General features: G+C 34.2%; 5 protein-coding genes and 1 long non-coding RNA gene across 6 annotated transcripts in view; 3 read left to right on the top strand and 3 right to left on the bottom strand.

Moving 5' to 3' along the window:
- Positions 1–19,225: 19,225 nt before the first annotated feature.
- LOC131658240 (uncharacterized) lies at positions 19,226–20,164 on the bottom strand. Its single transcript, XM_058927554.1, has one exon. The coding sequence runs from the start codon at positions 20,162–20,164 to the stop codon at positions 19,226–19,228; it is 939 nt and encodes a 312-aa protein (XP_058783537.1).
- Positions 20,165–27,542: 7,378 nt separating this feature from the next.
- On the top strand, positions 27,543–38,011 carry LOC131661720 (flowering time control protein FPA-like). Its single transcript, XM_058931325.1, has 4 exons — positions 27,543–27,775; positions 27,976–28,323; positions 33,201–34,414; positions 36,591–38,011. Exons 1-4 carry the CDS (start codon positions 27,773–27,775, stop codon positions 37,834–37,836), a joined length of 2,811 nt encoding a protein of 936 aa, XP_058787308.1. The 5' UTR covers positions 27,543–27,772; the 3' UTR covers positions 37,837–38,011.
- A 5,191-nt stretch (positions 38,012–43,202) lies between these two features.
- Positions 43,203–44,250, bottom strand: LOC131658239 (uncharacterized). Its single transcript, XM_058927553.1, has 3 exons — positions 44,038–44,250; positions 43,641–43,773; positions 43,203–43,510 (listed from the first exon to the last, which is right to left on the bottom strand). Exons 1-3 carry the CDS (start codon positions 44,248–44,250, stop codon positions 43,203–43,205), a joined length of 654 nt encoding a protein of 217 aa, XP_058783536.1.
- Positions 44,251–46,143: 1,893 nt separating this feature from the next.
- LOC131655991 (stearoyl-[acyl-carrier-protein] 9-desaturase 6, chloroplastic-like) lies at positions 46,144–47,525 on the bottom strand. The gene is made up of 2 exons (XM_058925780.1): positions 46,865–47,525; positions 46,144–46,769 (listed from the first exon to the last, which is right to left on the bottom strand). Exons 1-2 carry the CDS (start codon positions 47,420–47,422, stop codon positions 46,224–46,226), a joined length of 1,104 nt encoding a protein of 367 aa, XP_058781763.1. The 5' UTR covers positions 47,423–47,525; the 3' UTR covers positions 46,144–46,223.
- A 1,548-nt stretch (positions 47,526–49,073) lies between these two features.
- Positions 49,074–49,786, top strand: LOC131658238 (uncharacterized). Its single transcript, XM_058927551.1, has 2 exons — positions 49,074–49,302; positions 49,416–49,786. Exons 1-2 carry the CDS (start codon positions 49,074–49,076, stop codon positions 49,784–49,786), a joined length of 600 nt encoding a protein of 199 aa, XP_058783534.1.
- Positions 49,787–69,896: 20,110 nt separating this feature from the next.
- The window catches only part of LOC131655990 (uncharacterized), a 2,321-nt gene continuing 128 nt past the window's right edge, over positions 69,897–72,089 (top strand). Inside the window, exons 1-2 of the long non-coding RNA XR_009299938.1 lie at positions 69,897–70,064; positions 72,012–72,089. The exon at positions 72,012–72,089 is cut by the window's right edge and continues 128 nt beyond it. This is a non-coding gene — a long non-coding RNA (uncharacterized LOC131655990). The remainder of the gene's footprint in view (positions 70,065–72,011) is intronic.

Below are 72,089 nucleotides of genomic sequence, written 5' to 3'. Positions count from 1 at the left end.
GGTGGAAATGGACATAAAAATCTAGCCCTCCCCCGCTAAGGTGGTGGGTTGGCGGACGGCGGGTTTGTCCGCCTATGTTATTTATTTATTTATTTATTTTCACTTTTTAATAGATTAATAGGTTCTGGTTTACCTTTCAATTAGATTTTTCACATATTTTTTAGAACAATTTTGCATAAAGAATGTAACACCCCATAATTTCTATTATTTAATTTAATTGGAATTTAAATTATTTATTTGAATTAATTGGAGTTTTTGGTGATTTGTTGGAAAATTATGAAATATAAAATAATTGGGCCTAGTGTGGGAGTTAGTAAAGGGGAGGTGTAAGCAAGGGCCTACTAAATTAATTTTATTTTTCATAACTAAAGGAAGTTAGAAAGGAAAAGAGGAGAGAAAGCAAAGAGGAGAACTCAAAGTACATGAAATCAGAGGAAGAAGACTCAAGATTTTGGCTAAGGTAAGGGGGGACTAATCCTTTTAGCCTATATTATTAGTTTGCAAATGATAGAATTGATTAGATGTGTTGTTTAATTTGATTGAATGTATTAGAGGTTTTGGGGTTTGGGAACCTATAGAATAAATTGGATGTTTTGATGAAATTGAATGGGTATAGGTTATGCTTGATGTTAGATAACCCCAAAGTATGATAGAAATGTGTTGGATTACGTGAATTGGTTCTGTTTTGAGGTTGCAATTGTTTTGGTTCAAATTGGGTTGAATTGGAGAAGAGGAGGTGCTATCAAAAATGGAATTTCTGCTACTGGGTACACTATAACCGGTTACCAGCAGAGCTGTCACCAATTACAACAGTGAAAAATAGCTAAAATGGGGTTTTTGGGGTCTTGTTACCGGTTACGCTCGGGGCCGTAACCGATTACAGGTTAAATTTGAGAATAGCGAATTGGATGACGTTAATGTGCAATCGTTACGCTCTGGACGGTAACCAGTTACACTGAAGCCTTTTTGAAAAAAATAGTTATTTGACGTTGTTGTGTAACCGGGTACGAACTGGACAGTAACCGGTTACACTTGATGCTTTTTGAAAAATATTTTAAAATTTCATATTTTCAAACTGTAAGTCCGTTTTAGTCATCGTTTTGAGTGTTGATAAGGTAATTGAATATTCTATATAATAAAATGGTGTAACGGGAAGTGGCTCGATTTTATTTTGAAAATCCTGATTTAATTTATTATGGTGGGTTTTTACATTGTGTGCATAAATTGATAAATGTGACAATATGGTAATGTTGTGGCAAAATGATTGCTATGTTGATGTTGTATTCGGGTGAATTATGTATAAGGTGAATGTTTAAATGATGTTGAAGCATGAATACGTCATATTTGGCGTTATTTTCAGTGAGTTATGTGGTGATGATATTGTTCATCGTAATTGGTGTTGATGATTAGTATGCTAGTTGTGATGCATGCATTCATTATCATATTGTGGTTGTATCCCAGTGGTGTTTGGATCAGTGGTAGTTGATTCCCATTGTATGGAATTAGTGAGTTGGCGATGGCCATATCCCGGTGGTGTTTGGATCGGTGAGATGGGTTAATCCCATGATTTGGTACCACATGCATAATGTCTCATTGCATTGTTATGTATGATTATTATAACATGAGAGGATAAATTTCAGTGCTATAATGTGGTGATGCGACTTGTGTTATTTGTAAGTTGTGAATGGTTGATTGAATTTTCTAAAATCTAGAATATGTTGCAATAGGGTGAACAATTTATTTATGATATTTTGTTGTTTATGAACTCATAATGTATGTTAATTGTGAATATGTATCACCCTTACTGTTGATCATTTTCAGATTAAGGAGTATCGTCGTTGTGCTTGGTGAGGATAACTCATAAAGCTAATCCGTTTAGTTTCAGCTGTGTCGGTGTCATGCTCTGGTCTTGTAACACTAGGGAACATTTTGTTTTAGAGTTATTTTAATAAACTCTGGTTTTATTTATTTGGATAATTTTAGTTGAATTGAGACGGTGATTTTTGGTGCTGATAATTGATGTTTTACATTATCCAATTATGAAATTCTTTCCGCTGTGTTAAACATATTTGGTTGATGTGATTTATGTTCCTCGGAAAAGCATGACAGATGGTTATTATTTTTATTAAGGAGTTGTAGCATCCTTTTACATGTTTTACTCTTAATTTACTTTATATTCTGCGGGAGATTAGAAGGGTGTTACAAAGCATATTTTTAACAAATTTTACTTTAAGAAATATTGCATATATTCACAAATAAATGTATAAAATAAAATCATCAAGAATTAGAAGTAATATAATTAACTAAAAAAGATGATGGGCTTAAGGAGGGACGAGCTGAACGAATAGGCAAGACGGGCTTTGGCGGGCGGCGGATTTTGGCAAAGCAGACTTTTATGGGCGGCGGATCCAAAAATCTCAACCCAAAGCGTGAGGCCTGAAGGATCAAAGTGCTTAAGTTCACAAGCGTTTTGGTAGGGGCTCATCCTCGAGTTAGGACTCTTAAGTCCTTTTCCTTCTCGTTCCTTTCCAAATGTCTTCTGGTAACTTGATCTTATGCGAGGCGGATAGGGACTTATCGTTTGAGCTAGGACTCTTGAGTCCTTGTACCTCATATTTGTTTTCCTTTGAATGTATGATCTTTTAAGACCCACATACTTCTTGAACTTTTCTTTCTCCCCCTTAACGTCTTCTAGAGGCTTCAAGCTAAATACTCTTGGTCGATTTGCTTTCTTTTATTGAAGCGACTTTACCTGACTTGATTATTTTCTCATGCTTGAACAACTCTAGGCAATTTAGTTATTTGCGTATGATGTTTTAGGGCTCTGATTTTAACATGCTCATGCTTTATGATTATTTTTCAAATTCCAGTGTCGTGCTCCTTGTGAGAGGCGGACAGACACTCATCGTGCGAGTTTTAAGACTCTTGAGTCTCTGCCTGTCCTATTCCCCTCCAAATTCTTTCGAGGATCTGGCTTCGAAAGGGTTTGATAGGTACCCGCCTTGCGAGTCAGGACTCTTATGTCTTTGTCCTTCCTGCTCCTCTCCAACTAGGTTCGAAGCTCTAACTTTGGGAGAGATCGGATAAGTACTCACCTTGCGGAAAATCTGGGATTGGATAGTGAAGGATAGAAAAACACTTAGAAAGGGGGGGGGGTTTGAATAAGTGTAGTCTTAAAAACTTCAACGATAAAAATAAATTGCACAGTTATTTTTATCCTGGTTCGTTGTTAACTAAACTACTCCAGTCCACCCCCGCGGAGTGATTTACCTCACCTGAGGATTTAATCCACTAATCGCAACAGATTACAATGGTTTTCCACTTAGTCCGCGACTAAGTCTTCTAGAGTATCCTGATCACAACCTGATCACTCCAGGAACAAATGCTTAGACACAAGCTAAGACTTTCTTAGAGTATCCTGACCACCACGTGATCACTCTAATTACAACTGCTTAGACACAAGCTAAGACTTCCTAGAGTATCCTGATCAACACTTGATCACTCTAGTTACTTACAAATTAATGTAATCAAATAAGAGTTTTACAATGCTTCTTAAAAGCTTTAATCACAACAGTGATATTTCTCTTAACGTTTAAGCTTAATCTCACTAATATATTACAGCAGCAATGTAGTGAGCTTTGATGAAGATGAAGTTTCTGAGCTTTGAATTTGAACAGCGTTTCAGCAAGTCTTTCAGAATAATTTCGTTCAGAATTGATAACCTTGCTTCTCATCAGAACTTCATATTTATAGGCGTTTGAGAAGATGACCGTTGGGCGCATTTAATGCTTTGCGTATTCCGTACAGCATTGCATTTAATGTTTCACGCTTTTGTCAACTACCTCGAGCCTTGTTCACGCTGTGTCTACTGACGTTGCCTTTAATAGCTTCCAACGTTCCTTTTGTCAGTCAGCGTAGCCTGCCACCTGTACTTTCTTCTGATCTGACGTTTGTGTATACACGTTTGAATATCATCAGAGTCAAACAGCTTGGTGCGTAGCACCTTCTTGTCTTCTGACCTTGAAGTGCTTCTGAGCGTGATACCATGAGAACTTCAGTGCTTCTGCTTCTGATCTCAAGTTCTTCTGATGCTTCCATAGACCCGTGTTCTGATTCTGCCTTGACCGTCTTCTGATGTCTTGCCAGACCATGTTCTGATGTTGCATGTTGAACCTTCTGAGACAAAGCTTCTGAGCGCTGATTTGTGCATACTCTTTATATATTTCCTGAAAGGGAAATTGCAATGTATTAGAGTACCACATTATCTCACACAAAATTCATATCCTTGTTATCATCAAAACTAAGAATATTGATCAGAACAAATCTTGTTCTAACAATCTCCCCCTTTTTGATGATGACAAAAACATATATAAATGATATGAATTTGCGATCAGAAAGAGCAGACGGCTAAAGACAAATTACACAGCTATAGCATAAGCATGTGAATATGTCTCCCCCTGAGATTAACAATCTCCCCCTGAGATGAATAATCTCCCCCTGAAATCAATACTCGAAGAACTTTAATAATAAAAGACTTCCCTGATTATTTCGGTAGAGACGATCACATAAGCTTCTGTCTTTTGATAATTCATAGCTTTTGACTTCTGCTTCCATTGGACAGCTTCAGAACTTGAATTTCTTTGGATCCCTAGAACACTCACAGCTTCTGATTCCTGCTTCCATTTAGGACAGCTTCAGAACATGAATTTCTTTGATCTTCAGAACATTCACAGCTTCTAATTCCTGCTTCCATTTAGGACAGCTTCAGAACTTGAATTTCTTTGATCTTCAGAACATTCACAACTTCTGATTCATGCTTCCATTTAGGACAGCTTCAGAACTTGAGTTTTCTGGATCTTTAGAACATTCACAGCTTCTGATTTCTGCTTCCCTCGGATAGCTTCAGAGCTTTGAATTTCTTCTTACATCACTTCATGCTAGATTGTATCAGAACATTGTTGAATGTACCAGAGCATCATCAGAGCATCTCTACATCCTGAAATGTTACAGAACAAAACTAAACGACAAAAGTCAGCATGAATGAGTTAGAACATAAAATGTGTATCAGAACACAAAATATGTATCAGAGCCATATAAGCCATATAGAATATATCAGATCCAATAGACAATGTATCAGAGCAAATAGACAATGATTTGGATCATATTCTATTATCAGAATTTCTGATCATTCTTCCTTCTTGCTTCTGATTCTGAAGCTTCCTAGCACTCAGCTTGCTTCAGGAATCCAAGAGCTATTTCTGATCAATCTTCCTTCTTGCTTCTGATTCTGAAGCTTCCTAGCACTCAGCTTGCTTCAAGAATCCAAGAGCTATTTCTGATCATTCTTCCTTCTTGCTTCTGATTCTGAAGCTTCCTAGCACTCAGCTTGCTTCAAGAATCCAAGAGCTTGATTCTTTTTGTTGCTTCTTATGTTGATCTTGAATCTTTGATTCCTGCAACAACACAACTTAAAAACATAGAACTTTGCAAGTTCTGTTAGTAAATGTGGAGCCTTTTTACTCGGTAACTGATAATATTAATCAGATCATTTATCATATATTTTCTCCCCCTTTTTGTCATAACATCAAAAAGCATAAAAGATTCAGATGTAAAGCAAGAGACAAAAGGAAAGAAACATAAATAACTTTTCATTGATTTCAACAAGAAGGATTACAAAAGGTGTATGCAGAAAACAGATGCAACAAAATGAAGGAATAAATAGAGGGAAAAAGAAGAGGGAAACGTTCGAGGAATATAAAAAAAATAAAAGGAGGACAATAAAAGAAATGATGAATGGCATTTAATGTAACATGACGTGAGGAGAGATAATAATGACAAAAGACGAGATTTGCACAGTTACCTAAGTAGACGTCCCCTCAACTGCACGCACGCTTGTCCAGAAATAGTGAACACGTGTTTACCATCTGGATAGCCAGTTACAGTTGTTTTGCTTTTAAAGAGATTCTGAATCAACTTAGACAATGAAACGTTAGTAATAACTGAATCACAATTTCTAATTGATTTCAATCAGAACTTCTTATAAAAAAAATCCAATTTCATTTCAGAAGATACTCATACATAAGATCTTCTCATCTTCTCATTCTGGGCATAAATCCATACTGATATTCTTCAGAATGAACTTAAACTTATCTTCAGCAAGGGGTTTTGTAAAGATATCAGCCCATTGATGGTCTGTATCCATAAAGTTTAAAGATATAACACCCTTCTGAACATAGTCCCTTATGAAATGATGTTTAATCTCAATATGTTTAGCTTTTGAATGTAAAATAGGATTCTTAGATAAACATATAGCAGAAGTATTATCACAGAAAATAGGAATGTTACTCTCATATATCTGATAATCTTCCAGCTGACTTCTCATCCAGAGCATTTGTGTGCTACAACCAGCAGCAGCAACATATTCTGCTTCTGTTGTTGAGAGGGCAATAGTAGCTTGCTTCTTGCTGTACCATGAGATCAGATGACTTCCAAGAAATTGACAACTTCCAGAAGTGCTCTTTCTTTCTATTCTATCTCCAGCATAGTCAGCATCACAGAATCCTACTAAGTTGTAATCTTTAGATCTTCTGTAAACTAAACCAACATTAGTAGTACCTTTCAGATACCTTAGAATTCTCTTAACCGCTGTTAAATGAGATTCTCTTGGATCTGATTGGAATCGAGCACACAAAAAAACACTAAAAAGAATGTCAGGTCTAGAAGCAGTTAGATATAGAAGAGATCCAATCATACCTCTGTACAACTTCTGATCTACCTTCTTACTTACCTCATCCTTACCCAGTACACATGTTGGATGCATAGGAGTTTTGGCTTCTTTGCTTCCAGAAAGATTAAACTTCTTCAGAAGTTCTTTCACATACTTCGTTTGATGAACATAGGTTCCATCGGAAGTTTGGTTGATTTGAATCCCAAGGAAATACTTGAGTTCCCCCATCATGCTCATTTCAAATTCAGCCTGCATAGACTCAGCAAACTCCTTTCCAAGTGTAGCATTAGATGTTCCAAAGATAATATCATCAACATATATTTGACAAATTAAAATATCCTTTTTAAATGTTTTACAAAAGAGAGTAGTTTCCACTTTTCCTCTAGTGAAATCATTTTCCAGAAGGAAAGAACTCAAACGTTCATACCAAGCTCTGGGAGCTTGTTTCAATCCGTATAATGATTTCTTAAATTTGAAAACATGATTTGGAGACATGGAGTCTTCAAAACCAGGAGGATGGTGAACATAAACTTCTTCATCTATATAACCATTTAAGAAGGCACTCTTGACATCCATCTGATAAAGAGTGATGTTGTGTTGAGTGGCAAAAGAAATTAATAGACGAATAGATTCTAACCTGGCCACTGGTGCAAAGGTTTCTATATAATCAATCCCTTCTTGCTGACTATAACCCTGAGCAACCAGTCTGGCTTTGTTTCTTACCACTTCACCTTTCTCACTTAGCTTGTTTCTGAAAACCCACTTAGTACCGATGATGTTAAATCCTTTTGGTCTAGGAACCAAGTCCCATACATCATTCCTTGTAAACTGATTTAGTTCTTCTTGCATGGTAATTATCCAGTCTGGATCTTCTAGAGCTTGATCAACAGAAGTTGGCTCGATCAAAGAAACAAGACCTAATTGACATTCTGCATTGTTCTTAAGGAATGCCCTTGTTCTGATGGGATCATCTTTCTTTCCAAGGATCTCATCTTCTGAATGAGCTGAGGCAAGTCTAGGTGATCTTCTGATAGTTGGTTCTTCAGAAATCCTAAGATTCTCTAAAGATGCAGCAATTTGATCTTCTGATCCATTGCTTCTGAGACTGCCAGCTTCTGCAGCTTTGCTTTTTGATTCTTCAACTTCTGATATATCAATATCAAAATCTGCAAAATTCTCAAACTGCTTTGGTTTTTCAAGACCAAGCTTATCATCAAACCTGATATTGATTGATTCTTCTACAATCAATGTTTCAGTATTGTATACTTTGTAGCCTTTAGAGCGTTCAGAATATCCAAGAAGGAAACATTTTTGTGCTTTGGAATCAAACTTACCAAGATGATCTTTAGTATTCAGAATAAAACATACACATCCAAAAGGATGGAAATATGAAATGTTGGGCTTTCTGTTCTTCCACAATTCATAATGAGTCTTATTTAGAATAGGTCTGATAGAGATTCTATTCTGAATATAGCATGCAGTGTTGATTGCTTCTGCCCAGAAATGCTTAGCCATATTGGTTTCATTGATCATGGTTCTGGCCATTTCTTGTAGAGTCCTATTCTTTCGCTCTACAACTCCATTTTGCTGTGGAGTTCTGGGGCAAGAGAAATCATGGGCAATACCATTTTCTTTGAAGAACTCCTCAAAGAATCTGTTCTCAAATTCGCCACCATGATCACTTCTGACCTTTATGATTTTACACTCTTTCTCAGATTGAATCTGAGTGCAGAATTCAAAGAACACTGAATGAGACTCATCCTTGTGTTTCAAGAACTTTACCCATGTCCAGCGCTATAATCATCTACGATGACTAATCCATATTTCTTCCCTCTGAAAGATGCTGTTTTGACTGGACCAAACAGATCAATGTGCAAGAGTTCTAACAGCCTTGAGGAAGAGACAACATTCTTAGACTTGAATGCAGGTCTGGAGAACTTGCCCTTCTGACATGCTTCACAAAGAGCATCTGATTTGAATTTCAGATTGGGGAGTCCTCTGACCAGGTTTAGTTTGTTAATCTGATAAATCTTTCTCAAACTAGCATGTCCTAATCTTCTGTGCCAGACCCATTGCTCTTCAGAAACAGACATAAGACAAGTCACCTTCTGATTCTTAAGATCCTGAAGATCTGTCTTATAAATGTTGTTCTTTCTCTTGCCTGTAAATAGGATTGAGCCATCCTTCTGACTTACAGCCTTGCAAGACTTTTGATTAAAGATTATGTCATAACCATTGTCGCTTAATTGACTTATGGATAATAAGCTATGAGCTAATCCATCTACTAGAAGAACATTAGAAATAGAAGGAGAGTTACCAGACTTTATAGTTCCTGAGCCAATAATTTTGCCCTTCTGATCTCCTCCGAATTTCACTTCTCCAGCAGATTTAAGCACCAGGTCTTGGAACATAGACCTTCTTCCTGTCATGTGTCGCAAGCATCCAGAGTCCAGGTACCATGACATGTTGTGCTTTTCCTTCTTTGCAGCCAAGGATATCTGCAATAGAAATTATCTTCTCCTTAGGTACCCACAATTTCTTGGGTCCTTTCTTGTTAGTTCTCCTCAAGTTCTGATTGAACTTGGGTTTAGCAAAATATTTAACAGGAGGAACAACATGATATTCTTTAGGTTTGTCAGCATGATATTTCTTAGGATCTGTCACATGCTTCTTGGTGTGAACAGTGTTAAACTTCTGTGCATGTGAAGTGAGCCTAATATCATGTGCATGGCCATATTTGAACTGATTATACAATGGCTTGTATGTGATCTTCAGATCATCAATAGGTTCAAATTTATGTGAGGTATCACCCTCATAGCCAAAACCAAACCTTCTGTTTCCAGAAACACCATATATCATAGAAGCAAGATGACTTCTGCCAATACTTCTAGATAAGAACTTTCTGAAGCTCGAGTCATATTCTTTCAGAATATGATTCATGCTAGGAATGGATTTTTCTGTTTCAGAAGGAGATCCACTATCTTTGGATAGATTTAAAACTTTTTCCTTCAGTTCAGAATTTTCCAATTCCAGCTTCTTAGTTTCAAATTCAAACTGCTTTTTTCAGCTTTTTGTACTTGATACTAAGATGAGCCTTGATTTCCAGAAGTTCTGTTAAACTGGAAACTAACTCTTCTCTAGATAGTTCAGAAAATACCTCTTCAGAATCTGATTCTGATGTAGATTCTGATCCATCATCTTCTGTAGCCATCAGCGCAAAGTTGGCTTGCTCTCCTTCATAGTCTGATTCTGATTCTGATTCAGAATCATCCCATGTTGCCATAAGACCTTTCTTCTTATGAAACTTCTTCTTGGGATTCTCCTTCTGAAGTTTTGGACACTCGTTCTTGTAATGTCCAGGCTCATTGCACTCATAGCAGACAGCCTTCTTCTTGTCAGATCTTCTGTCACCAGTAGATTCTCCACGTTCAAATCTCTTTGAACTTCTGAAGCCTCTGAACTTCCTTTGCTTGCTCTTCCAGAGTTTGTTTACCCTTCTGGAGAACATGGACAGTTCATCTTCTTCTTCAGATTCTGATTCTTCAGGATCTTCTTCTCTAGCCTGAAAAGCGTTAGTGCATTTTTTAACATTAGATTTTAATGCAATAGACTTACCTTTCTTCTGAGGCTCGTTTGCGTCCAGCTCTATTTCATGGCTTCTCAAGGCACTGATAAGCTCTTCCAAAGAAACTTCATTCAGATTCTTGGCAATCTTGAATGCAGTCACCATTGGACCCCATCTTCTGGGTAAGCTTCTGATAATCTTCTTTACATGATCAGCCTTGGTGTAGCCTTTATCCAGAACTCTCAATCCAGCAGTTAGAGTTTGAAATCTTGAGAACATCTTCTCAATATCTTCATCATCCTCCATCTTGAAGGCTTCATATTTCTGGATTAGAGCAAGAGCTTTAGTCTCCTTGACTTGAGCATTTCCTTCATGAGTCATTTTCAAGGACTCATATATGTCATGGGCCGTTTCCCTGTTAGATATCTTCTCATACTCAGCATGAGAGATAGCATTCAGCAAAACAGTTCTGCATTTATGATGATTCTTGAATTCTTTCTTTTGATCATCAGTCATTTCGCTTCTTGTGAGCCTTACACCAGTAGCTTTAACAGGATGTTTGTAACCATCCAACAGAAGATCCCATAGATCAGCATCCAGAACAAGAAAGTAACTTTCTAATTTATCTTTCCAATACTCAAAGTTTTCACCATCGAATATTGGTGGTCTGGTGTAACCATTGTTACCATTACCATTGTAGTATTGCTCAGCTGAGCCAGATGTAGATGCAGCTGGATTTGTTGGAACTTCACCAGCCATCTTTTACTGAAGCGTTTTTCTCTTCCTGAATCTTTTCTAAACACGGTTAAGTGCTTGCACCTTAGAACCGGCGCTCTGATGCCAATTGAAGGATAGAAAAACACTTAGAAAGGGGGGGGGGTTTGAATAAGTGTAGTCTTAAAAACTTGAACGATAAAAATAAATTGCACAGTTATTTTTATCCTGGTTCGTTGTTAACTAAACTACTCCAGTCCACCCCCGCGGAGTGATTTACCTCACCTGAGGATTTAATCCACTAATCGCAACAGATTACAATGGTTTTCCATTTAGTCCGCGACTAAGTCTTCTAGAGTATCCTGATCACAACCTGATCACTCCAGGAACAAATGCTTAGACACAAGCTAAGACTTTCTTAGAGTATCCTGACCACCACGTGATCACTCTAATTACAACTGCTTAGACACAAGCTAAGACTTCCTAGAGTATCCTGATCAACACTTGATCACTCTAGTTACTTACAAATTAATGTAATCAAATAAGAGTTTTACAATGCTTCTTAAAAGCTATAATCACAACAGTGGTATTTCTCTTAACGTTTAAGCTTAATCTCACTAATATATTACAGCAGCAATGTAGTGAGCTTTGATGAAGATGAAGTTTCTGAGCTTTGAATTTGAACAGCGTTTCAGCAAGTCTTTCAGAATAATTTCGTTCAGAATTGATAACCTTGCTTCTCATCAGAACTTCATATTTATAGGCATTTGAGAAGATGACCGTTGGGCGCATTTAATGCTTTGCGTATTCCGTACAGCATTGCATTTAATGTTTCACGCTTTTGTCAACTACCTCGAGCCTTGTTCACGCTGTGTCTACTGACGTTGCCTTTAATAGCTTCCAACGTTCCTTTTGTCAGTCAGCGTAGCCTGCCACCTGTACTTTCTTCTGATCTGACGTTTGTGTATACACGTTTGAATATCATCAGAGTCAAACAGCTTGGTGCATAGCATCTTCTTGTCTTCTGACCTTGAAGTGCTTCTGAGCGTGATACCATGAGAACTTCAGTGCTTCTGCTTCTGATCTCAAGTTCTTCTGATGCTTCCATAGACCCGTGTTCTGATTCTGCCTTGACCATCTTCTGATGTCTTGCCAGACCATGTTCTGATGTTGCATGCTGAACCTTCTGAGACAAAGCTTCTGAGCGCTGATTTGTGCATACTCTTTATATATTTCCTGAAAGGGAAATTGCAATGTATTAGAGTACCACATTATCTCACACAAAATTCATATCCTTGTTTTCATCAAAACTAAGAATATTGATCAGAACAAATCTTGTTTTAACAGATAGCCCTTAGTTGAGGTTTTCGATTGAGTCTCCCCCGATGGAGGTCTTGGGTTAAAGCGCCCCCGGTGGAGGTCTTGGGTTAAAGTGCCCCCTGTGGAGGTCTTAGGTTAAAGCGCCCCCGGTGGAGGTCTTCGGCTAAAATGCCCCCTCCGTGGAGGTCTTGGGTTAAAGCGTCCTCGTGGAGGTCTCTAGTTAAAGTGCCCCCGGTAGAGGTCTTAGGTTAAAGCGCCCCACGTGGAGGTCTTGGGTTAAAACGCTCCTTGTGGAGGTCATTCTCAGTCCTCTCTTTTGTTGGAAGGTAATGTAAGTATAAGAGTGCACATAAGAGGGGGGTGAATTAGGATTTTGAAAATTTTATTTGGTTTTTAGAATACTTGTTCTTACTCTTCTGGTTGGGTGTAAGAGTTTATACATATGTTTCTTTCTTTTCTTATTAATGATTTGTGATGAAAGCGGTAAATGCGGAAAAGTAAAGAACACAATGATGTATATTGGTTCCCCTCACAATCCGAGAGTACTCCAGTTCCCTTTCAACATGAAAGAGATTTTACTATTATTTGTGACTTACACAAGACAAACCAAACACCAAGAACAATCCTCTTGGATTTTCACCAAGTACACTAAGAGAACAATCCTCCCTTAATGACTCACTTGTTTCTAACAAACCTAGACAACAAGATTTCAACCACCAAGAACAATCCTCTTGGATTTACTAAATTGATTATGAGAACAATCCTCTCACTAATCAAAAACCCTTGCTTCCAACAATCCTGGAGAGCAAGTAAATAATAACCAAATATTTTTTAGTAGGAATGTTGATGAACATATATCAATCACTAGGATTGATCTTCTCTTCCAAACAAACAATTTATGATGAAAATATAGTGCTCAAGTGTTTATGAGAATGATATGATGTTTCTAGAATGTTATGAACGTACAATGTAGAAAATTCTTTATGAAATATTAAGAACAAAAACACTTGTTTGAAAATTTGAGTGAAAAAAATATGATGTTAAATTGCAATGAAAGAGGTGATTTTTAATTTGAAATATCATGTATTTAAAAGTGCATAACACCTCTATGAAACATGGTAAATTTTGAGACATTTTCATGAAGGTTTGCAATAGTTTAAAATAATAATGGTTCATGAAAAAACATAATTTTAAATTATGTACATCACTTCTTAAGTCAGTTAAAACGACCACTAGACTTAACAAGTTCGCAGCATTTTTCAAATTTCAAATATAAAAATACTGATTCAGAACATTGTAAATTGTGGCGGTTTTTGTGCTGTTACGGTGGCTAAAAACGCCATAATTTACCAAAAATGCATGTTTGAAAAAATTAAAATATTTAAATAATTGTCTAAATATTTGAACCAACCTAATGCAACATCTATTGATTTATTTAAGTTAATATATTATATTTGAAAGTGATTTAATATGGTTTAAACATGATAAAAAATATATATTTAAAAGAGATTTAACATGGTTCAAATATGATTAAAAAAAAGGGTTAATATTAGTTTACCCCCTGCAATATGAGCGTGTTTCGGTTTTACCCCCCACCGTTGCCAAAGGCAGGTTTTGGCAACGGTTTTTTCAAAATCGTTGCCAAAAGGTAGGGAGGGGGCAAAAACAAAATTCGCTAACATTACTGGGGGGTGAACTACTATTAACCCTAAAAAAAATATATTTGAAAGTGATTTTGAACACAAATGACCAATGTATGCAAGTGATTTTTTTGGAGAATAATTTGAGCACTAAAATTATCGATATAATTGCATGCTTGTACCTCTATCAATCAAGATCCATGCTTAGTCTTCAACTTTAATCTTGAATAATTTGGTGCTAGCTTTTGCTCATGATAAGACTTGGACACTTGAATTGATACATTGTTCTTGTAGCTTTTTCCATACTTTTTGATATGATTATTTGACATTCATTTTGTCTTCATCAAAACACATTGGATTGAGAGTCTTGACTTCACAAGTAAGCCTCTGTTCGGGCTTTGTAACGAAAATTTGAAACTCTCCGGTAGGAAATAGATTATTCCGACAGCCCCTTGCATAATTTTATGAGTTTAGAAAAAAAGGGGGGCGTCACCCGTCACCTAAAGTAAATTTCTAAATAATTTCTTTAAAATAACTACAACCGACAAAGAATATAACTCGCCTTTATCAAATAATAAACAAAAATTTTAATTAAAATCTAAAATTTAACATGTTTAATCTTTTGATCATGTCGTTAATCTCACTTAAGGTTTCCATGAATATTTTCTTTTTGTCTCTATTTTGACACTCATGTTGCGATCTGATGCGTTTCGCCTCCATGTGGGCGAGTTGATGTCTTTTAACTTTCTGCATATAACTCGGACGCCCCCTTTATGATTATATATATATATATATATATATATATATATATATATATATATATATATATATATATATATATATATATATATATATATATATATATATATATATATATATATATATACTTTAAACGTTTGACGCAATATACAAAGCAATTTCAAATAGTAATGGCCTGAAAATCCTATTTTTAATATTTAGCCTCTCTATATAACATATATACGTTTTCTTAGCCTGTTGTGTTCGAAACAAAAGACTACCACATACAACATTAGCGGAAAATTCCAGTACTAAGTTGTGATTATAACCGACTTATAAATATTGTAATCATTATAAATATTATAAATATTATTTTGTTAAATACTATGATAACTCTTGTAATTATCATTACAAAATTAATGTATATAACAGAATGACCAAATCAATTGGGAATCATTTCTCTCATGAATTAAACATGTGATGTCGAGAATTTTATGAAATCACCAACTGCAGAACGCTTAAACATATCAAAAGTTATGTATACCTCATTCTCGACTGTCAAAAATGTGATGAGGACGAAGATCGATAAAAGGTTACATGCAACTATGGAGAAAATGGATTTCGTGTGGTCCGGGAAAGTTTTACTGGTTCCCACAGGCGATGCCAACTGTTCCTGCAAAGAACATATTTGATAACCTCCCCGATGTTGGTCGGGAGAGGTCACATTTTTAGCCTCATTGTCGAGGGTCAATGAGGACGTTATATGGCTACTTATGCGCTAACTTAGGTGTTTTTCTATGAAATTCCCATCCCCTTTCCCTATGCTGAGGTCTCTCCTTTATAGTTTTCCTTGTGAGACAATGGTAGTCAATGTCATAAAATCATATATTCATATTCATGGTTAACGATGTGACTATTATTACATAGGAGACATATTCTAAATGTCCATCAATGTATGTCCGAGGGTCAGTTACTTCACGTACTAGCTCTGTGGGCTAACTCAGTCGGGCGTCTTGGTACCTTCGTGGGCTAGCTGTACTGGCCGACTTGGTACCTTTTTGAGCTAGCTCTGTTGGACGACTTGGTTGTCCCTTCGTGGGCTAGCTCTATCGGGCAACTTGGTTATGCCTTCGTGGGCTAACTGTGTTGGTCGGCTTTCCTGCAGGCTAGCTCTGTAGGGCGACTTGATACCTTCATGGGTTAGCTCTGCATTTTAGCTCAGTGGACTAGCTCTATTGGGCGACTTGATTGTCCCTTCGTAGGCTAGCTCTGCTAGGCGAATCGGCTATGCCTTTGTTGGTAGCTGTATTGGCCGACTTACCTATAAACTAAGCTCTATTAGGCGATTTGATAGTGCTTTCGTCGTTTAGGTAGACAAGACCGCCTTTTATTTTCCGAAAATACAATATATATTAAAACTTATTTATTAATTATTTAATAAAAATTAACCCACGCTACTAACCATACTTTAGTTAACTAACTATTAGCTTTAAAATTAAAGTTAATTTAGTAATATTTCCCTTTACTTATTAATTAACTATATATTTTTATAATTATTTTTAAACAATTTTTATTGTTATTTATTTTTTAAAATTAATTTTGTAAAAGTTGACCACGTTAGGAGTTAAACCTTGCACCGATAACTCACATCTATTTTTTTTTTTGTACAAGGGAGGGCCTAAGCCCAAAAAACAAGAAAACTACACAGGAACAATCTAACCCTAAAGCCACCATTAGCATCTCTATACATAAGATGTAACAGCCACGTTGGAGCATTATTATAAAAAATACTCTCTACTCTCAACTTCTTACCCTCTTGAGCAAGAAGGTTAGCACAACTATCTGCCTCTCGATATATATGTCGAATTTCCACTTTATGAACATGATGAAACATCTTACTAATTCTAGCTATCAAGCTTCCCCCACCAATGCTACCATTCCTGCCCCTCTTGACACACTCTATAGCTTTGCGAGAGTCAGACTCAATAACTACACTTTGCACACCAAGCTCAATAGCCATTTTGGTTCCAATATAGATGCCCTAAATTTCTGCCATTAGAGCACTATAATAACCAATATTTTTGGCAAAACCTCCTAACCAATCACCTTGATTATTTCTAAGGATCCCACCACACCCAGAAATTCCATCACTTCCATGAGCTCCATCAACATTGAGCTTCACAAAGGGAGTTGCAGGAGCACTCCAATGAACTAGCAGCGGCTCTTGAAATCTCTCCATGGCTTTGTTCCTCAAAAGCATAGCCTGATTGTATTGGAAAATTTTATCTTTTATCACTTCTCTAGCCATCGTAGGACGAGCATAATTACTATCATGCACTTCTTTATTTCTCCAAGACCAAAGGGTGTGACAGCTGATAGCCCAAACATTGCACCAATCAGGATGATCTACAATGTTACTGAAAATGTTAAGCTTGATCCACTCTTGCCAACCTGCATGAAAGAAATCATAAGTTAGTGAAACAGGGATAATGTTATCCCAAAAGCCCTTCACGATGTAGCAGTCTCTCAACGCATGCAATGATGTATCACTAACAACTCCACACAATTGAAATCCATCCTGACCAAAACCTGAAGCATTGATACGGTGATTGGTGAGCAATCAGTCATGATGGAGAATCCACACAAAAGTCTTGACTCTTTCAGGATCACTAAGCTTCCAGATACCCTTCCAAATATCACAATTCGAACCATCCCCTCCTTCATCCAAAGCCTTGTACATAGAGCTAATAGAAAAGGTGCCATCTTCATCAGTAGCACCAACAAACTGATCACTACCATTATCCACCCTGGGAGGGAGAATTGCAGAGATCTTCTGCTGGATATTGTAAGGGAGCCAGCTCAAAGCACTCCAGTTCCACTCTCCCGAATTATCTACGAGGTCTTTAAAAGTTAAATTAGCCAACTCACAAGGAATATCAAACCCTGAATCAGCTAAGAGCAAGCCTTTATCGATCCAGCATTGCTTCCACGGATTGATCTTAGCACCATCCCCTATTCTCCAAATGCCCATATCCAATAAATGAGTAGAGGTTCTGACTATATCCTTCCACAATTGGGAATCAGAATTCTTAGCATGCATACTTTCACTGTTACCACCATTTAAGTATTTGCTCCTCATTATATTACACCACAATTCATCTTCTCCATTTAAGATCTTGCTACCAAGCTTTAAAATACAGGCTTTGTTCATTATGTTAAGGTCTCGAATCCCAAGACCTCCTACACTTTTGGCTCTAGTAATCTTCTCCCAACTAACAGCATGGAATCTCCGTTTATCTTCTGTATCTCCCCATATAAAAGCTCTTTGGATTTTATGAATATCCTTGATACAAGCTTTAGGGAGAGAATTAGTCATCATTGGATAGGCAGGAATGGCCTCATTGAAATTTTTGTTAAAGTTATCCTTCCGGCAAGGGATAGATTTCTAGCTTTCCAACCAGAGAGTTTATTGGCCACTTGATCAACTAAGTATTGGAAGTCTTGTTTATTGTTGGATCTACCTTTGAGTGGTATACCTAAATATTTTCCAAAACTGTGAGTCTCAGGAAAACTAGAAAGATGAACCAACTTATTCCTCATGCTACGCGACACATTTTCAGAAAACAGAATATTAGACTTCTCCTTGCTAATCTCCTGCCCTGACATGCTACAAAATTGATTAAGGGTATTCTTAACACAAATCATCTGTGCCTCACTTGCTTCTCCAAAGATTAGCAAGTCATCAACAAACATGAGATGCAAAATAAATGTTCCAGTACTTCCAATCTGAAACGGCTTCCATTGCTTCATTTGGATAACATGCTCTATTAAATGAGTTAACTTATCCATACAAAAAACAAAAAGGTAAGGAGATACGGGATCTCCTTGTCTGATTCCGCGATGGGGACGAAAGTATTCATTCTTATTCCCGTTCCAGTTGACATTAGTTTCAACACTTGAGACACCATGCATAATAACATTCAATATCTCTTTGGGCAAATCTATTTCCTCAAGGATTCGCCAAATGAACTCCCAGTTCAGCTTATCGTAAGCTTTGGAAAGATTAATTTTAATGGCAAAATATCCCTTTCTTCCTTTCTTCTTATGCATGGAATGCATAACTTCCTTAGCTATGATGATATTCTCATGGATTGATTTGCCTAGAACAAAGCCCGTTTGGAGAGGAGAAACCAGCTGGGATATGAGAGGTTTCAGTCTAGCAACAACCACCTTAGTAATAACCTTATATAAGGTGTTGCAAAGAGATATGGGACAGAATTGCATTACTGAACTAGGGTGCTCAACTTTAGGAACAAGGCATATATTAGTCTTATTAAACTCAGACATCCTACTAGGATTCTTCCAAACATCTCGAACAAAGCGAATCAAATCTGAGCCTAACGTCTTCCAAGCTTTTTGAAAAAACCCCGGGGGGAAACCATCAGGACCCGGTGCTTTCCATGACTTCATTGAGAAAAGAGCTTGTTTCACTTCTTCATCACTAATGTTATCTTTCAAGGTCTATAAGCTCTCCTTATTAAGCTTAGGAAAAGTGATACGTGTTTGGCCCCAGCTGCGCCAACTTTGAGGGCAAGAAAATAACTTTTTATAGAACATAGTGACATGAGCTTTTAGGTCTTCTTGATCAGTAATCCAGTTATTTTTCTCATCTTTAAGTGACATTATCTTGTTCCTTCTTCTTCTATTTAAGGTCTTCATATGGTAATACTTTGTGTTCCGATCCCCATCAGCCAACCACACTGTTCTAGACCGCTTAAACCACATCATTTCCTCTTTACTCAATATCTCATTTAATTCCTTCTGCAGCTGCTTCTCCAGCTTCCTCATTCCACCATAATTGTACTTGACCTGAAGTTTAACTTGTACTCCTTCGAGACGTCTCATAAGCCGCTTCTTCATTCTCTTAACTTGGTCAAACGATTCAAATTTCCAATGCTCAATACCTTTAACCACATTACGAAGATTCTGAATGAGGGGCTGATCCTTTTGCCAAACTTCGTGAAGCATAGGTTGATAAGAGTCATGCATGAGCCAAGCACTCTCAAATCTGAAATTCCTCTTCTGGACACGAGGTGGATTATCCTGCAGATTAATAAGAATGGGATGGTGATCCGAGAAATCAACACGCACCAAAACCTGAACAAAAGCATCAGGGAACTGGAATTTCCAATCATCATTGCTCAGAGCTCTGTCAAGCTTTTCATAGATTCTTTGCCCACCATGATAAACCGGGCCTTTCCACGTAAATTTAGGTCCACGAGCCTCCACATTGTTCAGATTACAATCTTCCATTCTGCTCCTCATCCTTTGACAACTTTGAATAGAAGCTGGTAAACCACCTTTCTTGTCACGGATAACATCGATATCATTAAAATCACCTACAACCATCCAACCACCAATCATGTTCCTCGATAAGGACTTCAACTCCTCCCATAACATCTTCTTGCTGTTATCATTAGGGCTAGCATAAACGGCCGTTAACCATCACTCCTCCATATGCTCCATTCGAACTTTAATATGAATGAATTAGTTTCTCTTCTTATAAACCTGAATACTAATGTCCCTGGTCTTCAAAGCTATAATGATACCACCAGCAAACCCCATGTTCTCTGAGTACTCCATATCATCAAATCCCAGCTTCTTCAACACCTTCTTTAGTTTTAGAGGATCACACCTTGTCTCCATGATCACCAACACACTAGGGTTATGATTATCCAGGTATTGTTTACAGTATCTATAAAAGGCTTTACCCGCAGCTCCTCTACAGTTCCAACACCTAAGCTTAATATTTGTAATCATCATAAAAAAAATAAAAAAGAAAACGACAACTCCCGATTCAGCAAGGGGTCTCCTTGATGACCTCATCTTCTCCATTATTACCAACTGTTACAACAACAATAATATCCTCTTCATTTTCCTTTGCATGTTCTCCAGCAGATGGATCCTCAATAGAAAATGGAAAAGGGTTATAGACATTATTGTTTAAGTCTGGTGGTTTATCAATATCAATAGTGTTATCTTCAGTTGCATGCAAATCAACCACAACATGTTTGACACCTGTGCCACCGCCATCTCTATTCTCTCTCCTCTTTAAACTAAAAAGGTCATATTTAATTGTCTCGATCACATCACCCGATAAAAGATTCCCCAGAATATCCTCCACCCCTGCTCTACTAACTCCACTAGCTTTCTCCTTCAATTGGATTCCACCACGTGTTGCTAAAGCTGTCTTCTTTGGTTTAACGGTCAGCTTTTGTTTTCTGTTACCAACCCTCTGTCCCATGTTACCTTTGAATGTTTCTCCGGGCCCACCATTTATTCCCAAATTTGTTAAAGATTCTAGAATATCTCCTTTTTTATTTTTCACTACATTTACTCCTTCAATAACTGCACGCCTGCCACCTGTAAAGTCATTAATATCCTCCTCTAAAATAGGAAAACTAGAAACAACCTTTTTTGTTCCGTCCTTTTCCAAATCAGGAAGATCCTTCTCATTACTATCATTATGCTCACCAATAATTGGTTGATCATCAATTCCTAAAATATGAAAATGTGAACCTCCCATATTAACTCCTCCATTAATACTCCCCGAAATGTTGTTTTTCCGGCCATCACCTGTCTTCCTCACCCGCCTCTGTTTTTGCACTACTTTCCAAGGAACCTCTTGAGCTACACCGCCTCCATAGTTATCAGTATCAGCATTCACCATACCATTACAGTTCCTTCCGCTACTATTACTGCTTTCTCCCACTATCTGCTTTCCTTTCACTGTACTAGGGCAATTTTCCTTGTAATGGCCATATCTACCACAAACTAAGCAAAGAAGATGTAACCCTTCATACTCAATCTTATAGCTGCTGCCTTGTATTCTCCACATTGCAAGGAGAGGTTTTGAAAGATTGACAGTAACACAAATTCGAGCATACTTGCCCCTCTCTTGCTTGATAGTAGTCTTGTCTACCTTCACCGTGCGCCCTATACGATCACCAAATACAGAGAGAGCCCTAGGGTCATAGTATTCAATCGGGAGCCCCGAAATTCTAACCCACACCGCCACTTTATTGATAGTATCCGTCTCCGGTTGGAAGTTTGGCCTCCAGTCTTTCACTGTCAGATAGTGATCATAGATGAACCATGGACCATTCATCAGTGCCGATTTTTTATCTTCCTCGTGTGAAAAGGCTACAAGATAGTAATCATTGCTGAGATCAATGATACTAATGATTCCTTTCCTCACCCACATTTGATTCAATATATTCTCCATTGCTTTGTAACCGATTCTTTTCCCCAGCAACTTAACTATAACACCTCTCTTCCAAGGCCTTTGAATTCGTTTTTCCTCCTTCTTCGAAAAGATGAAATTTGGACACTCATACAATCATACCCACCTATCAATTCTTCCTCAACTCTAATTTCCCCAAACTCTCCATCTGGATCACCCAGATCTCCTTGGTTACTCTCCTGATCCTCTTCCATCTCATCTCTACCCCTTCCAACAATGATATCACGAAATGAGATACCTTCCTCCAGCCTACTAACCATTCCATCCTTAACTTTCTTTGTACTTCTCTCCTGCAAATCCACTTCCGCCGTACTCTTCTCCATATCAATCGGTTCTGAGTTTCCAAGTGCCGTATCAGGTTGGCTCACAAACCCTAGCAGAGGATTTGTAGCCATTTGCTATAACTCACATCTATTTAGCTCAACTAATAAATACTACCAATTAAACTACCTCATCCATCCAAAATCATTAATTATTCTTTTAGCGTAACTACACATATTAATTTTTAAAGTCAAAGAAGATCATATTAGATAGTAAAAGTCTATTAACTACTTCTTTAATTATCTATATTTGTAATAATTTTATGTATTAATTTTTTTACACTTATTATTTGTTTTGGAAATCAATAATATTTACTAACATTATTAAAAAAAAGGTAACATTAAGTTTTCATAAATATTTATAATGCACGTTCTTAGAAATTCTCTACTAACTATAGAAATTTGGACTCATTTGATGAATATTGATAATCATGGACAAGGTCGCCCCTGTGGGTGTGCAACAAGTGCCTTCGCACAGGACCTCAAATGTTTTGGAGCCTCACAATTACATTTGGGCTTAAGAAAAAATATATCATGTATATATTAAATATATTATACTTCGCTAAACTAACAAAAATGTGATATGCTCCAGCGGTAGAGTATGTGTTACCATTAAGTTTTGTAAGGGTAATGCCATTGGTTTTTAAAATATCACTAAAATTATGTTTTTTTAAACAAAATTTTATAAAAAAAGTTATTTTGAGTTATATTGTTATAAAAAATAATGTGATTTTGATTATTTTAAAATTTTATTGATAAAATTTTCAATAAATAGATGTCAAAATTATTCTTTTTAATTTATAAAAGATAATCGAAAATAATTTTTAATTTTTTTTTTTAAGTTTCATCCATACACTTTTAATTTTAGTTTAACTTTTAAAAAAAAAAAACTTTAGGTAATGACCTTTTAACAAGATGTTATTATTAAATATTTTACGATATTTTATTTGACTATTCTATTATTTTTATAGAAAAATATATTATTTTTTAAAGTATATATTATTTATTTTGCTTAATAATATGAACAGGGCTTCTCAAATGTTCGGGCCGACCCTAATCAATTCTTTATTAGAACTAGGGGTGGCAAAGTGGGCGGCCCGCCCCGTTTAGGCCCGCCCCATTTAAGCCCGTCCAAAAGCGGGGTGGGGCGGGGCGGGCCTACTTAGGTGTCCGAGCTCAAAAGTCATGCCCGCCCCGTTTACTAACGAGTTGGCGGGCCGGCCCGCCAATTTTTATTTATTTATTTATTTTATAATTTGATTTACCACATAATTTACAAAAAAATTAATTATAACCAAAAAGGTTGATAAAATATATTTTTAAAAAACGCACAATAAAACTTCAACATATCTTAAGTCCAAACAGTTCAAAAAATAAAACAAATAAAGATCAATTATAACAAAAAAAATAACGAAATAAACTCAACCACAGTAAAAAAACGTATCAAAATAAATAAATAATACATATCACTTTAATCTTATTTAAAAACTAACTACTAAAAAACTCAATTAAGCATTTACATAAAATAGACAGGGATAACAATTACACCGCATAATACATCACGGTGCATAAAATAGTACTGCATAGAATATCAACACCTAACTTTCTCACTAATTACTTCATATAAACTTTTATATTAACCGATTCCTTAATAGTTAAATCTAAAATTTGTCACACTTATAGACTCATCAAATTCCTCCTTTTCTTAAAATCAACATCTATTTATAAAGAAAACATGTGAACTAATGTATTAACAACGTAATAATTATGCATGTTATACAACTTTTCTTTTATTTCAAGTTTTTCCAATCAACACGTGTATTAGAAAGTTATAGAAAGAACGTTACAATTATAATTCAATTTGTATGTATAATAATTTAGAATACAATTCAATCAATATAATTCTAAGAGAAGAGTGTTATTTTTATAGTTAAAGTTGTTTTAATTCTAAATAAAAAATAATCTTTTTAACAAAATGCCCGCGGGCAAAACCCGCCCCGCCCCGGCCCGGTTTTTTAAGCGGGTTAGGCGGGGCAGGCCTACTTAAGGTACCGAGCCGAAAACCTCAGCCCAGCCCGCCCAAAATGGCGGGTCAAACGGACCGCCCCGGCGGGCCTGACCCGTTTTGCCACCCCTAATTAGAACAAAACAATAATGGATTGAGTTTAATTTAACTCAAGAATTTGGTAAAAATGGTAAAAATTAGTGGAGAGATATTTAAGCTACTCCTTGTTATTGAATTTGACAATTGTGAAATAAACGAGTTCATGATGACAATTATAAAAGTATATGAAAACCTTGGAGTTTTATCCTCGAATAAGTTAAATGGTATCATAATTCAAAGGACATGCAAAAGATGAACCATAGCACTTTTAAACAAACAATTAATGTTAATTGGTCCTCTCCTTAGAATGGATCAATGTGTTTAAATACCGAGGCATTGCTAAGATGGATACACAAGTTGTAGGTTGTGGCGGTGTTATCCGTGATAGCAATGAAAGGTGGATTGTTAGATTTGTTCATAATTTGGGTCATACCTCAACATATATGGCAAATTTATTATTATTATTATTATTATTATTATTATTATTATTATTATTATTATTATTATTATTATTATTATTATTATTATTTTGTAAATGCAGACGATGTGAGGGGTTGAATCCTGCACCAATAACTCAGCCCAATTAATAAATACTAATTTAATCATCTCATCCACAAAAAATTACTAATTATTCTTTGCGCACAACTGCACATTAATTTTTAGAGTCAGAGAAGATCATATTAGACGGTAAAATTCTACTAACTATTTTTTTCATTATCTGTACTTATAATATTTTTATTTATCAACTTTTTTACATTTTATTATTTATTTTTGAAATAAACAATATTTAATAACATTATTGCAAAAACAATGTAACATTAAATTTTCATAAACATATTTATAATGCTATCTATAAAAATTTAGACTCATTTGATGAATATTGATATTTTAAAAAATTCTTCATTCTTCATTGGAACAATACAATAATTTATTGAGTTTAATTTAACTTAAGAAATTGGTAAAAAAATGTGAGAATAAGTGGAGAGATATTTGGGCTATTCATTGTTATTGGACTTGACAACAGCAGGATAAACGAGTTTATGATGACAATTATAAAAGTATGTAGAAACCTTGGAGTTTTATCCTCAACTAAGTTTAATGGTATCATAATTCAAAAGACACGCAAAGGATGAGACCGAGCACTTTCAAACAAACAATCAATGTTAGTTGGTATTCTCCTCAGCATGGATGAATGTGTTTAAATATCGACGACTCTGCTAAGATGGATAAACAAGTTGTAGGTTGTGCCAATGTTATCCCTGATAGCAATGTCAGGTGAATTGTTGGATTTACTCATTATTTAGGCCATACCTTAACATACATGACATACCTATGAAGGCATGTGCTTAGTTAGAAGACTTGGTGTCGCTGTTTTGAAAGTTCAACTAGATTCAATGACGACTGTTAAGAATGTAACTACTAATAATATTAATAGTGTTAAAGAGTGAAGTCTTGTGAAGAAGATCACATAGTTATTGAATATGAATTGAAATGTTCGAATTATTTACATATTTGAGGAAAAAAAATAAATGTCCAGATTTATTAAACTAATATGGAATCTACACCTACTTAAGATATTCAGTCCATACATGTTTTCCTTGGGCTTTGGCCCCATTGTATAAATTTTTTTCTTACAATAATTATTAACTAGTAAAAAAACCCGTGCATACGCACGGGTTCTGTTCGGTTACGCGAATTTGGATACATCATTTATTTTAAATAAAAATGTTACAAAAAAAAAAAGAATTTAGATAAATAATTGATTATTTCATATATATAAAAATATTTAGATCAATAATAAATTTTTCCCGTATACCATTTTTGGATTAAAAATATTTAATCATAAATATCATTTCTCGTATATAAAAATATTTAAATCAATAATAGATTTTTTTCCCGTATACAAACTTCATTTTTGTTTAGGAATCATTTACAAAAATATTTGGATCAATAGTAAATTTCGTATATAAAAATATTTAAATCAATAGTAAATTTTTTCCCGTATATCATTTTTAAATAAAAAATATTTGGGTCATAAATACCATTTTTCGTAAATAATAAATTTTTTTCCGTATACAAATATTATTATTGTTTAGGTATCATTTACAAAAATATTTGGATCAATATTAAATTTTCATATATTAAAATATTTAGATCAATAATATATTTTTTCCCGTATACCATTTTTTGATCAAAAATATTTGATCATAAATATAATTTCTCGTATATAAAAATATTTAGGTCAATAATAGATTTTTTCCGTATACAGACTTCATTTTTGTTTAGGTATCATTTACAAAAATATTTGATTCAATAGTAAATTTCGTATATAAAAATATTTACATCAATAGTAGATTTTTTTCTCATATACCATTTTTGAATAAATAATATTTGGATCATAAATGATATTTTTCGTAAATAATAATACAAATATTATTTTTATTTGGGTATCATTTACAAAAATATTTGGATTAATATTAAATTTTCGAATAAAAAATATTTAGATCAATTATAGATTTTTTACCGTATACCATTTTCGGATCAAAAATATTTGATCATAAATACTATTTCTCGTATATAAAAATATTTAGATCAATAATAGATTTTTTTTTCCGTATACAGACCTTATTTTTGTTTAGGTATCATTTACAAAAATATTTGGATCAATAGTAAATTTTGTGTAAGAGATTTGATAAGTTTTATAAAATATAAGAGTTGTATTATTTTAATAATAAAATTAAGAACTTTATGGTACTAAGACCAAAAAACCACAATTTTAATCTGGTGGCAAAAAATAAAATAGGGGTATCTTGGACTTTTCCACAACCATAACTTTTCTTAAATTATAGATAGATTGATAGATTTTTTTTTGGAAGATAGAAGTGAGAAAGTGATGAAAGAGAAAAAAAAATAGAGAATAGAGAGAGATTTGATAAGTTTGATAAGATATAAGAGTTGTATTATTTTAATAATAAACTTAAGAACTTTATGGTACAAAGACAAAAAAACCACAATTTTAATGTGGTGGCAAAAAATCAAATAAGGGTATTTTGGACTTTTCCACAACCATTAATTTTCTTATATTATAGATAGATTACATTGGTTCTAATATTTTTTATTTTTTCTTCAACAAGAGAAAGCGCAGCAGCATATCCGCTTGTTCTTGCAGTTACAGCCAGCCTTATTACCATTACATCACCAATCAACAAAAAACCCTAATCAGTAAATTGTTCCTTCGGCGACACCGATTGAGGAATATAAATCGTCACTCGCTCTTTCCTCGATCCACAAATTGTGCCAGCAAACCCTAAATTCTCAATTCGCTCTTTCTTCAATCCACTATGGTCAGTTTTATCCCACTTCTTCAATTGCTACACTTTCGGATTTACTCACTCATCACTCTATTAGAGTTTCTCTGTTTTCACTATGGTTCATTAGTTTAGCTTGTAATTTCATGTTTAGGTTTAATTTTATGTGAGGATATTGGGAAAAAGATGGATAATTTACTGTGTTTTGTTGTTATTTGTGTTGTGATTGGCAATAGTCAAATCGAGGTGGAAGGGATCGGGATCGGTCTAGGAGGGACTATCCTTCAAGATATGAAGACAATAAGGGGAATGGTGGTTCGGGGCGCGGTGGTAGCAGCAGTAATAGTGGTGGTAATCCTCCTTCCAGGCACCTTTGGGTTGGGAATCTACCTCACAATATTGTAGAAGATGAACTTGCTCATCCTTTCATACGGTTTGGACCGCTGGAAAAAGTTGCGTTTCAGCCCGGGAGAAGCTATGCTTTCATCAATTTCGAAGTGGATGAAGATGCCATTGATGCCATGAGATCGCTGCAGGGTTTTCCTCTTGCTGGCAACCCGCTTAGAATCGAGTTTGCAAAGGCGGTCAGTGTTGCCCATCTTATACTGCTTGTTACTTTTTCAGCTGATTATATGTATATACCCCAGATGTTCAGCTCGGTTCAATTCAATTTATTTAATCAAGGTCATGCTATTATGTTAGATATAAATCAGCAAAACTTGCAACAACTAAATTTAGGATTACTTTACACTGGCCATTGTTTTCCATTTATGGCAATTGATAAAGTTCAGTGCATTAAATTAAGTTACTCCACAACTTGCACATTACATTAAGCGTCTGTTTGGTATGGCATTTACTCCCACAATACCGCGTTCCAATGCCATATTAACGTACAAATTCAGAAGCTAACATTTCCTGCTTCGGTCCAGACGTGCGTAAATTGGCTTTCAAAAGCTTTACCAAACACCCGCAAAGTTACACTCCACAACATGCACATTACATTAAGTTACTCCACAACATGCACATTACATTTACAGTCACATAAAGCACCACAGAAAGTTTTTTTTTAAACATTTCACTCCAAGCCATGCTACACATACTTCACACTATTGGCAAATGGATTCAAGCAGCATTACTCAGCTCTTCAATTTTTTTTGCAAGTTCTGAATTGGATTTCCACATTGCAAAATCTCAGGGCAAGAGATTTTCCATGTCTTCTTCTTGGTTCTTCTTGGTATATTATCAAATTTGATGAAATTCCGCACTCAATGAGTTTGACATCATAGGTATAAAAAACTCTTAAAAAAATAGGTATAGGTATAAAAAACTCTTAGAAAACAGGTAGTATACTGCTCCTGTTAACTCAAGTCACACCTCAACCTAAACTTCAAGAGAAGGCTAGTGACTAAATTTGGAGCTTAAATATTAGAAAAACTGAAGTTAGGGATTCAATTAAACCTTTTACCATAATATCTGTATTCTCTCTTCATTGTGACCTACATATATGCTATGAAATTGATAGCTTCAGTTATGCATGTTTTTTTTCTTTCATTTCTCAGAGTAGTGCATAGTTTAAGACTGTAAAAGACAATAAAAATATTTTACCAAACAATAAAAAAACGAATTCACTAACAGGCAAGGCAAATTAAAGAGAGATTGCAACTGTAGGAAAATTAAAAAAAACTTAAATTAAACTGAAGATTCATCAGCTGTGTAGTATGAGTAAACTTAAATTAAAAGGATGTTCATCAGCTTTATAGTATCAGTAAAGTAACCCTATCTATCAGCACATTGTTCTACCAAGTAAGAATCAATGTTTCAACCAGTAGAATAAACAAAAGAAAAGACAGTTTGTTTGGCTCATGTTATCTATAATTGGTTGTATTTTTCATGCCAACAGCTTGGAATTAATAACTGGAGAACTATGAACAAATCAGGACATTTTCTAACACCAAGCATTCAATAACTCATTATATAATGTCTCACAATAAATGTTCCTCATTTCAATGGCCACCAGTCAACACCAGGATTAACTATTAAGGTGTTGTGATTCAAATCAAAAGGAAACCGAATACCTAATCTTAAAGAAATCTGCAGCTGTGCCAAAAAAACCTTCATTGCCGTATTGCAGATTCGTTTCAGCCACATGCACCAAAATGTAACCTAGATTGCTTAGTATAAAAAAACAAAAGCCTAATAATAACTTGGCGGCGTTTGTGAAATTTTTGAAATGTTATGCTTCAGATGATTGCTACTGCTTGCTTTGCTACTTACATTGCATGTGTTGGTTTATAGTATATGGGACTGGAGTTCCACCTTCAAATTTCAATTCTTGCATATATTTCCAAGTTCTTGATAGCAATGATTTATATAGTACTTAAGTTTGGTAAAATTCAAGAAAGCTAATTATAGATGTAAATTCTGTAATGCATAATTTTGCTTGATAAGCAAAATAATTCATTAGTAATACATGACAACTGAGCTTTAGCATAAAATGTTACAAAAATAAAAAATCAGAGACTTTGTTACTTAAGATTATGGAAAAAAAAAACAGGCCAAAACTAAGCAAAACAGCACATACCCACTACATGAAAACAAATTGGCAATCCGACGACAGCAAATCAATTTCAAACTAAGTTGTAACATTAACATAGATCAATTTCAAATAGTAACTTCACTCATTAAGCTTAGAAATCGAGAATCACATTTTAATGAGAAATCCTCACATTTAATCAAGAAAACTGCTTACCTGTCAATAAGCCCAAAAATTCAGCAGGATGTGGTAATATCAGTTCACTGTTCTCGTGTTTGAATCTCAGTCAACATAGCTCAATATCCAAGACGAATATAATTATGGATGTGAATTTTGATTTGCATGACCTACAACCTAACATTCATATCTATTTGGAGTATGGATTATGACATGTGATTACCCGAGCGAGTACCCGATTCTTGTTTCCCATCCCATATCTAGTCACAATTTCCCACGCCTAGACGTAAATCTTTTTGCAATGCAATGCATATAGCTGCATATGGGAATTCACTTGCATCTGTTGGGGATGAAGCTATAGACTGGATTTTCCTTATTGCTGATGTTTATTGATTTTTATATGAAGGATTTCAAAAGAGGAAAGTGAGTTATTGTTGTTGACAGAGAAATCACAACATAAATGAAGGAAAATACAGAATGGCAAACAAAAGATACCTCATAAATACCACAGACATGAAAGAGAAGCAAAAAATATAGCACTTTTCCCATAGATCTTTGATCTTTCCTTCCAAGCATAACAAATTCACTGAGGAAACTGCTCTTAAAGACAAAGTTCTGTATTCACCAAAAGACAAAGCTTAACCCAAATGAATGTTGTTAGTGTTGCATATAAATTTAAGTATCTGTTAGTCTTGGAGCTAGACAAAACATAAGCACATACTTGGTAGAGCTATGGATTTATGAGGCCTCTTAACGTGAAACAAACCGTTGACATTTGTGCTTGTTATGGAGAAATACCTGCATCACTATTATTAGGAATATGCTGTTAGGTATACCATTATTTTGTTTAGGAAGATCGACTTTAGTCAACTCTTCATATATCCTCCTTACTGATTCTGTTATAAATCTGTTATTAGATTTTTATGATCCCAATTCTTTAATACTCTGTTGTAAACTATCCTATTCAGATTGGTTAGTAACAGAATTCAGTTTAGATTCTCTCTCTCAATTCTCTCTTTGTTTTCATTTCTCATGAGTCTAGAAGTCTAGCAACTATTAAGACTTACTTTTGAAAGTAAAGAAATGTCTAGAATGTCTGCGGAAGGTTCTTCGGTAAGAATCAATAGAAATAGTGAGTCATATCTAGTTTTTGCTTATATTTTCTGTTTCTAGCCAAAGCTCAAATTCTTGCATTTAATCTACAGGGTCAACTTGCTTCTTTTTCCACTTGAAAGTGATTATGGAATATGGAATGGTTATTGTTCTTGAACCATTAGAGTTATCAATATGCACTTTTATTTTATAACGACCTGTTGATTATTGCACCAAAGAAATTATGAACTTTGGATACAGGTGGGAAAATATGTGTCATCGTCTATGCATCTATAGCAATTCTTTATCTAGAAAGAATATGTTCCTGCTTTATGAATGAGTAGAAAAGTGAATGAACTGACTAGAGTGCACTGCGGAAGAATTAGGCGTTCAAACTCCCTCATCCATAAGGGGGATGAGACACCAGAAAAGCTGATAAATTCTCAACAACTCAGCTTTTCTGAAAATAGAAATATCTAGGAAAAAAATGACTGCAGTTGTTACTAGTCAAACCTGAACTGAGATCTATAGTTCATCTTATACATAACCAAAGACAAAAAAGAATCAACCTTTAGAAAGATGAACTCACTGTGGATTTGAATCAGTAGTTAGCTTTCCTTTATTACATGAAGCAAAGCTCAAAGACTTCATTAGTGTTTGTAAATACACAATGAAACAATTACAATTTTTGAGCTACATATTTGTTGAAGCTCAATTGTTGCCAATTCACTTTAGTTTCAAGCTTGCAGCTTAATGTTAATTTGCATGGCCTTCAATTTTCATATGCATTTTCCTCTTGAATCCAATCTCATCAACAAGATGATATATCCCCACCAATTCACTTGTAGCTTGGACCATGGTATTATATCCTGATTTGGAACTTGATTGAGCAATATCAATCTTGCATCTTACTTCTCTAGCTAACTAGAGGGGATCTAGCCAGATCAGCATTTGAGAAACCCACTACTATAGTATGTATATTTTCTCCGCTGTTTCGGGTCCAAGGGGAAGGGGGTCCTAGTAATTCTGAGTCCGGCCAGGAGGTAAGTAAAGCCTGACCAAGGATTGTTTCAGCTAGGATCCAAACTAAGGTTTTCTGAATGATTTGTCCTTAAATGAAGCTCATTACTCACTCAATCCTAATCATTTGGTTAACTTATGTGAATCTTTAATTTTGTATATAAGGTCAACAATACATTAGTTTTTGTAAGAGCCTAAAGTATTGTTTTATCTATGAAGCTGATTCCACCCTTTTTGGGGTAACTTCAAGCTGTACTTGTATTTTGATGACCTTAGAATGATTCAATTAGTAACTTTCTTATTGTGTGAAATTCATTCTGTCTTTGTGTTGGATATCTATCTACTCAGGTTTTGACTGTGCAACTTTATAAACTGTTCCACTTCTATGGGTTTAGCATCTCATCCTACCATTAGAAGCAAAATTTTCTTTGTACTTGTATGTCATGCCAAAAAAGTGTTTGTTAGTCATCTGTTAGTGCTCTAAAGTGTTGGATGTTGGTTAATTGGTGTAAGCACTTCTCCATAATTGTCATATTGCGATCTAAGCGTGATTATGGATTATTATTTCTTTAAAATTACTAAAATTTGAATTCTGTAGATGTACACCAATTCACATTTAGTTTATATTGTTAATCCCAGGACAAGCCCTCGGCAGTAACACGTGATGAAGATTATTCTCGTGATGAACGCAGACCAGCGATAAGGGGGTCTCCTTTCCCCCAACGAGAGTTTAGAGGACGTCATGGTAGCCCTGAACCACATTATTCTGACAAATCCAAATTGAGTGATAAAAATCCAGAGCCCAGTGAGGTTTTGTGGATTGGGTTCCCAGCTCAGTTAAAGGTGGATGAATCAATTTTGGATAGGGCTTTTTCTCCATTTGGTGAGATTGTGAAGATTTCAACATTTCCAGGTCGTAGTTATGCGTTTGTTCGCTATAGAAATCAGACTTCAGCATGCAGAGCAATAGATGCTCTGAAGGGAAAATTATTTGGGAATCCCCGCGTACATATTTGTTTTGCCAAGAGTGAATCAGGTTCATCAAGCAGTGGGAAGAGCTCATTTAATGGCCCTCGATCCCCATCATACAAGTCAAGTGGCCGTGGTGGATCTTCTGAGAACTTTAGGCAGGATTGGAGCTTTGGTGGGGAGCAGAACATTAGTTCTCCGAATATGATAGGGAATTGGGATTCTCGAGATTCTGATTTTAACAACAGGGGTTCTTCATGGGCTGGTGGAGCTCACGCATATGAGCCAAGGAAAGTTGGAGAGAAGGGCGCTCCACTAGGAGTATCACAAGAATTCTATGAACATAAAAATAGTCCATCAAGAGAAAGACACTTTCTTCAGGGTGATTTTCCACAGAATTATCCTCAAAGAGGTCCATTTTTTGAAGATCCGCATGGCTTGTCTGAAGATGCACCTTATCTTCATGTGGCTAAAAAGCTAAAGAGTGGTTCTTCTCCTTCTGACAGAGAGCTTCCAGAGTATGCTTTTTCTGAACTAGAAAGACAAAAACATGTTTTCCCTAGACCATTACCTGATTTTCCTCATCGCGAAGCTTTTGACAAAAGCTTTGATGCTGGAAACTTCAATTATGGACAAACATTTAATCACCCACCAAGTTCGCCTCTGGTTCGCATGGATAGACATGATGGCTGGAAACCTTATGATAATTTCCAAATGGGTCCTGGTGCTCTCCAATCAAATTTTATTGAGAAAAAAAGATTTACACCTGAACCTGATAATTCATCTTCATCTGAGTGGAAATGGGAAGGAACCATTGCTAAAGGTGGGACCCCTATTTGTCGTGCCCGCTGCTTTCCTGTAGGGAAAGTCCTTGATATCGCATTGTAAGTATAACATTTTCCTTTTAAAATTCATTTTTCTTGATGAGAATGTCTTATATAAGCTTTGCAAGGTATTTTTTTAGTTGAAACAGTGCCTCATTGGTTTTAAGGTGCTTTGTAGGTAATCTATATTAGATTTCACCCACTATGTAGTATAATCTTTGTGAAATAACCATTTTTTTTTGTCTCACTTAACCACCTCAACCTTAGTTTAAGTTGAAAACGTTAGGGTTTGTTTTGGTTTGAAGACTTTTTTGTTTTAATTTTCTGCTTTTACAAATATGGCACTTTCACTCTTATTCAAGTCTTCAAAGATATATGTGTAAGTGGCAGAAATATAACATTTTATAATTTTCATCATTTCACATACAAAATGTTGAAAATAGGAAATAAAGATAACACAAAGCAATAGTTCTGTAATTGTTATTGAAAATAGAAAGTGATTTCTCAAAACTAAATACCCTCTCAACTTCAGTTAACTTCGGCAGTTTAACATTTTCTTGACATGACCCCCTTAAGTTTAATTCTTATAGGGTTAATGTGTAAACGGGAGTAACTTCGGGTAGTGAATTAAGAGATAGTTAAATTACTAGAGGATGGATTGTGTGTAAAATAAGCCGTAATTGGTATTAAAGTTAACCAAAGAGTTAAGGGTTTTAGTGACGCAAAAAGATTGACTATTAGTATTGAGTGAGCTATATGAAAAGGGGTGAAACTACAGAGGTGTCCTCATATTTTAAGCTTAGGTTATTAAGTTATCCTTATCATGTGGTCTTAGGTCATTTTAGGCGAGTCTTTTCTTCCCATGGATTGACAAATGGTAACATACTGATAGCGCTGTTGTCTCAGACTGCGTGTGTTTTTACATATTGAGTTCTGCAGGTTTAGCCTAAACTATTGGCTCTTCATGTATTGTGTTAGAATCTGAAAGACATCTAGAACTGAGTGAAAATCCCAGAAAAAAATGTGAACCGGATTTGCATTAGCTGAAAAACTGAACAGACATACTTTACAACTCAGTATAACAATATACCAAGACTACTGTAATGCATTACTTAAGAATACAATAAAGATCACAACTGATAATTGATGGGGCATAAAAGACCTGCCATTAAAGTGATTATTGTTCCTACAGAACCATAAACCAGATAGAATAAATTATTGCTACAAGAATGGCTGGTTTCAATTGGGAGTTTGAGGCTTACTACAAATAAACTCCCCAGAAGATGTGCCAATATTACTCTAAAGAAAATAGCCAAGCCAAATCCAAATTTTACTAATTTTATTTGAAGGAGAGAAACTCAAGATTTTAGAGGTGTCTTGAGCTAACAAACCCAAAAGTTTAAGCTTTTAGTGGATTACACACTAATGCTTTTTATATCATATCTCTAACATCTCCTCTCGTGCAAGAGTCCTTTAGGTAACACCTTGTGTTGTGCTGAAATTTAATATTTTTATTGGAGACTGCAAAGACAGGAGTCTAAAGATACGGTTTTAATACTGTGTCATGAACTATTCCAACACTTAAGTTGTTAGGTGAAGACACCCGGACAGTTTTTATATTATTTCTCTATCAAGAGATATGGAATAATGTATAGAAATGAATTAATTTAGTCACTGAAATATCTAACAAAAAGTTGGACTATTTAATAAACATTTAAAAAAAAAAAGAAAAAAGAAAAATTCGTTTGACCAGGCACATGTGGCTTTAGACTCTTTGTTTATACTTCATATTTATGCAAGTCTTTTACCAAAATAAACATTCATATGCAGTATCTTGTTAATGTTCAAACTAAAATATGATCAATTGATAAAAGAATTCATTAGATGATAGCAAAGAGCAGAACAAGGGGATACAAAATCCTCGTGCAGTAACCGACGAAGAGAAAATGACACATACATTGTCTAATGAATCTCTCCAATCCCTTTAGTCACAATAGAAAACACTCTTAAATAAGTCCATTTTGTGATTGCCACAAAGAAGCCAGAAGAATCAACTGTCCCATAAAATGGTGATAAGGAAGAAATTCTGATTGAAAACTCAGGCACTACTATGCAATGCATTCATTAACATCACAATCATGCAACTACAAAACAATGCCATACAAGTTTACTGACTATATTTTCCCATCAATTGTTTTATGTTGGGTTTTAATGTCAATCAATACATTTATTTCAGACCTGAATTCTTGGACTGCACTGCAAGAACTAGTCTAGACATGCTTTCGAAACATTACTATCAAGCAGTTGGTGTTTGGGTTGTTTTCTTTGTGCCAGGAAGTGATGCTGACATTGAATTCTACAATGAGTTTATGCATTATCTGGAGGAAAAGCAGCGAGCTGCTGTTTCCAAAGTGGATGACAAGACTACCTTATTTCTCGTACCTCCATCAGAGTTCTCAGAGAAAGTGTTAAAGGTACCTGGTAAATTGAGTATATCTGGTGTTATTCTTAGGTTGGAATATCCTGGTTTAAACCAAGGTTCTATGCACATTGAAAGAGAAATGAAAAACGAAAACCTCTCGTCTTATAATGAGAACATGTATCCAAATTCATCTTTTCCATCCGCATGCATGCCTACAAACCCACCATCTATTTCAGAATTGGGTAATTCTGGAATCAGAAGCAACCTTTCATTTCTTGGAAACAAATTTCCAGCAGCTCCATTAGTATCAAATTCAGCCTATTCTGAAGCTGGCATGTCTGAGTCCTATGATGGAAGAAATCATGACTATCCATCCATCCAGCCACGGCCATCGGGACCAAACTGGCCTCCTCCCAATCCGCATAATTTCAACTCTAACAGAGCTTTACCTTCAAATCCATTCAGCGGTGCTGTTGAACCTATTGCCGAGGAGCGTCACCCCATCATGAATGTAAATACAACTCAACATACCAGTGGAAATTCTGGTATTCCATTTGGTGGTAACAGCATTTCATCGCATCAGGAAATGAGAAATTTCGATCCTTCAACCCCTGTGGGATCCCTGCAACCAGAACAACTGGCACAACTAGCTGCAACTCTTCTTGAGCAGCAGAGGCATTTGGGAAGCTCTATGAGCACATCTGCAGTAAGTGATCCCAGACAGAACAGATTTAATGAGTCTGAAGCCTCATCCAGACCATCATATGCTGCAGAAAATAACCTAGCGAACTCTGAGTTCTCGACATCTCAGTTTGGTCATCACGGTCTACAGTTGCAAAAGCAACAGCAGCAACAACAACAACAACAGCAAATGATGCCAAATGCGCCACAGTTCTCACAGGCTCAAAGAGAATTACCAAGAGAAGTTAATGGAAATCAGCAGTTGGCAGATCATGGGTTGCAGGAAGACGGAGACGCAGATCCACAGAGACGTTTACAAGCAACACTAAAGCTGGCTGCTACTCTACTTCAGCAAATCCATCAAGAAAAAGGGAATTGAGAAATGCCGGGGATATCAGTAGTTGCTTTCCTGGTTTGATGTCTTGACTTGAAAAACAAGGATAAATTGTTGTCATTAAGATGTTTAGGTTTATTAATGCAGTGGTTTATAACCAATGGGATTTCTTGTAGAAATGATGTAGTTCTTTGGTTTTTCACAATCAGTTATTGTTCCATATTACGTGTGTCATTTTGCCATGTTATATACTAGTGATTGTCATTCACCATAACTGGATGCACCTGTGTCTTTTCAAAAGTTCTCTCTAGACGTAATATTTTGGGTTGGTTTGATTTTTCAATAGGTTTTCTTATGTTAATATTTTTTGTACTTAATAACAAATGACATAATTACATTTGTGTCAAGTGTCAACACTCCTTGGATGCAGCAGCATATTATATTGTATATCTTTCAACATGTGATATCACACTACTAGACCAAAATTTATTTTATGGTATTTTTGAAGAGAAAATATTACTGTCATAATTCTAAAAGTAATAATTTAAGTTGAATAAAATAGAGTATTAAAATTTTAAAGAATTGAAAATATTACTAGACCAATGTCATTTTTAGAAAATATTTCTACACGTTAACATTTTGGTACTTTTAGTTTTTTTTTTTTTACTCAAGGTCATAATACTTTTATCAAATAGATAATAACATGATTTTTTTGAAAAATCATATTTTTAAATAAAAATGTTACAGTATAGACCATCTAAAATGAATAGTGTCAACAATATAAATTCTTAGAGAAAAAGAGAGGAGAAAATAAAAATAAAAAAGGAGGACATGATTATAATAGAACATAAAATATTTAATAACGTCTTGATAATAATTTGATACCGACTTGATGTTAGAGACTAAAGATTAGTTTCTATAAATAAAACTATACAAACTCATGTGTAAATGCCATTGTCAAATTTGTTATGCCAAATTAGACTTTTACTTTTAATGTCAATGATGGTTTTTAATGGGTCCAAAGTTAATTTTTGCTTTCGATTAAAGCACTATCTTTTGGTAAAATTATGAGAGCATTTGTACTTGAATTTTGGTCTAGTATATAATGAAAAATATATGTATACGTTAAATTAGAAGAATTCGCGGTCTGGTTTTGAGTATTTTTGACGATAAAAGTCAATCGAATTACAAGAAAAAAAGTACGGTTCGTTTCGTTTCTGTAGATTTTTATTTAATCATATATACACGTATAGGAGACAACATGACTTTGGGTTTAATCATTCATACATTACCAATAACGAATAACAATGTCAATAAGTACAAATTATAATAAAATTTTAACACAAAATAATAAAAGAACTCAAATAATAAAATAACAATGTGTATTACAAAGTATAAATAACCTAAACTAAAACTAAGTTACCCCACATGAGACAACCGAGAAACACTTCAATCCTATATTAAACCTTAAAAATACAACACTTTTTCCCAAAACTACAAGAAAGCACGCCTACTACTTGAAAACTCAATCATAACAACATCAAACTCTTCCATTAAAATCTTCATATCCAATTATTCTCCATTAGAACTCCTTACCTATCCAAATTGAAGAGGTTAATATTTGAAAACAAATGAAAAGATTTAAAAGAAATGAGTAAGATTTAAAAATATATTATTTCATTTTCAAGCACATATACTAATCATATTCAATATCAAAAAGTCCCTCATTTAGGTTTAGGATCGGAGTCATTTCTAAAAATGTATCAAATACAATATCAAATATATTAACATAATATAGTTTGGTTCGATTTGCAAAATATAAACCGCAAACCAAAATTAACCGCGCACAAATTAACTAACTCAAGGATCAAACTAACTAACAAAAGAAATATTTAGACATGATTTCATAATTTTAATACATAACTATTATGATTGCGTCTGTGTTGTAAACTTTTTATATATAACTTATTGTTACTGGTGATTGGTTCCCTATAGAAACTAGAAATAGATAAATATTGGATGAAACAAAGATATAATGCGGTAGGGTGAGTTTTTGGTACGTGAAGTGGGAAGTAAACCGACAAACTTAACACTCCAATGTCCAAGTCAATGTATGAGTGATAAAGTAGTTTGAGTGTGTGAATGCATGAATACCTGAAATGGCGCGTGTGAGACTTTATATAGTGTGAACACTTAAAGTCGTCCCTATGTGATATGACACCTTAGGCAGGGCCGTATGATTATATATATGACAGTGAGAGATCATCCAAGGGCGAAAATTAGGTGTGAGTCTCATGGTCACGAGTACCCTAAGTCCTAAATGTCATGACACACATATTTTTAGACTAGGCCTCATCATGATTGGACTTTACTGTCCTTGGGCATGTGGTCGGTCCAGAACAATTGTCACCAAGGTCTATCATTGCACACAAATGGAAATACTATTTAGAATACTAGGCCGTTGTTCCCCTCGACCACGGTCCTCGTGACAGACTCCTATTTTGTAGAAGTAAAATGCTTAGAGAGTGGGAGCAGGTGACCTTGGTAATATGTGCATTAAATGCAACTCTTGCCTCTCAAACAATTTGGAGGATCGTTTTTCCATGTGGCCATAGATCCATAGGATATGATGTGACCCTGCGCTTTAGGGCACTAAAATGCAATTGAGTTCTATTGTGATGTTAAGGTGAATTTGTCCCTAGATTTTTGTTTGCTTACATTCCTTCGTTCAAGGCCGTTAATTTGTCTACCTTGTTCCTTTATATTAGGATAATTTCTCTTCTCATGTTATGTTTCACCTTTTGCGCAAACTGTCCTTTTTTTTTCTTGCCAACTCTGATCATCCTTCCCTGAATTCTAGTGACAACTTGCTATGTCTGCTTGTTTCCTTTTCAGATTTTATAACTCATTTGGTCTCTAGCATTTTAAGTGATTTTCATTGTAGCTTTAGCTCTGTATCTCCAACCTTTTTTATGTTCCATTTCTCTCCTATTGTTTACTGTGCCGCTCATGTTGTGGATCTATGTCCTTCATCTAGAGGCATATTAAAAAGTGTATACTTCACATCAAGTTGGTGCATGTTCCAACCTTTGTAAGTTGCTACGGCCATAACCTATCTCATGGTTTCAAGTATATCAAATGGTGCATAGAATTCATTAAAATCACTTCTAGGATTTTGAAGAAAACCTTTTTTTCACTAACCTTGCTTTATACTTGACAATTTCACCATTTGGTTTCAACTCCAGCTTGTAAACCCACCTTACATCTTTTTTCTTCTTGTCTGACTACTTGAACACTTCCCGTGTTTGATTATTTTTAATGGCTTTGAGCTCTTCAATCTTTGCACCTTGCCAATTTTCATCTCGTAGGGCTTGATCACGAAATCTCCCATAATCATTCAATCTATCTGATTGAATTCTAGTTCTAGTTGATATCCTCACTTCTTGAGGTTGTGTGGTGAAATTATATTCATGAGGGGACATATGTTCGAGACGATGTTGATATCACACCTATGTTTGGAGGGTACTTTACCCAAAAAAGGAAATTCACTACTTCAAATTAGTACAATTAGTCTTATAGGAACATCAAACCCATGATGTTCAATTCCTCTTCCTAATCAAAGTGACTTTCTATTTAGGACTCCCCCTAAATATGAGAACCCCTCTCACTTTCTCTCAATCACTAACTCCTAGTGATCAACTTAATCATAACATGATGATTGTTGAATTTACAACTCAACTAAGACAAACCAACAACTATGCCAAGTTACTGAAACATAATGCGATGTACAACGAAGATTCTACACTAATCCTTATGATGGAATTAGCGTAGAATACAAGAATAAAAAACTCACAAATCCTAGCACAAAGAACCCAATCCTTGTGCAAAAACTCACACCTATGAGAAATAGAGTCTCCTTATATAGAAATGTCTTCTGGGCTTTTTCTCCTTGGATATCTGAATTAATTTCGTCCAGAATAATAACTGAATTTGTGGGATTTGATTTGCTCCATAAAAGTCTCCATTAAAAAGATATGATTTGTTATATTTCAAATTCAAATTTAAATCTCCATTTAAATTTGATTTGATCTTTACATTTGTCAAAAAAACCACACAAACATTGCTAATTAATCTACAACAACTCTGATTGAGTCCCAATCATAAATTTCGTACCAAACAACATCCATCATAGCCTGCTGACCAGGGTCAGATGTTGCACTGCAAACATGCTGGAACATCGTGTTCCACATGTTGTACCAGTATATCCATCTTGGATAGAATAATTCAGAACCAAAACTGCAATAACATATGTCTGTTGGCAGAGTCTAGATGTTGTAACACACATGTTAGAACATCGTGTTCCACATGTGTCTCTTTTGCACCAAAAACAACTTGAACAAACTCCATGTTGTTTTCCTAATGCATCCAATCCAAAAGGAGCACCATGTAGGCTCAGTTTTTATTTCTTGGTCATCATCATGAATGGTAGTTATGACGTGGCTTGAATCTTCACCTTCTTGCATTATATTTTTTTTTGAATTTTCAGCCAATTCCAATTTTTTCTTTCATCAAACTCCACATCTCTACTAATCACCAATATTTACTCAATTGGTGAGAACAACTCGTAAGAACCTATTGAATGATATCTAACTAGAACCATAACTTGGTTTCCATAATCCAATTTTCTTCTAAGTTGTTTAGGGACTTGCCTAAAACACAATGAGCCAAAAATGTATAAGTGACAAACACTTTGTTTCAAATATGACCAAGCTTCATGGGGTGTTTTGTTATTTAACTTCTTTGTTGCACATCTATTGATGATGTGCATAGAAATTGAAATGGATTCATCCAAAAAATGATTTGGCATTTGCTATGCCTTGAGCATGCTTCTTGCCATGTCCAAGATACTTCTGTTCTTTTTCTCAGCAATGCCATTTTTCTGAGAAGTGTATGGTGCTATACCTTCATTCTCAATCCATTAGTTTTAACAAAACTAAGAAAATTTAGTTGAGGTGTACTCACCACCACCATCTATTTTCAACCTCTTGATTGCATATTCAACCTGCTTCTCAACTAGCAACACGCTCTTAAAATTAGTGAATACCACACTTTTCTTATCCAACATATAAATCCACACGCCCCCCCCCCCCCCACACACATATATATATATATAGTGAATTTGTCGATGAAGGTTAAGAAGTAGCAATTACCTCATAGTAACTTCACTTAAAAGGGAACACACATATCTGAGTGCACTATCTCCAAGTACAGTTGTGACTTCATTGGCTAGTCCTATTTGAGTGACCTTTTAGCCGACTTGGCAATGCAAGAGTCCTTTACACAAATTCTTTGGCATTATAATCTCGGGAAGACGATGCACCATCTTCTTTACGTGCATCAAGCCGAGACTCCTAAAACTGAGATGGACAAATCTTTGATGCCAAATCCAATTTTGATCTCTTACTATGGTTGATGCAAGACACTGATGGTCTAACATGTTGCATCATGATCTTGAATGTCTTGTTGGTTGATAAAGATGCCTTCCAAATTAGCTCAGACATTTCATCAAACACCTTGAGCTCCATTTCTTCTAACCTTATTTTATAGTCTTTATCAAGAAATTGACCCAAAATGAACAAGTTGCTTTCCATAGAATACAAGACATCACAAATGATTTCTTCTTCTCCATTCTTTTTCTTCAATAGAATGTTTGCCATTCCTTAAGATGTAACAATGCTATTATCAGCAAATCTGATGGATCTCTTTATTGATTCATCAAGTTTAATAAACCCATTTTTGTTACATGTCATGTGATTACTGCAACCTATATCAAGGTACCACAAATTTACTTTCTCTTGTGCCAAATGTGATGTAGCCATCAAAATGACCTCTTCTACCACCAGCATGTACAAACTGAGTCACACCTTTGTCACCTCCATTTAGAATTTGTTGAAGTAGCAATCTCGAGCATAATGACAAAACCTATGATAGCAATAGAATTGAACCTCATTCATCTCAAAATTCTTCTTGAATTTCTAATTCAAAGCTGCACCATTCTTCCTTGTCTCACCCTGACTTCTTGAGTTCTTGCTCACCATCACCTTCATTCCACTTCTTCTTCTTCCATTTTTCTTTAAATTTGTTGTTCTTTAAGGAATATTCTTTCATTTTCTTGAAGAATTTGGCCTACAAAGCTTGTTCATATACCTTATTTGAATTTCTCTATTTGAGCCTTAACTCACGCACTTCAAGAGATGCTTGCAATTCTTCAAGTTTCATCTTTGACAAATATTTGGACTCCTCAATGGACATAACAATGTGATCAAACTTGGCAGGAATATCTCTTAGAGCCTTCTCAACTTTGTGCATTTCAGAGATCTTCTCTCCACACGACTTCATTTGGTTTGTGAAAACCACCAACTTTGAGAAGAACTCAACAATGACTTCACCATCACTCATTTGTAGATTCATCTCTTCACAACGACTTCAATTGTAGCTTTACTTTCTTCAATTTTCCATCCTCACCATATACCTTCTTGAGAGTATCCCACACATCTTTGGTTGTTTCTTGCTCAATGATCTTCTCAAATATATTTGAATCCACACACTGATAGATTAAGAACAAGCCTTCCCATGTTTCTTGCTCATTTCATGATGAGTGCTCTATGCGCCTCAGTAGCATTTGCCTCTAATTCTAAGAAACAATCACTCACAATTTCAAACACATATTGAAATATGAATATCAATTTCATCTATCATAGTTTTCTCCCTTGAAAACTAGTAGATTGGTTAGGAACTAATTGGAGGTTGTACTCCTGTTTGTCATGGATGGAGAAGAACAAACCGATGATCTAGACACCAATTTGTTGGATAAGTTGAATTATAAGTTATTTGCAAATGAGAAAAATAGAGAAGAATAAAGAGCAATTGAGAGAGAGAAGTATTATTGGAATCAAAATTTTACAAACATGTGTTACATCCTTTATATAGGATCATAGTACTAATTATCTAACTTCTAGTAAATAACCACATGGATAACTATAACATTTACCACATGCATGATTATTAATAACCACATAAGTAACCACATGCAGAACTATCAATAATCACATATTAAATTATCATTAACCACATAGTGAACTATCATTTACCACATACTAAACCATTTACAGAAAACTGGATTACACATCTATTACATGGAAACAATTGATGCTAAGAAGAGTTACAAACCAGACAATCTTGTGTTTCTTTCAAATTACCATGATTAAAAGTGAAAGGAGAACCCGAAGAATTGAGATTAAAGATATTAGAGTAAGACGATCATGATGCAAATCAAGCAAATGAAGAATTACTAATGGAGACACCACTTATTTTTCCTGTACTAAAATCTCTTGCTAAACACCAAGGGACGAAAATGGAAGTGCTAAGAGCACAAAACTCATGCCATGTGTTTTTTTTTCTCAAATATGTATTAGGACTAGCATGAACAATGGTTAAATGCCAACAAGTAGCAGGGTTAAGTTTCACTTTAAGATGAGTATAATATTGAGAAGTAGAAATACCAATGATACTATAACACTTATATGTCCAAACACTCCATAGTTCCTAGGGTTGTTTATAAGCATAGGAAATGTATCATTTAATAATTCTAGGTATTATAATCCAAACCGCCACATTTTCATGATGCCAACACTTTAAAGAAACATATTTCCCTATCTTTGGACAAGGAGATAATGATATGCAAGCATCCAAGGGTTTTGTTATAGGGAGTTTAGGTCATTAGTTTTCATAGAAATACAAACTAGGAGGTGACAATCATTCATATCAACAAGCTAGCTTGATCTTCCCATTCTTTCTCCCTGGCCATTGAATATAACTCTCCAACATCTTACAAGCTTGATACCATATGTTACAATATTCATTGTCTCGCAGCGGATGTCGAGACTACCAACATAAGTTTGAGGTTCACTGTCAACCATATCATTCAGATTTTCTGGAAAAATACAATCTTTGTTTCTTGAGTAGCTAACAACTTCTTCACCAAAAAGGTTTACAAGTTTTTTCTATGTAACTGAATTAACACATATACTTTAATTATTTACATGTATAAGAACAAAGTCATATGAGTATTCTTTCTCTAACCATGTATTAATTTGCACTAGCATCAACAACCAGTCCTCTATTTTTTAATAAAAAATCATGTCTTCTATTTATTTTATGCATCACTCATACACATACACACAATCTCTCAACGTATATTATTGTTGAACAATAGTACATCCTCATAGTTTTCTTACAATAATTTTATTTATTAATTACTCTAAAGAGTATAGGATAACCAAACACAGGATAAGAGGAGTTTATAGATCACATATTCATTGCTTTTCCACTGCACTTTGTTTTTAAAGATTCTGTGTACTTCAATATGGACACTATTTATTGAAGATCCAACTAAACCTGGGTCTCATCTTTCGCACCCGCTCATCAGCACGTTCTTGTAGCCTCCTAATCTTGGGCACAAGCCCACACACGAGCTCTTGTGCATGTCTTCCCTCGCTCGTTAAACCCTCTATCTTCTCCAATCTCCATTTTCTAATCAAGAATTCCAAGTTATCAATGTAGTCACTAATCGTGTACACACCAATGCGTTGTGCCACTGCAGAGAAGTGGGTGAAGAGCTGCTGGTCTCGTCCATCATACATCAAGTGTCCGGGCATTGTTATGTTACCACTCATTATTTTTGATATCGCTATCATCGTCTCTGTGGGGTCTACTTCCAGAAGTTTCTCCACAATCCTCTCGTATGCAATCTCGTGGCGCTTTTCATCCGCAGCAATGGTGCCACATATGCATGAAAGAACTGGATCACCCCTTTCCTTAGTCAGTCGAGCCAAACAACCGTCCGACACAAAAGTAGCTCGCTCTTGAAAAGATGTATAAACAAAGCCCATATATGGGTTGTTTTCAGTTCCTATATCCTACACCACAAACAATCAATTTATTTAAACGTTCAACACACAAGTATATACTAAAATGATTTAGCTAGTGTGTAAGTAAAAATCAAATACATCACCATGCCAGCTCCAATCAAGTATTGGATAGTTTTTTCGACCATTTGCATATCAACCCGACCAGTTAGATAGAGATATGTTTTGAGCAAATCTCCATGTCTATTCTCCTCAGCAGTCCAAGAGCGCGACCATATAGCCCATGGATTGTCGCTTGCACCAGTCTCATCTGCAACCCCACCATCCAAGTTGTTTAAATATGATTGATATGTAGGCAATGCTTCCTCAGTGATCATGTTTCCCACCAAAACTGCCAGATATTCGTCTGGAAGCCCAGCCGTTCGAGCCCTTAAGTCGTTCACCTGATCGATAAACTCATCTGACGGTAATGCTGAGTTTGGCAAGAAATCATGTGGCTGCCAGCATTCTTCAACAGGTTTGGCCAGTGGCAATACATGTTCTGATACCCAACTCTCCAATGACTTGAAAATTTCTTTCTTCTCAGGAGGCATTGAGTGTGTGGTTTTGGCTTTTAGGATTGTTTTGGATGGAGCATTTAGGTGGCACTGTGTTGGAGACCATGAATGTGGTGCTCCTACTCGGGTGCACATTGCCATCAACATGGTTTGCTATTATTGCTTTGTTATTGATTAGAGAAAACCATTTGTTGAAACTAGTGAACCAAGCCACTGTTTTTATATACTAATTTCGTCTCTGATTGTAAGATTTTTTTTGTTTCTTATAATGAAATGTAATTAATGTGTGCTAGGACTTCATTTAAACCGGATGTATTTGAAGTGCATCTACCTTCATAAATAATGCAAGTGTCATAAATTTTTTTTTTTTTTGAATTCTTATCTACCCAACTCAAAAAGTTGGGTAAAGTTACATTCAGTTTTAAATATCTTGGAAACAACAAATAATTGTACTATTTTATAATTAATTAAATATGTTAAAACTAAATGAGATCTTGTGATTGGTTGAAGGTACACTACCCAATCTTTTGTGATGGGTAGAGAAGTTGACCCCTACTTTTTTTAGTTATATTTCACTTTAATATGTTTATATAAGTGTAATTAATTTTTGTATTGGTATATCTTTTCATAAAGGCGAGACGGAGACAAGAGACCAGAGTTTGTTAAAATTAATGTGTTGTAACCACCATTATCTTTAGTAGGTATTATGTGAGAAATGTAACTATCACAATATAATTATTATCTTTATTTAGATTTATGGTAGAGTTGTATCATTAAGATTGAGAAAACTAAAGAGTCCTCATCTTAATTACCAACCTATTGTATTCTCTATCACTTTCCTTCAAGCCTATATATAAGGGCTTTGTAATGCAAAGTTGAAGGCAATGAGTATGTTGTGAATTCAATAAAATCAGAGTTTTTCAATGGTTATCCACCAGTAAAAATGTAGTACAAAAAGTGACTAAAAATAGTTTTTCCTGCAGAATCCTACAACAATATAATTTATCACATACCACCTATGGAATACCACTAATATAGTGGTATCAGACCTGCAGATCCTTGCAGTTGTAGCAAAAACAACAAAAGTCATGACTTCCATAAATAACTCTTCCACAATTTATAGCAATGTTAAAGTTCCTTTGTTTGAAGGAGAGAATTTTGATTTTTGGACTGTCAAAATAGAGACTCTATTTACATATTTGGATGTTCTTGAGTATGTAAAAAATGGGTATGAAGAACCGGCGCCAACAAAGGCTGGAGAATCAAAAGAAAAGGCTGTCGAATCGAGCCAACAGCCTGAAGAATAAAAGGAGAAGAAAATTATAGATGTTGGAGTCCTCAGGATGATTCAGATAGGAGTCTCTCTATCCATTTTCCCAAGGATTATGAGAACTAAAACATCGAAGGAATCATGGAGTATCCTACAACAAGAATTTGAAGGAGACTCAAAGATGCGAACGATGAAGCTTCAATCTCTTAAGAGAGATTATGAAAATTAAAGGATGAAGGAGAACGAGATCCTGAACGAATACTTCAACAGAATCTTCGAGTTGGTGAGTCAGATGAATTCACATGGTGATAGGATAGAAGATTGCATAATTGTTGACAAAAATCTGATCAGTTTGGCAGCAAGATTTGACCCAATGGTGGCTGTGATATAAGAAACCAAGGATCTATCAACCATGACTGTTCAAGGGTTGATGAGGTCTTTGAGATCCTACGAGCAAAAGATGTTACAACATTTTAAAAAAAATCCATTGAGATTTCCTTTCAATCTAAACTCAACATTAGCCCAACAATGGTGAAAATAAGCCCCCAATACAAAATAGAGGTTAGTCTTCTAGAGATGGCAGATTTGGAAGAGGCCGAGGCAGAGGAAGAAACTCATGAGGAAGAGGCGCATATGGCGGTAGGTGGCATGATGGAGCATCAAACAAGTGGTGCCAAATTTGTAAGAGTAACACTCATGACGAGAAGGATTGCTGGAACAAAGGCAAACCGCAATGCCACAATTGCAAGAGATTCGGGCACCTTCAAAAGGATTGTCATCTTGCAAATCAGCAACATGCTTCGAACACGGAAGGAGGATCTGATGAAGGAAATTTGTTTTTTTCTTGTCAAAAAGTATTTCATAAAGAAGGTAAAGATGTTTGGTATTTGGACAGCAGCTATAGCAACCATATGACCAGAGAGATGGAAGCATTTATAAACATTGATTCTTCATTCGGCTCAAAAGTTAAATTGGACAATGGAGAACATGTCGAAGTGAAAGGGAAAGGAAGCATTGGAGTCACCATGAAGCAAGGAAACAAATTCATACATGACACGCTTTATGTGCCGAAATTAGATGAAAATTTGCTTAGCAGTGGACAACTTCTGAAGCACAACTATTCTTTAAACTTTAAGAATAAAGAATGCATAATTATTGACTCAGAAATAAGAAGTGTTTCCGTTGTGAAAATAACTAGCAACAAGAGTTTTCCACTATCTTTCAACTATGAGAAAATGTAAGCATGATGGCTAGAGAAGAGAATGACTCGTGTTTATGGCACAGGAGACTTGGGCATTTGAATTAAGAAAGCCTCAAGTTACTCTATCAAAAGAAGATGGTGTATGGGTTACCAAAAATCGAAGAAAAATCTGGTGTATGTGAGGGTTGTGTGCTAGGCAAACACCACCGACAACCATTTCCAAAGGAAGGTGCATGGATATCCATACAAGTGTTGGAACTTGTACACACAGATGTGTGTGGCCCTATGAATACTTTGTTTCATGACAAAAATATGTACTTTATCTTGTTTATTGACGAATTTATCCGCATGACTTGGGTATATTTCATGAGACAAAATTTGAAGCGTTTGTAATCTTTAAGAAATTTAAAGCATTAGTTGAAAAACAAAGTGACCAATTTATAAAGATGGTGAGAAGTTATCGAGGGAAGGAGTACACCTCAAATGAATTTCACAAATTTTGTGAAAATGAAGGTGTTGAAAGACAGCTCACTGTTTGTTATACACCTCAACAAAATGGTATATCTGAAAGAAAGAACCAAACCGTGATGGAGATGGTGAAGTCTATGCTACTTGAGAAAGGTTTGCCTAAAACCCTTTTGCCCGAGGCCATTAGCACTGCTGTGTATTTGATGAACAAGTGTCCAACAAAGGCCGTGTGGGAAAAGACTTCATTTGAAGCCTGAAGTGGAATAACACCATCGATGAACCTTCTTAAAGTTTTTTTGGTGTGTTTGCTATTCTAATTTTCCTAAACAAAAGAGGACAAATCTGGAAGAAACAAGTGAAATATGTATATTTATTGGCTATAGTTCCATGTCAAAGGGCTATTGACTTTACAACTTGAAGACAAACAAGGTGATCATTAGCCGAGATGTTGTATTTGATGAGAACGCTTATTGAAATTGGAACGAAGACAAAATGAAGGAGAAAACAATCCTGCAATCTTATTATAACAAAACTCAGCAGTTGAAAATGAGCAATCAACCCCATGTACACCAAGTTCTTCATTCTCTCCAAGTTCACCAATTCCAGATTCATCATTTCCCGGCTTAACTCCAATAAAATTGAAGGACTTGAGTGATATTTATGCAAGAAGCAACTATTGTGTTGTGGAACCAGAAAATTTTGATGAAGCAATCAAAGAAGATGTTTGGAGGAATGCGATGCAAGAAGAAATAAATGCCATTGAGAAAAACAAAACATGACAGCTAGTTGAAAAGCCAAATGACAAAGAAGCTATTGGAGTAAAATGGGTTTACAAGCTGAAGCATAATCCAAATGGGTCAATTCAAAGAGCCAAGGTCAGATTGGTAGTAAAAGGCTATGCACAACATCCTGGATTGGATACCATAAGAACAATCATTGCTTTAGCAACTCAAAAAGGTTGGAATTGGTACCAACTTGATGTGAAGTCAGCTTTCTTGAATGGAGAATTAAAAGAAGAGGTATATGTGCAACAACCTTAAGGCTTTGGAACTCGTGGACATGAGGAGAAGGTTTATAAGCTGAAGAAAGCACTCCATGGATTAAAATAGGCCCCTAGAGCATGGTACAGTAAAATCGACAACTACTTTGTTCAACAAGGATTCATCAAAAGTCAAAGTGAGCCAACCTTGTATGTGAAACGATGTAGAATGCCCGGCTGGAGCGGGTGTATCAACTAGAACAGCAGTTGAGAGCCCTTCAACGGGGACAAATGTAGAAGTCCCATCTGGAGCGGGTGTATGAACTGGAACAGCAGCTGAGAGCCCCTCTAGTGCGACATATGTAGAAGGACCGGTTGGAGCGGGTGTATCAGATGAAACAACAATTCCATCAGTTACCTGAGATATTACACGCGCCCGTTCTCGACGCACATATGCGTGCTATGCAGTCCTCCCGTGTATATCTTTTAGTTTCAAAATGTATGGTGCTTCCGTAGATGCACCTACAGAAGCATTTTATTTTCAAAATGTATGGTGCTTTCATAGATGCACCTACGGAATGCCCTAACGTTTATCTCTTCCGTAGGTGCATCTACGGAAGTCCCTAAAGCTCAGAAACACAACAATGACGTAACTGCACTGTTCAGTCACCAAAAACCCCATTTTTTGACTAATCGTTCAAAATAAACCATAAACAGCACCTACATTGTCTCTAAACAATATCTCTAATCCTATCCAATCATTTCTACACCTAAATATCATATTCTAATTCGATTTCAAAATACTCTAAAATAAGTCAAAATGACGAAAACTTACCGGTTAAATAACAATTTGAAGTTGATGGATGTCTTGATACTTGATCTTGATTCTTGATGGCCGAGTGTTTGAGAGCTTGAGAGTGTTTGGGGTTTAGGGAGTTTGAGAGAGTTTGAGAGAAAGAAGTTTGAAACGAAGAGAATGATGGAGGGGAAAGGTCTGACACGAGTTATAACGTCAAACCGTTCTGTAGATGCATCTACAGAATAAACCAACGTTAAACAAAAAAAAAGGTGCTTCCGGAAGTGCATCTACAGAAGCACGAGGGCAATTTGGTCAATTCAGTGGTGCGTAAGAAGACCATGTGGTGGGATAAGAAATTGTCAACAATTAAATGTGTAGTACAAAATTTGATGTCTAATAGGACACATTTTAAAGTTTTTAATGGATTGTATGAATATTTGAAAAATGTAGATAAATTATTTAAATAATTAAAAATGTAAAATATTATAAAAAATATAATAGAATTCATTTAAAGAATTCAAATGAGTATAATAAATCTGGATACACTTAAGCATCACAAGAATAATAGTGGCTCCGAAGGTAGGCTTCTCTTAGGTATCACAAATGGCTAGGATTTCAAATTCCCTTATAATTAAAATACTTCTTTTTCAAAATTTTAATTAATTAATTTTAATTAGTTTTAAAAAACTTAATAATAATTATTAGGCATTATAATTTACTTTTGATTTTAATTTTTTTTATAAATATAATCATTTTTAATATTATTAAATGAGATTAATTACTATGCATCGTCAGTGTAAAAAGTTTATACTGTCAATTCATCACCATCAACCTTTTGTATTACTTTTCGGTGTTTAAAACAAAAAGTCAAATTTCTTCCAACATCCAACGTCTATGATTAACTGATTGGGTAAAATTCTTTTACGTTGTCAGTGAATTCAATTAAATTCAATTAAATTCTTATCCAACGTCTATAATATTGACTAATGATTTATTTACTCTAGTTTTCATTGTCACCTCGTTAAAATTAATCCTATTTATCACTTTCATATATGCAATATGCAAAAAAGTGAAGGAGATAAAAAAAATCCAATGATTGTGAAATAGAGAGATCAAAGAGCTATATGTTTTAAAATGAGGGGCTAAAATGTTAAAACCATCAAAATAGGTGGAAAAGTGCATTTAAACCAAATAAAATAAATAAGTTAAATTGACTTCATTATAAAAAAATAAAAAAAGAAAGAACCAAGAATATGTTTTTTTTTCTAGTACTCTTAATTGGTAATTGTATTATGTTAAAAGATGATTGTGAAACAAGTGAAAACAAGAAAAAAATAATATATATCTAACTTCAAATTTTAAACAAACTATCCCAAAATATCCCATCTTGGCAAAGACCTGTTATAACCCTGAAAGATCTAAAAAAAGTGTGTTAAAATGTTGACTTTGATTGACCATTTAGAAAATTTCAAGCTTAAGGTAAAATAATTGTTGTGTGTTTATTGAGTGAGTATCTTCTTATTTCACTTAAGCAGAAAATTGAGATAGGGAGATAAGATGAGTATATCTGAAAGTTAGAACAACTCTTTGAACTTGTTTGAATTGAAGCAAAGAACAAAAACCACGTCTAATCCAGAAATGTGTGATGGTAATTGGTTGGGTAAGCATGCTATTTTACTATCAAAATTTTTATTTTGCTAGTAGATTTCTTGAAGACAAGTAACAGTTCAAGGTTGGGGTTGTGACAACAGTCTGTCATCATGAAGTTTTATCAGTACCAAAGCTGTCAAGAGAAAAGAAAAAGAAGAATTTTAGTGTAGCCTTTAGAAAAATTGTCGTGCGATCGCTTTACATCACTAGACAATTGTGACACCGTTTTAACTTCTAGAAAAAGGAAGATAGCATAATTCTTTTTTAGTAATCAGATTTTGGAAGGACTTTTGATGGCTGCAAGGATTCTAGGAGCAATGATTGAAGACTTTTATTTATTGAAGACCAACTTATATCTTTAAATTCATGTATCTTTCTTCTAAACTTTTGGCTATGAATAATTGTATTATGAGTAACTAAATATCCTTTTTGATTAGGCCTTAGTATGAACTTATATTGAACTACTTGAGCCATGTAATAATATGAGTACTATTCTAGGAAGTTGCAATTCTAGTATTACTGAGTTAAATTTGTGTTTAATATCTTTTATATGTTTACGAATGTATGAATGAATTCTAAGTTTTGAATGATTACTAACATTACCTTTTGAATCTCTATCTAATTTAACTGTTAAATTAAATAATCAATCTAAGCATATTGAATTATTCATTTATGATCTTTGAATTAACGTGCAGTAAAACCTCTTTTGATTACGAAATAGCCTAAGACATTAGAGGGTTGTAATTAAAAGAGAGGTTTATTGGTCAAGAAATTAGGTGTAACTATTTTCTTAGTTCATCATAATACTAGGGAAACAATATTGGGCATTAGATGTGAATAAGATGTTCTTCATATATATTAGCTTAGTTTTGATGAAGACAAAAGCTTATCATAGAAGAAACATCAAAGAAGAAAAAGGTTGAAATCAAGTATCAAGATTGGATAAGCTTTGGAAATCAAAGGATTTAATCATGAAGATTAAGGTGCAATGACAATTCATATGTATATAAGCTTTAGGTGCTAAAAAAGTTTTCATCAAAACCATCATATGTTTCCTAAACATTCATGCATGATTGTGATTCAAAGCACAATTTTTAAAATGCAAGAATTCAAGTTTTTTATGAAGCAATCAATTGATCAAACTCTCTGTTTAAAAAGATGGTTTTTGTAAATTATGACATTTTAAAACCACCACAATTTTGTTGTTTTTTGAAATAGCTCATCGATTTGTAAATTGTGACAGTTTGAAACTGCCGTAATTGATATGTTTTTTGAAACAACACACTGGTTCGTAATTTTCTCGATTTAAAACCGCCACAATTTGACTGTTTTTTCAAAACAACATACTATTTTGAAAATATGAACTATTGTGATTCCAAAACATTGTCAATGATCATGAAACTTTTCCAAAATATTACAAAAAATTAAAGAGGCATAGTGAGATGTATTTAAGTCAAAATACATCATTTTTTTCAATTACCGCTTTTATACATCATTTTTCATATAATTCAAATAATTTTTTTCAAGTGTCATATATCCATTATTATGAAACTTTTCGCATAACATTCATATAATTGAAAAAGAGATTCATTCAATTATTTTGAGCACTTAAGTATACATATGTTCATATTGTTATCAAGAGAAAGAGAAGATCAAATTGATTATTTTAGAATTCAAGCCCAATCAAATATAACTCAAAATTTATACAAGACTATATTGTTTGTTCACTATTGTTATTTGGTGTGATTATCACAAGTTTTTGGTGATTGTTGTAAAAGGTTATTTGATTAAGGAAGATTCAAAGTCCACCATAGTTTTGATGTTTGTTGTAAAAGAAAGTGGTGTTGCTTTCTTGTGTTGGTTAATGTAAGAGGATTGTAAGAGAGGCCTTGGTGTAAGGCTTATACAAAGATCTAACATAGTGAAAGGGTGTGAGGGGACTGAAGTACTCTTATTTAGAAAGGGGAACCATGATATATCTTGTGTTAATTTACTTACTCCACTTCATTTTTCATGCTTTATTTTTCATCCATTCATCATAACTTTCCAAAAATTAAAAAGATGCATAATATCTCTTAAATAACCAAAAAAGTCTTAAAACCTAATTCACCCCTTTCTTAAGTTGCACTCTATACTTGCATTAGACGTGACGGGGGAGAATATGGATATTAAATGGTATAGAAGAGGGGTTTGAATAAACCAATCCCCGTTAAAACATTTTCTATTTTTTTTTAGATAAAATCATATTTCAATAAGCGAAAGCGCAAATGGCAGGAAGAAGCATAATATAACGAATGGATTGAAAGATTATATATTTCAATGTCAATCGGAGATACATGATTTAGTCAAAATTGAACATAACCGAGTAAAATGAAGTTTCTTTGACAAGTAATTCGACATTGATCATAACACATTTTTTTGCATATCTCAAGATTGATATATATATATATATATATATATATATATATATATATATATATATATATATATATATATATATATATATATATATATATATATATATATAATCAAGGGATAGAATAATCATTGAACTAGATGCATCACAGACCTAAACTTATATGATAAAATATTATAAGAAAAGTAAAAATGTAGATATAATGATATTCTAAAGATAAACAAATTAAAATATACAATATAACACATAAATATAAAAGAGGTATGGAGAAGAAAAATGTATTCCAATTTTATAGTGGTTCGACTTATTTGTTCTCGCTAGAGCTTAGTCCACTCTTCAATAGTTTCAACATTGAAAATTGTAAGGTTTTATATTATTTGAAAAGTTAATATACAAGTATTTTGGTACAATAGATAATCAACAATTTGAATGCCACAATCAAACTGCATTAGACAACACTGCATTAGACAACACATATCTAAATTGACTTTCCCTTCTATTGAAACATATTACTCAAACTACAAATATTCAAGATCTTTAATGATCCAACGATCTTTCCTGATAAAAAAAAAATCTTGTTCCAAGCTTCCGTTTTCTAACAAACTTTACTCGGCCCTACTAGTTCCTTGTCTGAGCGATTATTCTATACAAGAATAATTGGACAGCTCTTAGCTTCATTCTATGACAGCATTTACTCAGTCCCACAAATGTATTCCATGGAGCACAGAGAAAATCCTCTCTTGCTAGGTGTCAAAACTAGATACCAAGATAAAAGGTGATTCTTTTTTCTAATACACACAACAAAACTTCAACCAAAAAAAACATTAGCTTCGCTATAATGTACCTTGGATCTACTAGACACACTCAATATTCAGTGTTGAGCACCACAACAATGGTTTCTTGGTACAAGGTTGAAGATGATGGATTTACACACAACAAAATTTATATCTCACAATATCAATATTCTAGGAAGTTTTTACAAGGTTGATCTCACTGGATATCTCTTTTGAAGAATCTCATTGTGAGACTTCTTTTTCATTTTGACATCACTAATATCAATTAAAATTTGACAACCACTCTTTCTTGAAATGACACTTAAGGTTTATATAGGGGCTAGAGGTTAGGTGCAAAAAAAGAAGAAGAAGGAAAGAGCAAAATGATTCTAGTCAAAGTATGAGATTATGACATGAATCAATAGAAAGAATGACTTGAATCAAGGTAGTAAAATTAAGAATTTGACATTTTGATTTGAATCAAGATTTGCATTTATGATTCAAGTCAAGCTAAAGCATGATTGAAATTGTACTTGTATTATAAAAGATTCTTTATTATCATGATTCGAGTCAAAACTTTTTGTAATTTGAGTCAAAGATTGTTGTGATTCGAACCACCTACATCCCTGATTCGAATCAGGTTGACATACCCAAATTCCAAATTTTATCTTGGTGTTTGGTTCGAATCACTAGAAGGTATGATTCGAATTGAGCTTCTAAAAACCTTGTTTTAAGCTTTCTAACTTGTGATTCAAGATACACTCAACTTATTGACTTTGAACAATTTTATTAGACTAAAAAACACATTGACACGAGTCCAAAACTAATTTATTGAATGTAAAAGTATCTCAAGGTACAAATATAATTGATTAAGCGAAATAACTGAACTACACTAGTGGAACTGTTGTGTAGACTCGAAAAATAGGAGAGCTTAGAATGCTCCTTGATCGACTTTCGGTGGAGAAGGATGTTGTTGCGAAGGATTGAAAGGATGTGATACTAGCACTGGATCGTCCTTTGCTTGTGGAGGAGGAGGCAGATAGCTTTAACAGTTTCAACATCGTTAATGGTAATTTTTTATTGAATGACAGATTGGGTGGCTTTGAATGCCATCATTGTTGATGAATCTAAGGATGGATGTGTTTGAGGTTGAAGGAGATCGAGAAATTTTAAGGAAGAAGATTAAGAAACAAAGATCTGGACCTTATTGAAAAAGAGACTGGATCTCTGAATCAGAGGATATCTAGTAGTAGAAATATGCATAAATCAAATTTCAATTCTCACAAACGGCACCACTGTTTCGCTATGGAACCTTACTTGTTTGGTGAACGATGAGATAGAACCTTGGTACAGTGGAGTATTAAGCTTTCAGTACGATGGATAGATGTCTGATCTGCAAGGTTAGCACTCCAACATCCAAATCAGTGAAAAAGAAAAATAAAAAAGTGATCTAAGAGTTAGAATGATTTTGAATACCTAAGAGTTACGTGTGTTCTCTATTATATAGTGGGAGCGATTCAAATCGAAAACGAGGAGTGCGAATATGATTTGCCATCCGACTGATTTGGACAATTGGTAATTGCTCTATCCAATGATATAGGACAAAACACTAATTAATTTAGAAAATTTAAACATTTATTAACTTAAAAAAATGAAAATAATTTAATACTCCATTCGTCTCACAATAGGTGTCCTCTTTCTAATTTTTATTTGTCTCAAATTATTTGTCCATTTAGAATATCAATGTAATATTTATTATTTTTTCCCACTAACTAACCCTTATTTATTGTATTTTAATTCATTTAAGTACTCCACTACCTATTATTAATAGGTTAGTTTAGTAAATGAGACTCATTTTATCATTGAAATCAACATAATTAATCATTTTCTTAAAAAGTATGAAAATTTCAAAGAGAACACCTATTGTGAGACGAATAGAGTATAATAACTTAAACGGCAACTTAAATCAAAATCCCGAAATTATTATAAATAGACAAAAATTACAAGTTCTTTTATAATATTTTCTTCCGGTATTAATTTTTTTTTTTAAAAATATTAAAAGAAAAAAAGATATGAGGAACTCCATTCTAATATTTTTTAAAAGAAAAAAAAAAAAAAGAGGAAGATCATTCTAATATTCATGCACATGAGATGATCATCTCTATTTTCGTTTCCGTGTTAAGGGAGCAAATCATGTCATCATGGCCACTATTGAAAAAGACAGTGAGTGAAGTTCAACGTATTTTTCCTTTAATGTTGTACTTTAGTTTCAAATGTTTTAAGCTCGTGCTCATGACATGATGTTTCCATGATCCAGTCAAATTTTGTTGAATGTATACATGTTACAATCGCAGTAGGTACCTCATAAATATTGTCTTAAATCAATGTTATAAATTGATTACATTGTACAATTGTAGGTAACTCATAAATAATGTTTTTAATTAATGTACATGCACTTATGTGATCCTCATTACAATCGTGTAACCACCACATACAATTTCTACCAATATATTATTTAACTGAATATTTTACTATTATTAGTATGTTTGGTTTCACATTTGAAATAACCAAAAATAATTTTAGGACAATATAATTGATTCTGGAGTAAATTTTCTCTTAAAATACAATTGATTATGCCAACCGAATTAATTTTACTAAAGTTATAATTTATAATTTTTGAATTTAAACGTAAATTTACATTAAAAATTTATTTTTCAACTCACTTTTACATAAACGTATTCAAACATGTTAAATTCAATTATATTAAAATTAATTATCTTTAATTCAATTATATTAAAATTAATTATCTTTAATTCAATTATATTAAAATTAATTTTATTAAACTCAATTCTATCAAAATTATATATGTTCACTGTCAATCCAAAAACACATAACAAAATAATTATATACACAACTACTCTTCCTCGAGTTATATACATAATAACTCTTTTTTAATATTTTATATTAATTTTGCTATTTTTCTTAATTCATTCTTACAAAACCGATTTGTAATGTGATGATTGTCCTCACTTATAAACACATGTTCAAATTATATATTATTTGATGTGAGACTCTTAACAAAAAGAATGTGAAATCTTCCGTTCACTACATTGGTTGGTTTAAGTAACGTATTTCAAATTATGTTTATGGTTAACTTGTGTTGGAAATCCACCAAAACGTATGATGAATTTCTATCAATCTTGATGAATAAGATTGTTATCACCACACGATAACAATGAAAAGAGAAAAGAAATTTAAAGAATAAAAGAGAAAAGAAATTTAAAGAATAAAAGAGATTAGGGTTTCTGTAGAGTAACTCTCTGCCCACAAACTGTGGAAAACTTTGCCATTCACTTGCAACTGTAAATTTTGTGAATACAACCTTTTGACTTGATTACAAAATAATGAGGGTTACTCCCTATTATAGATTTAGGTTAGCTTGCTTCCTAAGTCAAAGCTCAAAACTATAAAAGTCTAAAATATTTATTTTGGAACTAAATCAAATCTAATCTATTTTAAATCTAAATTAAATCTATCTAAGATCTAAAACAAATCTGTGTGTAACAAACTGTTTCTACACTTCTAAACAAAACAAATCTTTTCGACACTCCCTTGTCTTTGTCAAACAAACTGCTTCGACACAAGGAATCACTTTCAACACACCACCTAATTCATTACGTCTAAGCTATCTATATTCATCATAACTCTTAGTCTTCTGAATATTTCGACATAGATTAAGGGGACACGGATAAAAAAAATGTGATTAACCATCTTTATAACTTTATTAACCATCATTTTAAATATTATTAACGAACTTCATAACTACTAAAAATCTAGACGTTTATTAACTAACTTTATAACTTTATTAACCCAACATTTTAAATATCATTAACGAATTTCATAACTACTAAATTTCTAGACGTTTATTAATCAACATTATAATTTCATTAACCAACATGGCGTGCCACGTGGAAATTAAAAAAATATTAAAAATTAAAAAATGCCACATGGCGTTCCTGTATGCAGATTCTGTTGGAATCTTGATCCAAGATCAAATTTGATGGAATCTCTATTTGGTAAGATCTGCTTAACAATTTTTTTTAAAGGGGTAAATCAAAACACGCTCATATGACCGGAGATAAAAGTCATTTAACCCTAAATATAATAATATTAATTAAATAAAAATAGTTATTTTTTGTTTATAAGTGATGAATTTTAAAATATTTATTTTGCGTATAATTGTGATGAATATGTGCTAATATAATAATATGGTTATTTATAAGAGAAATTTTAACCAGTGTCCTCAAGGTAATAATTAAGATTTTAAAATAGTAAATTTATCTCGGTAATATGCGTACTTAATGTATTGAAAATTGAAATTTTAAATTTTTTATAAAATAAATTTTTTTTTGAAATGCTTAATCATTGTTTTAAGCGCACTGGTTAGCAAGATCCTTAGTATAATTATGATCAAATCAACATAGATTCTAACAAACAGTGTGTTTAATAAAAATTCTATTTTCTTTTAATAATTTTATGGTACTACCTCCGATCCTATTTATAAGAAAATATTCTATTTTTACATATATGGAATAAATAATGTATCTAGACAGTATGTTGTTCAGATACATTATTTATTCAATGTATATAAAAAGAGAATCTTTTCTTATAAATGAGATCAGAGTATTATTTAATTATGTGTAAACAAAAATTTACTAGTATCATTTACCTTGGATTTGGTGATTCGTACAGTAGCTTCCACATATTTATTGTTAACGCAAAGTTTAGTTATGAGATGAGATCCAATGAATACAAATCCCATAATTTCAACAAACATTTTAAATTTATTTAAAAACTCTTTTTAACTGTCAGAATTCAGAAATATTGAATGCGCACATATCGAGATTGATGTACTCTCTCCATTGAAACCAAAAAAAAAAAACAGTTGAACGGCTAGGCTTCCATACAATGAACGGTTGGGCTTCGAGACGATCATGTGGCACTTTTGTAAAACTTTATCCTATTTATTTCTCATCAATCGTGCTGAAAATCAGCGTGGCAAAACAAAGTAGGCTGGTTGGACATGCTCGTTTTGTCTGTACTTTAGTGCTAGACAGATCAAAGATTTAAGTCTTCACACTCTAATGCGATTATCCCGGCGCGTTTTGTTTTTTATGTGGACTTTTGTGAACACATGCAGTGACATGAATTTTTGTATTTTTAAGTCTAAAACAAACGGTGTCCGCGGGCTCGTCCTGCCCCGCTTCACATTTAGTGCGGGACGAATCGAGACTTTAAGCTCACATTCTTAAGTATACCTGCCACATTTCGCCCCATTTTTTTCAGGTTTTTGTGAGACGAGCCTAAATGAGACGGGCATGTCCGTTTGTCACCTCTTCCGAAATTTTTTATTATACCTTTTATCTATTTCGTGCCTCTATAATATATATTTTATATCAAATATCCTTCTATAAATAATTTATTTGGACTAACTTTTTCTCTCATTTGTATAAATAGTTTATTTGTATTAAGTTTTTCTCTCATTTGTGTCTCAAGGTTTTTGAAGGTGAGAAAAAAATTTGACTAACAAAATTATTTTGTCAAGTGTTACCATAATTTAAAAAAAAAAATAGACTATCAAAACCCTTTTGCCAAATATTTGGATACATTAAAAAAAAATAAAAAATTTGACTACCAAAATTCTTTTACCAAGTATTTTAGTCCATTAAAAATTAAAAATTAAAAATTTGACAAAAAATCTTTTATCAAGTGTTCTGTTATATTAAAAGTTAAAAAAATTTCTATTAAAATTCATTTGCCAAATATTCTGGTATATTAAAAATATTTTTTTTATCGAAACTCTTTTGTCAAGTATTTCAATTCATTAAAAATTAAAATTTTGTATGAACAAATTCTTTTGTCAAGTGCTTCGATATATTAAAAATTAAAAATTTATCTACCAGAATTTTTTTGTCAAGTGCTTCGATATATTAAAAATTAAAAATTTATCTACCAGAATTCTTTTGTAACTTGTAAGTATTCAGAGCCGGTTATAAGCAACTGTAACGACAGCTATTGCACACTGCCCCTAAAATTCAAAAGACTTCAGTTTAAAAAAAAAAGTGCCTTGTAAATATATTGAAGAAAATGAAAAGTACCTAAGAAATAAACTTATTATTTTTATTTAAAAAGTACAAATTTATTTATTAGTTTACAAATAATATGAAATTTATAAATTGTAAAGTAAAAGTAATTTTGTTAGATTTTAACAAAATAGTATCAGAACTATAAACTCCAAATGAATAGTAATATGTTAATATAACTAGTCAAAGAAGTAATACTGTTAAATAAAAAAATAGTTAATTTGGTAGGAGGACTACGGTTTGATATTCGGAATTTTATTTTTTAATATCCATATTTTTAAAAAAAAAAATCCAAAATAATAAGTTTTTAAAAAAATTACCAAAATGTCATTTTTTTTTAAAAATACCACGTTGTCGCCAGGGGGGTGGCGACAACACTCAGCCCATAAAGTTGTCGCCAGTGGGCCTGGCGCTTACGTTCAGAAATCAGCTGTTGTCGCCACCCCCCCGGCGACAACACCCCCCCTTATTTTTTTTTCATTTTTTTTTATATTATTTTTTTTATTTACTATTTTTTCTCCATTATTTTTTTATATTATTTTTTTAACAAATTTTTTCCATTATTTTTTTATATTATTTTTTTTAACTATTTTTTATATTATTTTTTTAGTTGCATCCAGCTGTCCCGGTCGCCTGTTTGGGTGGCGACTGTAAACAATAGTGAATATATAGAAACATAGAGAAGGAGACAGATCTCTTGAATTAGGGTTTCAATAGAATAAACGAAAACTGACTGAATAAGGGTTACACTAAAATATAAATACTAAATGTTAAGAAAGACCTAACTACCCTTACAAAGATATAATAAAATAATATAATAATAATAATAACTAACATCTCCCCTCAAACTCAAGATGTATTAGCAGAGAGCATCGAGAGTTTGTCAGTCAAAAAACGAAAACGTTTAATGGTATGCGTCTTCGTAAACAAATCAGCAATCTGCAAAACGGAGGAGACAAACGGTAGAGTAATTGTCCCATGCTGAAGATGATGACGAGTGAAGTGACAATCAATCTCAATGTGTTTGGTACGCTCATGAAAGACCTAGTTGTGTGCAATTTGAGTGGCACTTTTGTTATCACAATACATAGGAGTTGGTTCATAAAGAATGACCCCCATATCAGAAAGTAACCAACGCAACCAAACTATTTCAGTAGTGGTGGATGCCATAGCACGATACTCAGCTTCTGTAGAAGAACGAGAGACAATATCTTGTTTCTTACTCTTCCAGCAAATAAGAGAATCTCCAAGAAATACACAAAACCCTGTGGTAGACTTACGATCTGTGGGGTCGCCAGCCCAATCCGCATCAGAATAAGCACGAAGTTCCAATGAGGACGATGAGGGGAAGAGAAGGCTCTGAAACTGGGTTCCCCGAAGATAACGACATATGCGTAGAACAGCTGCCCAATGCACTGTAGAAGGAGAGACAACAAATTGACTAACAACATGAACAACATATGCAATATCTGGTCTAGTAATCGTAAGGTATACCAAGCTTCCAACCAAAGTACGATATAAGGTGGGATCTGGTAGAGGAACACCATCAGATGGAGCATATTTCACATTCAACTCAAGAGGACTATCTGCTACTCTAGTATCAGAAAGGCGAGCCTGTTCAAGAATGTTGGCAATATACTTGGATTGCGAGAGAAGATAGCCTCTAGGAGAGTAGGCAACTTCAATGCCCAAGAAGTAGCGAAGAGTGCCTAAGTCCTTCATCTCAAATTGTTTGGCTAACTGTAATTTCAAATCATTAATTCCATCTATATCATCACCTGTAATAATCATATCATCAACATATAGTGAGAGTAAAATACGACCATGATAAGTGGTCTTGACAAATAAAGCAGAATCATGATCACTAGAGCGAAAACCAATAGATGTAATCACAGTGGTAAACTTCTCAAACCAAGCTCGTGGAGCTTGTTTCAGACCATATAATGCCTTCTTCAACTTACACACTTCCCCTTGATTATGAGAAACACCTTGTGGAGGTACCATATAAACTTCCTCTTGAAGATCACCATTTAGAAATGCATTTTTAACATCCATTTGAGAAATATGCCACTGACGAACAGATGCAACTGCAATAAGGGTGCGAATAGTAGTCATCTTAGCAACAGGAGCAAAAGTTTCTTCATAATCCATACCATATTGTTGAGAGAAACCCTTAGCAACAAGGCGTGCTTTGTAGCGCTTAACTGACCCATCAGACTTTGTTTTGATCTTGTATATCCAACGAGACCTAATAGCACGTTTTCCAGGAGGAAGAGGTACTAATTCCCAAGTATCTGATTTGTGCAAAGCAGAAAGTTCTTCTGTCATAGCCTGCTGCCAAAGAGGGTCAAGAATAGCCTCTTTATAGGAAGATGGCTCAAACAAACTGTGAATAGAGGTTAGAAAAGAAGCAAAAGAAGCAGAGTAAATGGAATAGACAAAATCAGGTAATTGAGTATACTTACGGTCACGAGAGGGATAACGGGGAGGCGGAGGATCAACAGTCGCAGGAGGTTCTTGGATAGCCGTGGGGACAAGAGGGATGTCAGTGTCTGGAGTAACAATAGTATCAGTCCTACGATTCTCAAAATTACAATCACTAGAAACATTATCATTATAACCAAAAGGATCTATATGAGTAAGTTTTGAACTACTGGAAATATAAGAATCAGAAGAAAGAGAGTAAAAAGGAATGTGTTCAAGGAAAACAACATGACGAGAAACATACAATTTCTTTGCACCAGGATCATAACAACGATAACCCTTTTGACCATCACCATAACCAAGAAAAACACATATAGCAGAACGAGAAGACAACTTATTACGTTCTACTTGTGGGCGAAGAACAAAACAAGTAGAACCAAACACTTTCAAAGAGGAATAATCAGGGATAGAGTTATACAATTTTTCAAAGGGAGACAAACCTGATGTGACAGACGAGGGAATTCTATTAATAACATGAACAACAGTAAGAACAGCTTCCCCCCAAAATTCATTAGGAACCGAAGCAGACAACAAAAGGGAACGGGCAGTCTCAATAATATGCCGGTGTTTCCTTTCAGCAACTCCATTCTGTTGAGGTGTATCAGTACAAGATGTTTGATGAATTGTACCATCAAAAGCAAGTAATTCAGAGAATTTATTAGAGGTATATTCACCACCTAAATCACAACGGAAGCACTTTATAACAACATTATGTTGAGTTTTAACCATAGCGCGAAACATACAATAAATGTCAAAAAATTCAGAACGATTTTTCATAAGATAAACCCAACAATAACGAGTACAATCATCAATAAATGAAACATAATATTTAGATCCACCCTTAGTAAGAAGTGGTGATGGACCCCATACATCAGAGTGAACTAAGTCAAATGGTGCATATGAAACAGAAACACTTTTACTAAAAGGTAAAGCTGAAAATTTAGCAAGTTTACAACCACAACAATCTGAGATATCACTAGTTTGTAACTTTCCTAAAGCTCCTGTAGAAGCCAAATACTTTAATCTAGAAGCAGAGACATGTCCAAGACGGTAATGCCATAAATAAAAATTAGAAGACGAAGAATTCAAATGAAAAGAGGATAATAAATCAGTTGTTGAAGTAGAGGTTGAGGCTGCAGTATCTGATACTCTTAACTCATCCAAAACATAAAGCCCCCCTTGTCTACGGCCTGTCCCAATCAGCCTCCCCGAATGAGGATCCTGCACACAACAAGAAGTGGAAGAAAACATAACTGAGTAACCAGAATCACACAATTGACTAACAGGAACAAGACTCAAAGTGAGGTTAGGAATATAATAAACATCAGAAAATGAAAAATTAGGCGTAGAGACAGGACCAATGCCTGCTAATGGCATATGCGTGCCATCAGCAGTCATAACTGACATAGATGGTGCGGTATTCAAAGACACAAATGATTTAGCATCATATGACATATGGTGTGATGCTCCAGAGTCTAGAATCCATATGGAAGGAGATATACCTGACAAACAAGAAGAGTTCAAACCTTTTATAGAGGAGGCTGACATGGCACGTGACTGAGAGGCAAGAAGCTTTTGGAGCTGCTCTGCAATATCAGATATTTGAGAAGTAGTCTCAAATGGATATGCATTATTAGAACCAGAACCAATGGTAGTAGGAGCAGCAGCAACAACATTGGATGATGGACTCTTGAAGTTTTTTTTATTTGCTTTCAATAATTTGGGACATTGTGCTTTCCAATGACCTTTCTCCTTACAAAAAGCACATTCATCATTACCAAGGCCAATCCTACCTTGAGTTTTTCCTTTGTGAAATGGAGCAGCAAAAACAGATGGAGGAGTGGAGAGAAATCCTTTATCTGGAGTCAAATTTGAGTGGGACTTGAGTCTAATTTCTTCCGCCAACAATTCATTAAAAACTGAATCAACACTAGGAAGAGGATTACGATGCAGAATACTCCCACGAAGGCCCTCAAAATCATCCCTAAGCGCCATCAAAAATTGAACCAAACGTTGATCTTCTCTTTGATCAGTGTACGCTTTGACAACTTTCAATTCAGTCGATTCCATAAGAGCCAACTGATCCCATAAATTACTCATCGCTGAATAGAATTCTTGAATGGTCATATTATTCTGTTTGAGAGCTCTAATATCACTCTCCAACTGATACCGTTTTGCAAAATTAGATTGAGCATACAAACGTTTCAAATGGTCCCAAACCTCCTTGGCAGTATCATATTTTGCTAATTGCACACCTATTGACTGAGAAACAGAATTATTGATCCAAGTAAGAATCTTCGAATTACAAACATCCCATGTTTCCAACTCTGTTGCATATTTTGCTTCATCCATTTTATCTGTGGGTATAACCGAGGTTCCATCAACATAACTCCACATCCTTTTTCCTTTCAAAAAATTTTTCATTACGTAACTCCAATAAGGATAGTTGTCTCCAATGAGTTGGACACTAACCGACTGAAGAGAGTCATCTTTATCATTACTCATTGTAATCAACTATAAGATAACCAAAACACCACAATGGAACAAATATTAAATAAGATTGATTCAAAAAAAATTGTTTTTTTTGTTACTGTATAAAAAAAATTTATACTTAACAAAGAAACAATTTTCATATATGACCAAGATCCAAGAATCAATTTGCCAAGGAAAAAGTACAGTACAACGTCGTAAGCCAAAGGAAACAATCAATATACTAATAGAAGTAACCAATTACCAATATCAAATCTTCAAAGAATTATCCAATGAAAAGCATCTTTAAGTTCCAATAATAATTCCAATGAATAGCAACGTAACGTTGCTCCACCAAATCACGAAAAGAAATTAACCGTTGTTGCTCCAAACCGTAATAATATGCGGATCACTTTACCATAATTTTCGAAATCAAATCAAGCTCTTGATACCATGTAAACAATAGTGAATATATAGAAACATAGAGAAGGAGACAGATCTCTTGAATTAGGGTTTCAATAGAATAAACGAAAACTGACTGAATAAGGGTTACACTAAAATATAAATACTAAATGTTAAGAAAGACCTAACTACCCTTACAAAGATATAATAAAACAATATAATAATAATAATAACTAACAGCGACAACACTTAATATTTGTGCCTATATATAGTAGTTCATCATGCAATCATTCTTCATTATTTTCTCCTTCAATTTTTCCATTTTCACTTCACATTATTGATGATGTCTCGCATAAGGCCGCAGTCATGGGAACAAACATCATCCAGCCGTCCCGTGCCGGCGCCGGAATACAAGAGATGTTATGGTCATGTAATTTTTTCCCCGATCAAACCTCCTATGGCAGTGACATTTTGGAACATCCGCGACTTCAACAACCTGAAGCGGATTCTGATGGCACAGTTAGAAGGGGAGTACAGTCCCGAGGAAGAAATAAAAAGGATTCAGAGGCTTAGAACAAGGGTGTCGCTTAGGACCGGAGAGACGATCCGTTGGTGGGTTGATGTGAAAACCGACCATGATACTGAACAAATAATGGACGGAACAGACGACATTGTTTTAACCGCTATAATTTCATAGATTTTAATTGTTTGTTGTGTTGTTGTGTTATTAGGTAAAAATTTATTTCTAGGCCTAATGTTTGTTGTTTGTTGTGTTGTTTGTTGTGTTGTTGTAATCCATCTAATTAATGAGATGCACCCAAGTGACCGTGTGAAGCTCCAATTTGGCATGCATCAAGGTATCCCTGACCCCCCTGAGCCTGACTCTTTGGGACGTTGACATCTGGCGAAGGTTAGCGAACAGTGGTACGTAGAAAATTGGAAGACGTTTGCTAGAGAGCAGCGTAAAATATGGGCTCGTCGTTCCACCACTGTTTTACAATTTCCTGTGGCGCCGGAAGAAATGAAACCAACGGCTGAATATGTCAACTGGTACATGTAACATCCCGATTTTTATTAATATTTTTACTAATTATATTATTTGGTGTTTTTAATAATTATTTTCTTAATTTAGTCATTTCTGACATTTATTGAGATTTTCGCGTTTTGGGACGATTTAGTCGATATCAGTTCGGGATAGCGGGTCGATAATTAATCGAAAATTTTAATATTTTTAGTATTTAAAATATTAATGAGTTAATATTTAGCGTTTTGGGAATTTTCCGAGTAATTAAGATTTGACCGGAAATATGAGACATTGAGTTATTAGAGGATTTTATCAGTATTTATTTTACTATTTTATTTGTCTTGTTTGGTGTGTTAATTAATTAATTGATTGTTAGATAGTATAATAATTTATTATATTAATTAACTTGGTGTATATTTGTGTCTATTTAATTATTGGTGTTATTTAATTTAGTAACTAAAATAGAAATAATAAATAGTATATATTATATTGGGCTTATTTATTAATGTTAGAAGTATATAGGGGGTGTTATATTTAGGCCCATTAGGTATGATAGTAAGAGTTAGAATGAGGGAGTGCCACATTTTCTTTCATTTTCCTTTTCATTTTCGGATAGAGAGAGGCAGAGAAAGACAAGAAGAAGAAAAAAAAAGGGAAAAGAGAAAGGGGAAGAACAAAGGGGAGCTAGGATTTGAAGGAGACATTGAAGAGGTAAGGGGGATAATCCCTATTATTATGGGTTAGTATAATTGGGTCAATGGGTAGAAACATATTTAGGTTGAAATCCCTAATTTTATGGTTTTGAAATTGTTAGGTTTTGATGAGTAATCTTTGAATTGTGATGATTAATTGTGTTTGAAAATTGAAATTGACATATGGGTGTTTTATATATATATATATATATATATATATATATATATATATATATATATATATATATATATATATATATATATATATATATATATATATATATATATATATATGTGTGTGTGTGTGTGTTCTTTTCCTGTGTTTCTGTAGCGCATGATATAAAGATAATGAGTGCTGTGTATTTGTTCTATTACCATGCCCTGTTTCGGTTTGCATATGCCATTGCTGTAGCATTTTTCTTTTTCTTCTTTATTTGAAAACAAGTTCTCATAATTTACTTACTATAGTGATTCAATGACATGTAGATGTCATGAGATTCACTTACTGTAGCAAGCATGAAAAATCCTTTTTTCTTCTAGCCGTGGCTTATAGTTTTAACATGGAACATGTGTGTTACTTTGTGTTATGAAATAGTTAGAAACAAGAAAATAAGTAGGGCTATATATGATTCAAACAGTCCCGTTTGATCGGATAGTGGAATTAAGCGGTATAATTAGTTGTCCGGAATTTAATGAAAATTTACGTGGTAGCTAAGTTTAATTAGTAGATTAATGTGGTGGTGTTATTTTGTTGAAATTGTGATGTTTTACGAACCGACCGAAATTGGGTAAATTTGAATATTTCTTATATTAAATATTGGTTTTGGTAATAGAAAATAATAGAGTAAATTGGAACTAATGTAATATAATTATTAATTAGTTGATTTAATTAGTAGTTGAATTAATTTCAATGAGTTCAATTGATTGGAATAAATTTGGAATTAGATCAATTATTCGGTTGTCGGTAAATTATGATATTTTGAGGATTCGTCCGTAATTGCGTTTTTGGCTTGAATATGTATGTTGAGAATAATATATGTATATGCCATGATGTTGTGCTAGTATTGATTCTATGTGGTTAGTTGGTTAGCATTAAATTAATGATTAATTGCTTGATGTTGAAAGTGTGTGTTCATGTATAATTGGCAAAAATGAGAATTAACATGAGATAGTATGGTTATTAGTGTTAATTGGATTGTGTGAATCATAATCGATTAATTGGCCTCTTATATGTGAATGATATGTATGTGTTGAGAATGTTGTGTACAATATTGTGGATAATTCATAGAGTGAATTATTGTGATATGCTAAATATTAAGATGGTAGAGATGATCTTAATTGCATATGTTTGATTAACATTGTACATACATTCATATCATGGTGTGCCTTGAAACAAAGGTGGTTTGCTTTGAAACAAAAGCGAGGCTTAGATTCTAGAGTGAATCAGAAGCGGTAAACTATATGTTTACATTTTGGTGGGCTTTGGTCTTGTCCGGATCGGAAGCGTGGCTTGGATTCTAGATATTGAATCGGAAAGCGGTGAAACGTTGGGTTCACATTGCGGTACCACATGCATAGCGTCACATATCTTGCATTGAGTCACATTAGAATTATGCGATAATTGATTATGTGAAGTTGATGTAGTTGTGATGTGTGTATGAGCTTGATAATTGATATGAGTGATGTTTGAATGCATATTTGATTAAATGTGTGAATATGTGATAATTATGGTTGTGTGCGTAATTAAGAATATAATATTGGAATTGAAATATTATACTCTTTATACTTGTTGTATACTTGATAACATGTGAAATATCGATCGATTAATATTATCTACATGGTTATACATAGTGTGATTAATTACTTGAATTGTTAATTCAACCATTGTATCTTATTATACTTTCTTCATAATGATTCGTATTCTCACCCTTCTGTTTTAATGTTGCCCTCGTTTGGCGACATGCAGGTCCTGGAGTTTAGTAGCTCGTGTGTGATCTAGCCGGAGATTCTCCCGTGTTTGTTAGAGATTAGGTTGTGAGTCGAT

Source organism: Vicia villosa, linkage group LG3 (assembly GCF_029867415.1).
Source record: "Vicia villosa cultivar HV-30 ecotype Madison, WI linkage group LG3, Vvil1.0, whole genome shotgun sequence".
In the NCBI taxonomy this organism is placed as follows: Eukaryota; Viridiplantae; Streptophyta; class Magnoliopsida; order Fabales; family Fabaceae; genus Vicia; species Vicia villosa.
The sequence above is the reverse complement of the archived record's forward strand: the minus strand, read 5'-3'. Positions and strand labels throughout refer to the sequence as shown.

Coding starts and splice junctions, on each gene's coding strand:
- LOC131658238 (XM_058927551.1), top strand. CDS start 49,074: ATGGTGAAAATAAGCCCCCAATACAAAATAGAGGTTAGTCTTCTAGAG. Junction 49,303..49,415: donor CACAATTGCAAGAGATTCGG/GCACCTTCAAAA, acceptor TTCATAAAGAAG/GTAAAGATGTTTGGTATTTG.
- LOC131661720 (XM_058931325.1), top strand. Junction 28,324..33,200: donor GAATCGAGTTTGCAAAGGCG/GTCAGTGTTGCC, acceptor TGTTAATCCCAG/GACAAGCCCTCGGCAGTAAC. Junction 34,415..36,590: donor AAAGTCCTTGATATCGCATT/GTAAGTATAACA, acceptor CATTTATTTCAG/ACCTGAATTCTTGGACTGCA.
- LOC131658239 (XM_058927553.1), bottom strand. CDS start 44,250: ATGAGTGATGGTGAAGTCATTGTTGAGTTCTTCTCAAAGTTGGTGGTT. Junction 43,774..44,037: donor AATTGCAAGCATCTCTTGAA/GTGCGTGAGTTA, acceptor TTGCTATCATAG/GTTTTGTCATTATGCTCGAG. Junction 43,511..43,640: donor CACATTTGGCACAAGAGAAA/GTAAATTTGTGG, acceptor TTACATCTTAAG/GAATGGCAAACATTCTATTG.
- LOC131658240 (XM_058927554.1), bottom strand. CDS start 20,164: ATGTTATGGGAGGAGTTGAAGTCCTTATCGAGGAACATGATTGGTGGT.
- LOC131655991 (XM_058925780.1), bottom strand. CDS start 47,422: ATGTTGATGGCAATGTGCACCCGAGTAGGAGCACCACATTCATGGTCT. Junction 46,770..46,864: donor ACTTGATTGGAGCTGGCATG/GTGATGTATTTG, acceptor TTTGTGGTGTAG/GATATAGGAACTGAAAACAA.